At 42.4% G+C, this 72,089-nt stretch overlaps 2 protein-coding genes across 5 annotated transcripts; one reads left to right on the top strand and one right to left on the bottom strand.

Moving 5' to 3' along the window:
• Positions 1 to 12,426: 12,426 nt before the first annotated feature.
• LOC135524151 (RING finger protein 141) lies at positions 12,427 to 30,229 on the top strand. Its single transcript, XM_064951376.1, has 6 exons — positions 12,427 to 12,558; positions 18,767 to 18,941; positions 19,386 to 19,494; positions 19,700 to 19,878; positions 20,010 to 20,117; positions 24,848 to 30,229. The coding sequence occupies exons 2-6, from the start codon at positions 18,805 to 18,807 to the stop codon at positions 24,996 to 24,998; spliced, it is 684 nt and encodes a 227-aa protein (XP_064807448.1). The 5' UTR covers positions 12,427 to 12,558; positions 18,767 to 18,804; the 3' UTR covers positions 24,999 to 30,229.
• A 79-nt stretch (positions 30,230 to 30,308) lies between these two features.
• LOC135524150 (AMP deaminase 3-like) lies at positions 30,309 to 52,471 on the bottom strand. Of its 4 annotated transcripts, none has more exons than XM_064951375.1 (15): positions 52,253 to 52,471; positions 45,306 to 45,531; positions 44,888 to 45,080; positions 44,526 to 44,691; positions 44,081 to 44,300; positions 43,862 to 43,991; positions 43,517 to 43,711; positions 43,058 to 43,189; positions 42,804 to 42,967; positions 39,024 to 39,150; positions 36,912 to 37,075; positions 34,648 to 34,768; positions 32,161 to 32,334; positions 31,785 to 31,895; positions 30,309 to 31,514 (listed from the first exon to the last, which is right to left on the bottom strand). In XM_064951375.1, exons 2-15 carry the CDS (start codon positions 45,524 to 45,526, stop codon positions 31,338 to 31,340), a joined length of 2,295 nt encoding a protein of 764 aa, XP_064807447.1. In that variant the 5' UTR covers positions 45,527 to 45,531; positions 52,253 to 52,471; the 3' UTR covers positions 30,309 to 31,337. The 4 variants fall into 4 exon arrangements, with proteins under 4 accessions (XP_064807447.1, XP_064807446.1, XP_064807444.1 ...); XM_064951374.1 differs by having other exon boundaries at positions 45,306 to 45,528; XM_064951372.1 differs by lacking the exon at positions 52,253 to 52,471 and adding an exon at positions 50,539 to 51,315.
• Between the last annotated feature and the right edge of the window lie 19,618 nt (positions 52,472 to 72,089).

The following is a 72,089-nucleotide window of genomic DNA, read 5'->3' as shown; positions in this document are numbered from 1 at the left end:
TTGTAGGATGTTGCCCAGGGCAGTTAATTCATTGTACTTTTCTCTCCGTGTTGCACTACGGCGATACTGTTTATGTGCCTCAAGCTCTACACTGAAGGCTCTTGACCCTGTGTATCGTGCCGCCCTTCATTTGATCACCAACCACTAACTCTACAGTGATCCCTACAGTGCTGTCGGGTGGACATCACTAGCAACATGCAGGCTCAAAACACTGGTACATTTCTTATTTATAAGACCATTTTAGGAAAACAGACATTTCATTTACCCTATCGTTGTAGCTCAAAAATAAAAAAAAGCATACAAGCTCAGATCTCAATCTCGTTTTTTACGCTAAGAGTCCAGGAAAATTAGAACCGAGCATGGAAATAGGGCCTATCATCACTCAGTCGCCTGTTCCTGGAGGACTTCAAACGACAAATAGATGAACAGGTTGTTGAGACATGTAGTTCATCTCAAAAGGCAGACTACATTATGAGAGGCTTCAGTGACGGTCAGTGTGCACCACAGCCAGTGTGCACAGCAGACAAGGCATCTCAACAGAAGCAGAACTGTTTTTAATTCAATTGTAGCATCAACAGTCTGAACTTGTCCTGCCACTATCCCTCAATTAGAATCGTTTTTTTGCCCCATCCCAATGGGACGCTTTAATTAGACTAAAGACCATACCATTAGAGAGGAAATGGAGACTCCTACAGTTGCTTTAGACAGAGGAAGCAGCCAGCTGGAGAGGAGCATATTCATTCTACATATTAATTAAGCCAACAACAGTAGTGGTACCTGTTGATTCTCCCTCCAGGATGAGCTATAGACTAATCAGTTTGCTCAAAGCATTACTGTCCTGTTCTGCTTTGATTCATATTAATTGCGATTTGTGAAAGTTTACCTTAGCCAAAGCCCCATGTTAGCTAACTCTTACATTAAAAAAAAACAGGTCAAATTTGCAGTTTAACATGTGAAATCGCAATTTTTCATGTTAAATAGCTGATTTCCCATGTTGAGCTTAAATTTCACATGTGAAACTGTATTTTCACATCTATTACATTTAGAGTTCACATGTAAATACCAGCTTTCCACATGTGAAAATAAAATATGTTGTTTTCACCTCACGTGAATTGCAGTTGCACATGTGAAAATCTCACGTTCACGTGGAATTGCAAGCCCACATTTGAAAATCAATCTCATGTGAAAATCAAATTTGCAGTTTCACATGGTAAGAAAACGCTACGTGTGAAAATCTCACGTACACATATGGAATTGCATTTTCACATGTAAATACAAATCACATGTAAAAATCTTATTTGCAGTTTCACATGTAAGAAAACTCCACATTTGAATATGTCACGTTCACATGTGGAACTGCAAGTTCACGTTGATATGTGACCGTTGGTAGAAGCCCAGTGAAAAGAATAGAGAAGCTGGCTCTCCTTGTCTCCTTATCAAATCAAATCAAATCAAATGTATTTATATAGCCCTTCGTACATCAGCTGATATCTCAAAGTGCTGTACAGAAACCCAGCCTAAAACCCCAAACAGCAAGCAATGCAGGTGTAGAAGCACGGTGGTTAGGAAAAACTCCCTAGAAAGGCCAAAACCTAGGAAGAAACCTAGAGAGGAACCAGGCTATGTGGGGTGGCCAGTCCTCTTCTGGCTGTGCCGGGTAGAGATTATAACAGAACATGGCCAAGATGTTCAAATGTTCATAAATGACCAGCATGGTCGAATAATAATAAGGTAGAACAGTTGAAACTGGAGCAGCAGCACGGCCAGGTGGACTGGGGACAGCAAGGAGTCATCATGTCAGGTAGTCCTGGGGCATGGTCCTAGGGCTCAGGTCCTCCGAGAGAGAGAAGGAGAGAATTAGAGAACGCACACTTAGATTCACACAGGACACTGAATTGGACAGGAGAAGTACTCCAGATATAACAAACTGACCCCAGCCCCCCGACACATAAACTACTGCAGCATAAATACTGGAGGCTGAGACAGGAGGGGTCAGGAGACACTGTGGCCCCATCCGAGGACACCCCGGACAGGGCCAAACAGGAAGGATATAACCCCACCCACTTTGCCAAAGCACAGCCCCCACACCACTAGAGGGATATCTTCAACCACCAACTTACCATCCTGAGACAAAGCTGAGTATAGCCCGCAAAGATCTCCGCCATGGCACAACCCAAGGGGGGTGCCAACCCAGACAGGATGACCACATCATCATTATTTATCCTGTTTAACATGTTAAAATGTGTCATTTAAAGCTGAAAAACAATCCGACGTTGAAACAAGTTGACTTTGGGGTTAGAGTTTATCAACTCATCTAATTTTGCTAACCGTTACTTTGGACAAAATCAAGACGTCAATATTTCTGTAATGCTTTTTTTGTATGAAAAATCTTAAATTACAGCTCAATTTGGGCAAATTATGAATTTGCGATTCATTGTGAATAATCACAGCAAATCCTGTGATAAACTCAATTACATTTTTGAAGAGTTTGACAGCCCTAGTTGATATTAAAATGTGAAAATGCACACGTGAAAGTGTAGAGGACATGAGGTGGTTATGGTTGCTCATGGTCATGTGATGAGGTAGCCCCGCCTACGATATCAAAGTTAGTGTTGGCCCTCTCGGTCGAATGGTCAAACCCTTAGCTTCTCCCATGGGGACCTGGGTTCTAATTCCGTCAGTTACAAAAACACACGTGAAATGTCATGTGAAAAATATATTTGACACTTCAAACGTGTCCCATAACCACGTGTCTGACTCACATGTTTGTTTACATTTGAAATGTCACACATACAATACCAGTCAAAAGTTTGGACACACCTACTCATTCCAGGGTTTTTCTTTATCTTTACTATTTTCTACATTGTAGAATAATAGTGAAGACATCAAAACGATGAAATAACACATATGGAATCATGTAGTAACCAAAAAACTGTCAAAATATATATTATATGTGAGATTCTTCAAAGTAGCCACCCTTTGCCTTGATGACAGCTGTGACCGTTGGCATTCTCTCAAACAGATTCATGAGGTAGTCACCTGGAATGCATTTCAATCAACAGGCGTGCCTTGTTTGAAGTTAATTTGTGGAATTTGTTTCCTTCTTAATGCGTTTGAGCCAATCAGTTGTGTTGTGACAAGGTAGGGGTGGTATACAGAAGATAGCCCTATTTGGTAAAAGACCAAGTCCATATTATGGCAAGAACAGCTCAAATAAGCAAAGAGAAACAACAGTCATTACTTTAAGACATGAAGGTCAGTCAATCTACAAAATTTAAAGAACTTTGAAAGTTTCTTCAAGTGCAGTCACAAAAACCATCAAGAGCTATGATGGAACTGGCTCTCCTGAGGACCACCACAGGAAAGGAAGACCCAGAGTTACCTCTGCTGCAGAGGATAAGTTCATTAGAGTTAACTGCACTTCAGAAATTGCAGCCCAAATAAATGCTTCACAGAGTTCAAGTAACAGACACATCTCAACTGTTCAGAGACTGCATGAATCAGGCTTTCATGATAGAATTGCTGCAAAGAAACCACCACTAAAGAACACCAATAATAATAAGAGTCTTGCTTGGGCTAAGAAACACGAGCAATAGACATTAGAATGGTGGAAATCTGTCCTTTGGTCTGATAAGTCCAAATTTAAGATTTTTGGTTCCAACCGCTGCCTTTGTGAGATGCAGAATAGGTGAACGGATGATCTACGCATGTGTGGTTCCCAACATGAAGCATGGAGGAGGAAGTGTGATGGTGTGGGTGTGCTTTGCTGGTGACAATGTCAGTGATTTATATAGAATTCAAAGAACACTTAACCAGCATGGCTACCACAGCATTCTGGAGCAATACACCATCCCATCTGGTTTGCACTTAGTCCCACCGTCATTTGTTTTTCAACAGGACAATAACTCAACACACATCCAGGCTGTGTAAGGGCTATTTGACCAAGGAGAGTGATTGAGTGCTGCATCAGATGACCTGGCCTCCACAATTACCCGACCCCAAATCATCTCAATTGGGTTGAGATGAGTTGGACCACAAAGTGAAGGAAAAGCAGCTAACAAGAGCTCAGCATATGTGGGAACTCCTTCAACACTGTTGGAAAAGCATTCTAGGTGAAGCTGGTTAAGAGAATGCGATGAGTGTACAAAGATGTCATCAAGGCAAAGGGTGGCTACTTTGAAGAATCTCAAATATATTTTGATTTGTTAACACTTTTTTTGGTTACTACATGAATCCATATGTGTTATTTCATAGTTTTGATGTCTTCAGTATTATACTATTTAAAATATAAAAAATAACCCTTGAATGAGTAGGTGTGGCCAAACGTTTGACTGGCATTGTATGTCTGAAAACCACGTGTCTGTATTTTTTTTTTTTTTTACACTCAACATTTTTCAATGTTTCTTTTCACATGTGGGTTCTTTGTAAGGGAAGTGTAAGACAGGAAGAAATGCTTGTATGTGTTTATATTAGTGAGTGCATTTATTTTCTTACATGTTTTTATTAAATGTGTACAAGTTGCTATGTCTGTTCATTTCAACAAGTGTTCTTTTTGTATGTAAAATGTCTGATTCTGGCATTTAAAAAACTAGTGAGTGGATGCTATCTGAATTGTAAAATGTTTGTTCTCAGAAAATCAAAGATGAGTTTTAGCGTATTTCTGAATGTGTCTTTGTGGATAACACAATGTATGACACCATGCAGATAAACTCACCATCCACCTGGTCCAGTGATCAATGCACGGCAATGAATCAACATGAGCAACTGACACAAACCCAACAACAGCTTGTTCCCTACTGCTCAGTACAATTACTTACCACTGACAAGAACAATACCACAACATTTCCCTTTCATGAGCATGCAATTAGTGACTGGCTGGTCAGAAGACCCAAATCCAAGGCTCAGTACATCAGCTTCCTACTATGTTTTGGGGGTGGCAGGTAGCCTAGTGGTTGGACTAGTAACTGCAAGGTTGCAAGCTCAAATCCCTGAGCTGACAAAGGTAAAAATCTGTCGTTCTGCCACTGAACAAGGCAGTTAACCCACTGTTCCTAAGCTGTCATTGAAAATAAGAATTTGTTCTTAACTGACTTTCCAAGTTAAATAAAAGTCAAACAAAATGTTGCCAATGGGAGAGCTGAATTCCGACTGCTGCGTTGAATTTTACTGTATTATTTTTCTCAGTCAATTATCTTCGTGTTATTAGTAAACTAATGGTCTAAGGTAATTAGAGGTCTATCCAATATCAGTATTCACTCCATAAATACTATTTTTGTTTCACGTTTTATTTTCAACCTAAGTATTTACCACAGTCTCATGAAAATGCTGATTATTGTAATTTCAAGGTCCAAACACTCAAGCAACAATGTTAAGCACGCCCTCTGCTGATAGAATCGAGAAAGGAAACAGAATACTGAAGTCAGGGTCAGAGCTGAAGAGGGTTAGAGTAGCCGAGAAAGAGAGCCCGTGACACAACTTGCACGTTTGGATGTTAACAAGGTGACACTCCACCTTAAGTCCTCCTCCAAATGTACTGGATTGGCTGAACAGTGCAGAGGAGCTCCTCCCCTGGCAGTTGTTTTTTATTCTGGTTAAAATCAGTATGTTGGGGATCTAGTTTCAGGTGTTTATTTTACGCCTGCTACATTAGGCTAGGGTTAAAGTTAGGGCTGGATCTAAGGTTTGGGTTGGGTTTGTGGTTGAAGTTAGTGTGAGGGTTGAACTAATCTCTCGTGGACAGACTACGTAAACATAGTGCTTTCGGAAAGTATTCAGACACCTTGAATTTTTCTTATAAAATTAAAAGCCTAAGTATTCAGATCCTTTGCTATGAGACTCGAAATTGAGCTCAGGTGCATCCTGTTTCCATTGATCATCCTTGAGCTGTATCTACAAGTTGATTGGAGTTCACTTCTGGTAAATTAGATTGATTGGACATGATTCGGAAAGGCACACACCTGTCTATATAAGGTCCCACAGTTGATAGTGCATGTCAGAGCAAAAAACAAGCCATGAGGTGGAAGGAATTGTCCGTAGAGATCCGAGACGGGATTATGTCGAGGCACAGATCTGGGGAAGGGTACCAAAACATTTCTGCAACACTGAAGTTCCTGACAGAGCTCTAGTGTTCCTATGTGGAGATAGGAGAACCTTCCAGAAGGACAAGCATCTCTGCAGCACTCCACCAATCAGGCCTTTATGGTAGAGTGGCCAGACGGAAGCCACTCCTCAGTAAAAAGCACATGACAGCTTGTTTGGAGTTTGCCAAAAGGCACCTAAAGACTCTCAGACCATGAGAAACAAGATTCTCTTTTCTGATGAAAGCAAGATTGAACTCTTTGGCTAAGCATCACGTCTGGAAGAAACCTGGCACCATCCCTACGGTGAAGCATGGGGGTGGCAGAATCATACTGTGGGGATGTTTTTAAGCAGTAGGGACTTGGAGACTCGTCAGGATCGATGGAAAGATGAACAGAGAAAAGTATAGAGCGATCCTTGATAAAAACCCACTCTAGATCGAGCAGGACTGCAGACTGGGGCGAAGGTTCACCTTCCAACAGGACAACGACCCTAAGCATACAGCCAAGACAACGCAGGAGTGGCTTCTGGACAAGTCTCTGAATGTCCATGAGTGGCCCAGACAGAGCCCGGACTTAAACCCGATTGAACATCTCTGGAGAGACCTGAAACTAGATGTGCAGCAATGCTTCCCATCCAACCTGACAGAGCTTGAGAGGATCTCCAAATACAGGTGTGCCAAGCTTGTAGCGTCATACCCATGAAGACTCGAGGCTGTAATCGCTGCCAAATGTGCTTCAACAAAGTACTGAGTAAAGGGCCTGAATACTTACGTAAATGTGATATTTCAGTTGTTTTTTATATATATATATATATATATATATATATATATATATATAATTTAGGGGAAAAAACGAAAAAAAATACCTGTATTTGCTTTGTCATTATGGGGTAATGTGTGTAGATTGATAAGGGAATTTTATTTTTTTAGTCAAGGGTTCTGAATACTGTCCGAAGGCACTGTAAATGGTACCGTAGATATGTCATGATACCACCGGATGTGTGAGATAATGAATAGCATTCGTTCTGGTGCTTTGGACAAATCAGGATTTCTCAGGTTTTAGCATCTTTCAAATTTCAGAAGGGGAGAGGGGGGACCTTTGGCCCATTGACTTGCCCCTACCTTGCAAAGAGAGAGGGTGGAGCTCTTTATTAAGGTTCCGATCCTCGTTCTCTCTCTTAACAGGTATGGACCCAGAACTTAATCAAGCATCTGACCAATTACGCAAGACTTTAGATTCTCCTCTCTCTTTCTCTCTCCACCTTTGTCCCTCCTCTGACAAATTGTCCGAGCTATGTGCTTCTCCTCTTCTCCGCATCTGTTACTGCCACATCCTTCCCACTCATCAACACTGGATAATCCCACTCCCTTCTAACCTCACTCATCCTCTTAATCATCCCCTACACTTCTTCCACAGGTGTCACCCTACCAATGGTGTTACAGAACCGATTCCAACATGACCTCTTTGCCTGACGGATATTTCTTCTCACCAGGGCCTGGGCCTGCTTACACTGAATCAGATGTTGGAAGTTATGTGTCCTTTTCAGTGCTCTAAATGCCCTGTTCCTACTCCTCACCATTTCCCCACACTCCTCCGACCACCATGGGACTGCTTTCCTCCTCCTCCCTGAACTCTTAGGTATAGCCTCAGCAATTTCCATCCGGTTTGAGCCATGTATCCTGCATACAAATCACATCAGGCTTAGCTGGCATATCCACAATTAACTCCTTGAACTCCTGCCCATTAGCCAATAGGCTTCAAGCATTCCATTGTAGTACTACTACCATAACTAAGATCCAGTAATACATGACTCCACCCTCGGCTGATTGAGGTTGATCTCCAACCTCTTCCCATGTCAACCCTGTCATACTCAGCTCTTTACCTCCAGCTACCTTGATCCTGTATCTCTCTGGGCCTGGACCACCCTCACTGCCTCAGCATATGACACCCTTCTCTCCACTCTCACTTGTTGCACCTCCACTGCCAGCTTCATTGCATCACATAAAGAAAGCTCCCATCTCAGAGTGCTGGAATTTCCACACTTCTTAAAGTGGTTAACAAAACAGAACAAGTAGGAGAAGCTGTGACAATGGCACGTCTTGTGTCCCTTCACCGAGGAACAAAAACAGGGTAGGGAACAACAAGGAGATAGTCTAAAAGAACTGCATTTTCAGGGTATTGCTCAACTTCAAATACATTTAGCAGCGATGCGTTTCCCAGATTTGAGTGCACAATGGCCTCTCAGAATGGCAAAGCGTTAGGCCAGTTGATGAGGTATGTGTGTCGATGTCTGTGCTGCGGTGGGGAATCAGGGATACACGTCCGTGGTTATGAGGGACTGGGGTTACAGGAGAATCCTGAGAGTCAGAGAGCTCATGAGAAACCATTTTGGAATATCCCACGATGTGTGTTTCATTCATGGCTTTTGAGTTGAGACCTTTTTGTTAAGTTTGCATTCGTTTCTTAAGTGAAATGTGTTGCTGAAGTTAGTGTGAAGCTTTTACCAACTTGAAGTTTGAATATATACAGTTGGCATAACCTGGATGTGATATCAACTGGCATCTTTCTCTGAATACTTAGAGCCATCTCCCGTGTTCATGAGGAAAATCTCATGACATAACCTACTGCCTGTAAAGCAGTGATGAAATTGAGCCAGAGTTACCCGGAGCCGGAATCTGGCACATTGGGTGAAAGGGAGAGCCAGGTGGAGCCAAGCTCCAGCACCTTACAAGTCCAAAGAGGAGTAGGATAAAAAAAGTAGGAAAGAAGTACACTAAACCAAGGTTAGGTTTAGGGTTTATAAGAATGGGTTAAGAGCCCTAACCCTAGCTTTATGTCAACATCCCAGTTCAACCCTAACACTAATGTTCACCACAAACCTAACCCTAGCCTCAACCACAACACTAACCCGAGCTTCATGCCTAGTGGTTGGAGTGTTGGACTAGCAACAGAAAGGTTGCAAGTTCAAATCCCCGAGCTGACAAGGTAGAAATCTGCCGTTCTTCCCCTAAACAAGGCAGTTAACCCACTGTTCCTAGGCCGTCATTGAAAATAAGAATTTGTTCTTAACTGACTTGCCTAGTTAAATAAAGGTTAAAAAAATACATAGTCAGGAAGGTACAGGGAGCAATTGACGAGGTAGAGCAGTGGGCATTAATGTGGGAATCAGGTTCTATGCAGAAAACTCAGACAGTGTTCTTTACCCGGTGGGAGATGAGGTATGCCTGAGGTTATAAAGGAGAAACTTGGAGAGGGTGCAGGCCTTCAGGTTCCTTGGGGTATACTTTGACACTACACTGACCTGGGCAGAACACATTGGGAAAGTGTAAGAAGGTGCTAAATGTGATGCGCTGTCTGACGGGGTGCCTGTCCCCCGCTGGCCGTGCCTCATTGAGGACCATGTATGTTATGTTGATGCGATCTGTAATAGACGATGGCAGTAAAGCGTATGGTTCAGCAGCCCGGACCTCATATGGAATAGACTATGGCAGTATAGCGTATGGTTTGGCAGTCCGGACATCATTGGAAAGGCTAGATGTCATACAGGGGCAAGGACTCCGAATATGTAGTGGGGTGTTTTAGACCTCCCCAGTGGCTGCACTACAGGTGATGGGGGATATGCCATTGCAGATTATGAGACAGCAATGGGCAATTAATTATTGGGTCAACCTACAGGGACATGGGGTGTCTCATCCTCCGAAAGGGATTTTACAGGCATGCTGGGATCCTGAGCCAAGACAGAACACAAGCTTTACGTGGGTGGGTACTACCCAGGTGAAGGAGAGGGGACGGTATGGAAGGGAGTTTAGTCCAACGGTAGCTATTCCTGTAAATCCATCATGGCTCATCCTGCCTCCAGTAGTTGATCTAGAAGAGCTGGAGAGACGACAGAAAGATAGGGAGGGTGTTGATCCACCTGATTTGTTTAAGAGACGTCTGGATACTGTGTATCAGGATTTTGTGGCCATTTACACGGATGGTTCAAAAGATCCAAGCGCAGGACGTACTGGGTCAGCATTTGTAGTGCAGCAATGTGGGTTGGAAGTTAGGAAACGCATCTGGCTGTATATACGACGGAGCTGATGGCCATATTGTTGGCGTTGCAGTGGGTGGAGGAAGTCAAGCTGTAATGATTTGCTCTGGTTTCATGTGCAGTGTTAATGAATCTCTGTGGGGCAGCAGGCAGCCTAGTGGTTAGAGCGTTGGACTAGTAACCGAAAGGTTGCAAGATCGAGCTGACGAGGTAAAAATCTGTTGTTCTGCCCCTGGACAAGACAGTTAACCCACTGTTCCCCAGTAGCCGCCATTGAAAAAATAAGAATTTGTTCTTAACACGACTTGCCTAGTTAAATAAAGGTCAAATGAAGTCTCCTGTCCGTCAGCTCACCGAGCAGACAAGATCTGCTTTATGGGGTGCTACAAACCCATGGCAGGATTAGAGAGATCAGTATACAGATAAGATTTACTTGGGTCCCAGCCCATGTTGGGGTAGAGGGGAACCAGGAAGTTGATGTACCAGGGATGTTGTAGTTTCAATTAGCAAGGCAGAGGCAAAAAGCCTGATATGGACAAGGTTGGCAGGAGCAGTGGAATAGAGATGCTAAGGGCAGGCATTTATTTAAAGTACAGAGGAAAGTCGGGGAGGGGGGGGGGGCAGAAGAGGGGAGACTATATTTACAAGATTAAGGGTGGGGCACAGCCAGTTGAATAAGACCGTAAATATGATAGGAAAGTGTGATTATTGCCAGGAAACAGACCGTGGAGCATGTACTGTATTGCAACAGTGTGGACAGTATCAGAGGGAAAGAGAGAGGATGAGCTCTATGAGGGAGAAGGGGATACAGGAAATTAGTTTAACAAGTATATTGAGTAGAACATCATTAGCTATAGTCTCAAATACTTTGTTGTCTTTTTTAAAGGGCTCGGCTCCCGCTAGTGGGATCAAAATCGACAACATCAGGTGAAGTTGGAGCGCACCAAATTCAAATGACAAAATTTTTATATTGTTGAACATACAAATGTCTTACATCATTTAAAAGCTTCTTGTTAATCCAACCACTTTATCAGATTTCAAAAAGGCTTCACGGTGAAAGCATACCATGCGATTTTCTGAGGACAGTGCCCCACACCTAAATACTTTTTCAACCAGCACCGAATTCACAAAAATCACAAATAGCGATAAAATAAATCCCTTACCTTTGAAGATCTTCCTCTGTCTGCAATTTACAAAAAGACTGAGCAAACTAGAATGTTATTTAGCCCTAAACAGAGAGTACACAGTGGCAGCATACCTGACCACTGTGACTGACCAAAATTAAGGCAAAATTATGGAAATATTTGTCAATGTACAGAATCAGTGAGCAAAGCCTTGCTATAGACCTGGCTCTCGAGAGAAGACAGACTATGTGCACACCGCCCACAAAATGAGGTGGAAACTGAGCTGCACTTCCTAACCTCCTGCCAAATGTATGACCATATTAGAAACACACATTTCCCTCAGATTACACAGATCCACAAAGAATTTGAAAACAAATCCAATTTTGATAAACTCCCATAGCTATTGTGTGAAATACCACACTGTGTGCCATCACAGCAGCAAGATGTGTGACCTGTTGCCACCAGTGCAACCAGTGAAGAACAAATACCACTGTAAATACAACCAATATATACGTTTATTTATTTTCCCTTATTTTCCCATGCCAATACAACTATTTGCACATCATTAGAACACTGTATATAGACATATGCCATTTGAAATGTCTTTATTATTTTGGGAACTTTTGAAAGTGTAATGATTACTGTACATTTGTTTGTTTATTTCACCAAGTATTTATGGATAAATCTATTTCACTTGCTTTGGGAATGTAAACAGATGTTTACTGGCATGTCTCCCATGACAATAAAGCCCTTAAATTGACATTTGAGTAGAGGATGATGGGTCAATGGTGACTATTAGGCCAATACAGAGTGATATAAATTGTGCTTTTGACGCACCCCCAACCTGTCACAAACTCAAGGAGCCAAACGGGGTCGAGCCAACATAATGCGAGAATAGCCTACCTGAATTAGCTTTTACTTCCAAAACACACCATTGCTTAAAATGTTTCCTTTTTCATGTTATCACCCCTTGATCATAATTTCCAGTTCTGTCTTTCCTTATTTAAGAACATTGATACATATTTGAATTGATAAATTCATTGAGTTAGCATTAGGCTTAGTTTGATAGCCAGCAGTGATCTGCGTTAAAATCGTTCTTGCTATCCGGAATCTTTGGGACGACCCTACCCCATTGAAGTTTACATTTAAAATGGTTAGGTTCGGACATTGCGACGTTTGCGGGTCACTACTTTCTCTCGTCATCATTCTGCGACATCTCTACTAGCGCTATAAAGACCACAACATAAACTCCCAAACAAATTAAACGTTGCTGATTGCATGTCGATCGTAAAAAATCGATGTTGACACGTAGCCATACCAGGTAAGCTGAACCTATATCACGAAATCTAGATCGGTGATCTTATGTGGGCTTGAGCTTTGAAAAAAAGTGTTTGTTTTCCTCTGTTGGCTAACGTTAGCATCCGAACCTAAGAAATACACTGACGTTCGTTAGCTAGTTAGTCATAAGTTTATGTAGCTATGTGCCAGATGCAGTAAAATGCCAAAGAGAAATTGCAACAACTATATGCAAGCCTTTCATGTGACTAACCAACAGTTACGGTTTTTCATGTCAAGGCAAGCTAACTTAGCTGGCTAGCTCGCTGAGTTGATTACATAACATTTCTGATACCACTAGTATCGTATTCGTAACAGCGTGCAACGTTGGTTAGCGTTCAAATTGTTGATGCGATTCTTCTGGGAACTTCGACATTGGCGTAAGTTAACGTTTGATGGATAATCATATCAATGCCGTGATGGGGAACAGTCCTGACCAGCCACATAATGAACTTAAGTACCTTAACGAGCCTGGGTTTATAACCGCGGATATTGACTCTGCCGGGTGCTTTTGCGGCACAGTCGATAGTCCAACGACCGTATGTACGTTTTGAAGGGCAATTGGCTCTGGAAACAAATACACAACCAAATACGCCATCTAAACGTAAATTGATCTAGAAACATAAATCCCTTGACTTTCATTTCACAAATGCAAAATACACACGTCACTGTACACTTTTGCAGCCGACAGTATTTTTCAATGACCACGTTTACATGCACACCAATATCCCGTTATTATTCTGGATACTCTTTTGTCATAACTTGTTGCCCCAGAAGACTAAATATAGTAGTGCTCACCATAACAATGTCTTACATCTATAGAATGAATGCATTAGTAATCTAGTTAACACCTGTAAAGTTGTCTGTTTCGTTTTAGGGACAGGGAGAAAACGGAATACAGAAAGATTGGTCCTGTGCAAAATGTTAGTCAACTGTTTTGAAACGTTTTAAGGAAATGAAAAGAGAAAACGACACACGTTTCTGATAAGACTTCAGTGTGTCTAGGGTGCATATTTTATGTGGTTGAAATACCGTCTAGTTCCATAAGTGTAAAAGATGACACATTATACAGACATTCACATTTTCTCAAGAGATGTTGAAATAATAAATAACTTCTCCTGTGTCCATATTTAAATTACTATTCAATTTAACCCATATGATCTTAAATTAGGAATATTCTGTTTATTCATGAATACTGGGATACTAATGAGCGGGATATCAAAGGTGCATGTAAATAGATAATCCCAAATAAGACCTTAAGTGGGATATGAGCCACTAGCTGGAATACTGTGCACAATGTAAACGTTGTCAGTGACAACACGTTTGTGGTGTACACAGGTGTTTGGAGATGCATATATAGCTAATTATCACAGATAGTCCACTCTCCACTCACAGAAATGTTTGCATTTACAACATCTCGCTTTGCTTAAGAAAATATAATTTTCCTTATGGCATCAAGTTCAGGATGACTGAATGAAGTGACATTTAAACTTTCGGTTGTATCAATGTAAATAGTTGGTTAGAAAATACATTCCACATGAGAGGAGCACTGAGAAGGAGCACCAGTATTGGCAAGCATGGAGAGGCCTGAGATAGCCAGACTTGTAAATTGGGCTAAGGAAGTTGGATTTTGGAGAAATGCCATTGGTGCATGTTCCTCAAGCAATACAGTCAGGTTCGGCTCCAGGATGATATGCCGGAGGGGGCTTTTTAAATCCATCGGGGGCAGGCACAACTTGAATTGCTTTAGAACCTAAATAAATCCACATGAGGACTGGTGGCCCAAGAGCACTTATTAAAACAGCACATGCCATAACATCGATTCAGTACCATGGACAGAAGGCAACCGCGCGATGACCTCGCACTCAACGTCAACAAAACAAAGGAGATGATCGTGGACTTTAGGAAACGGCAGAGGGAGCATATCGACGGGACAGTAGTGGAGAAGGTGGAATGTTAAGGTCCTCGGCGTACACATCAGCAACTGCTCCTCCCACAACCGTAAGGCTCTCCAGAGGGTAGTGCGGTCTGCACAATGCATCACCGGGGGCAAACTACCTGCCCTCCAGGACAACTACACCACTCGATGTCACAGGAAGGCCAAAAAGATAATCAAGGACAAACCCCCCCCCCGAGCCACTTCCTGTTCATCCCGCTATCATCCAGAAGGCGAGGTCAGTACAGGTGCATCAAAGCTGGGACCGAGAGACTGAAAAACCAGCTTCTACCTCAAGGCCATCAGACTGTTAAACAGCTACCACTAACATTGAGTGGCTGCTGCCTACCTACTGACTCAAATCTCTAGCCACTTTAATAATTAAAAATTGGATGTAATAAATGTATCACTAGTCATGTTAAACAATGCCACTTTATAATGCTTACATACCCTCCCTACATTACTCATCTCATATGTATATACTGTACTCTATACCATCTACTGCATCTTGCCTATGCCGTTTGGCCATCACTCATCCATATATTTATATGTACATATTCTTATTCATTCCTTTACATTTGTGTGTAAAAGGTAGTTGTTGTGAAATTGTTAGTTACTTGTTAGATATTACTGCATGGTCAGAACTAGAAGCACAAGCATTTCACAACATTCACATAACATCTGCTAACCATGTGTATGTGACCAATAACATTTGATTTGAAAGGGTGCACTAGCAATTTCAGCCCCACTGTCCTGGCTGTCCACTTCAATCTGAGAACTGCGCCAGGGCTCACCTCAGAGCACAACCAGTAGGCTACATTAGTCATTGTCCCTATACCCATAAAATAACGCAAAGCTGTATATCGATCAATAGCAATTACACCCACAAAAGCAAGCTATAACATTAAGAATCACCGATAAATATAACATTAATTGAAGTAAGAAGGACTGAAGTAACACTACATTTAAAAACAAAATATGCCAAATAACTAGGCTTACATGAGGGAAAACCAATTTAAGGAATAATTCTGGCACAGTGGCCAGGGCCATAAAGGTTGTAACTTACCATTTAGAAGAGTTGCAGCCTCCTCGATGATGTGTTGAACCTCAACGTTTCTTATTCCATTCCCCTTCCTTTACTTGTCAGGCCAATGCCAGCTGGACAAGCTGGGTTTTTCGTTGATGTAATATGCTGCGTCTGTGTTTACTCAATATGTTCTTTAGGGTGGAGAAGGAATCTTTGCACATTGCTGTCGATGCCCCAAATGTTAATCCATGTTTCAGTGACAACCGCACAGTCGGCATTGCTGACAAAACCCGCCGTGTCTTTGAATAACACCGAGTGTGGTCCATTTGTTGTTTTGCTGGCTGTGTCTGCAATTTTTACTTTGCAAGAATGTGCGCGCCACAATAAACTGTCATTTGCATGGAGCTGGTGTTCTCATGCCTCACAAGCTTTTCAAATTCAGCATCACCTCAAAGTTTTTCAACGCACCCATAGGTACTGCGGACAAGTTTGATACCCGGGTGCAGATCAGCATCTTCAGACTGCAGTAACTTGTTGGGTGGGTCGAGAAGCGCCAGGATTTTGAGTTTTATAAATATAAAGCTTGGATCTGCCAGTGCTTTCAATAAGCCTGTGACCTCAAGTGTCACATCTGTGCCAATTTGCGTTTAGTAGATTCGATGTCACTGAGTTTCATAGTGACTGACACCGTGGCGAGGTGGCCAGTTCCACTCTGATCAATATGTGTTTTGTTTTCTCAGTTTTTCCCCCTGTGTACTGTGCAGCCACTGTGGCTTTCCTGAATAAATCGCTCCGGCAGCTACACACATTGAAACTTCCTATATCGCCTCAGACGGCATAGCGTGCGCCACAACCAAATGCAGACCTTGAAACAGGTGCTACAAATGACTGCTTTCTCCCACTGAAAATGCGACTCGGGGAAAGTGTCAAGACAAACCTAACTTTGACCCCGCCCTGGGATCCAAATTTCATCTGGGGGGGTGATTTTCTACGGCTTTTCTATGCGGTAGAGCCGGCCCTGAATAGATGAAGGCATGGTAAGAGCGTGTAGAATGGATAGACGTGGTTATGGACAGTGAGGGAGAAGAGCTGAGTGCAGAGGGAATATGTGTGTTGAGGAAGAATGGCGCCAAGTACAAACCGCACTCTGCTGTCGGCGCAAAAATTTAACCTGACGAGAGTGAGGATGAATTATCTGCGGTTGCCTCTCCTTATTCATGCAAAGGATGAATCTGGCCCAGTGGGAGTGACTTTTTTGGAGAATGTGGCTCCCTGCCTTTTGGTGGACCCATAGATGGTATCAGACTGGGTAGAAAAGAAGTTGGGTACTGTTAAATCGGTGAAGGTAGCTCGACATGGTCTTGTGGTGGTTTTTCTGTGTCTTCTGCCCAGAGGGAGCGGTGTTTTGTGTCAGGAGCCTTTGCGACAAGACCTGTGACTTGGTTTTTGAAAGGAGTGATTACTGGGGTGGCGGCGTGTTGAGGTGGAACAACTGCAATTGAACCGTCCCTGTCTTTTATGCCCGCCGTTTGTTGCGACGCAGACCCGTTGGCGAGCGTGGTGAAACTGAAAAGATACCATCTGTCCTTTTTTCTGAGTTTTGAAGCAGTCGTTATCGGACTTTTTTTGTTTGTTGCCGAACCCACTAAGGTGTTTCAGATTCCAAGTTTATGGGCATGTTGCAGCGGTGTGTAGGAGGAAGATTCAGAGATGTGAAAAGTGTGCAGGAGGGCATGAGGAAAAAGGAATGTGTAGTATTGGTGGGAAAAATGGGCAATGGTGGGGGTGCCCATGTTGCTGGGGATTAGAAGTGCCCAATGTGAGAGAGAGGTTAAGCTTGCCAGGGTCAGGAGATCAGAAGGCGTTGTATGCTGAGGATCTGTCAAGGTGTGTAGTAGACCTAGGCCAACGCAGCCAATCCGTCTATTTTCCGTAAACAAGCGCTGTAACCCTAGATAGGTGTGTATGAATTCAACCCTTTTAGTTTTATTTATTATTGCTCACTGATATGAAAGATAAGGTCCTTATGCTTCCAAAACTGTAACGCAAGCGCTGTTAATGTTCAGACTGAGCGTCGGTCCAATTACTCTTATGTGTAATGGAACTGAGAGTGACGATGAAGGGCTAAATCCTAGCCAGCCAGGTATATTTGGCTATTTTGTGAAACACTAGCTCTCTCAATTTATTTGGGTCCATCCTATTACAAATGTTCACAAATGGGCCTCCCGAGTGGCGCTGCGTCGCAGTATTGCGACGTCACTACAGCCTGGGGTTCGATCCGAGACTGTGTCATTACCAGCTGTGACCAGGAGTCCCATAGGGCGGCGCGCAATTTGGCCCAGAGTCGTCCGGGTTAGGGGATGGTTTGGCCAGGGGGGCTTTACTTGACTCATCACGCTCTAGTGGCTCCTTGTGGTGTGTCGGGCGCCTGCAGGCTGACTTCGGTCGTGTTTCCTCCGACACATTGGTGCAGCTGGCTTCCAGGTTAAGGAAGCGGGTGTTAAGAAGCGTTTTGTTTATTTGTTATCTAAATAATACCCTTTGGCTGGTAGAAGTCTGAAAAAACTCAGTAGGCTACAAAGCTGGGATAAGACCTTCACTGAGTTCCCTCTGAAGCAGCGCTTCCCAAACTAGGGGGATGTGACCCCATGTGGGGTTGCTTGATTTGAAAATGGAGTTGTGAGAGAAACTAGGTGTGGTTGTAATAAACAGTGGTTTCTGTTTTCTTCCTAAACTGTTCAAAAGATCGCGCCACATTTTTAAGGTACAAAAGATTATGACCACATCACAGAAAGATAAGACTTTCGGTTTCCCTCTACAATGCCCACAAGCCTCATTAGAACAGACCTGACAAGACCAGGCACTAAATCAGACTGGGGGGAATAACATAATCAATGGTCATCTTTTATACACAGAAGATCATACAAAATTATTACCTGATGAATTTAACCATTTCTGTCACGTCAAACCATACTTTCTTCAGATTGTCAGTACTTTTGCTAGTATTTCAGACTGATTTGTAATAGACTGTCACAGCCCCAATTTTATTTAATTTTATTAAAAAGTAAACATTGGCGGTTGATTACATCACCATTTTTTTTTTATAGGGTGTGGTCATGAACTTTTTTTTAATATCAAAATGGGGTCGTGGGCCAAAAAAGTTTGGGAATCCTTGCTCTAAAGACCGTAGGTAAATTACTTGGTGACTTTGCTTTTGTTTCCCTTGGTCAGGCCACCCTGCATAGTGCTGTTCTTTGAGCGCGGTTGGGATGGGCCAGCAGATCTCAGGCCAGGCGGTGATGACCCGTCTACCTGAGAAGCTGGTGAAGCATGCTGGGCTGGTACGCGATAGCGGCTATCTCAACTACGAGGAGTTCCTGGCCAGGGTGGCAGAGCTCAATGACGTGTAAGGCCGGCCATATCGTGACTGTCAATGTAGTCCTTGTTTGCTCTGTGCTTTGTACTTAGTCATTAAACAAATAGATGATGATGATAATAATATCCAACTCTACAAAGAGAATAACAATATTTCCCAGTTCATTTACAGATGGGGAACTAATTCCTCCAAGTAACATCCAGCTCCTCTGCTGGCACTTCTTGAACATTATCCACTTATAACGCTACTTATTAACTTACATAATTCAGGTTATGAACCTTAATCAAGAGCTTAGAGCAATATCTCCCTGTTAGGATTTAACCTAGTCCTTCCCCAATCAGTAGGCCTTGCTGGTGTGAATGTGGCTTTCACAGGCATTGAGTGATATAAACTGAGGAGGGTTAGGGGACAGTGTTAAGTTGTCATTGGATCATTTGTTGAGTAACAATGTTTCTCCATGACTCAACTGGACAGGACGGCTAAGCTAGCAGCTGGACAGCAAAAACACCTGATCTTTGAAGTCCAGACTGGCTCGGACACCTCTGCTCTGTGGAAAGTGGCTGTGAGGATAGTTTGTACCAAGGTGAGAAAGGGACAAACTAAAGTTGGTCTCTTGATGGTGACATGTCATTGTGAATCAGTCTCCACTCTCGCTATTTATTCATTTTTTTTAGGGGAAATGTGTGTTTTTCAACCAGTAATGTGTGTGTTGTCAGCACATTTGTGTTCATGGCATGTGTGTTTTTGAGACTGAAACATGTTTGTGTTGTTGCGCTGTGCTCTGGCAGATCAACAAAGAGAATGGGATGGTGGAAGCGTCTCGCATCATGAACCTGTATCAGTTCATCCAGCTGTACCATGACATCACCAGTCAGGCAGTGGAGGTGCTGTCAGCAGAGGGCGCCAGCCTCCCGTCTGGAACCCTCTCGTCAGTGGACTCCTGCCAGGCCAGCATGTGGATGGGCAGGTTAGTAGTTCAGTGTGCGTCTGTGGGACGTCTTGCATTGCCATCCTTCCAAGTCTTGTTCCTTAATGTGAGGAAGTCTGGAACTAGAGGCAAGTCTGTGACTGGCTGCCATTGTGTGTATTCCGCTACAGGGTGAAGCAGTTAACTGATGAGGAGGAGTGCTGTATCTGCATGGATGGTAAATCTGACCTCATTCTGCCCTGTGCTCACAGCTTCTGTCAAAAGTGCATTGACAAGTGGTAAGAGACACCGACACTTTCCACAGTGGTCCCACTGATAAATCTGTCACGAGGTCTATTGTCATTGAGCATGTTCGATTATAACGCCTATGTTTCTCTGCAATTGATCAGATAATTAGGACATGTAAACACCTTAATCGGAGTGCCAGCTGTGTCTGCGCATGTGCTTGCAGGAGCCTTATGTGCGAGTGAAGTGAACTTGTAAAACCTAATTGTGAATTTTATAAATAGTTTTCATATACAAACCTTCTGTCTGAACTTGGGTACCATGGCAGTCAGATTTGATGCTACATCCTATGCATAAGATTTTGAGTTTAAGAGCAAAACAAAAGGGTAATTGTTTCTGCTGTACATTTCTTATAAACCTCTTGGTACTTTGTGGATAAAATATGTTCCAGGATAAGTGTTTTAGCTGGGATCGTGTGCAGTCTAATATTCAACATGCTTCTCTGAATCCTGATCATCAACATCCATTGTAATTTTTACACAGGGCCTATGTGACTCCTCGTCAGCTGTTTCATATGGACATTTTGAATGACGCTTCCTGTATATTGTTCCCTCTTAATGAACCTGGTAGCTTTTATACTTTATTTTTGCTGGTCTGAACAGTGGAACGGAACGAGAAATTCTGCTTCTGCTCAGAATGAAACGATTGGAAAGTAATTTCTGTTCCAACCCCTTCTTTGAACCAATGCCTTCTTGCCGCTGAAACACTTTGTGTCACTTTAGTTTCTTTCTGTCATTTTCTTCATGTATGTTTTATTTAATTTGATCCCTTAGGTCCTCGGATGGGGGAGGGGGGGAGTTGTCATTTAATTTTGGTATTATTTCTCAATTTAAAAAATCTTTATCACAAAAAAAGCTTCCATTATACTGAAACTGTATCTAAATCCAAACTGGTTTTCCGGTAGGCTACTAAGAGAAGCGCATGAAATATTTAAAATGTGTCTCTTTGCTCTTAACCCTCCTTCTTAAATGAAGTGGTACAGAGTTGGCTACAATTCCATCCTCCAGAAGAGATGGTGTGTGTATATATATAGATATGGATAAACCAATTTTCTTGGAGAGAATGTATCATGACATTTGTAAACAACGATGGTAAAATTGTCACGCAAGCAATTGATCAAGGTGAATGGAGATGAATACACAATGAGGGGCTATGCATCTTTGGAACATAATGAACGACGTGGAAGGTGTGTTCCACGACGTGCTAGGGGAGTTGAACTGACCTTCCATGGAGTTGCATTACTTGCCAAAGAAAGCATAGAGCACCAAGTTGGTTATCCCAATGGCTATAATTTAAAACATTTACCGCTAGAAATGTGTTAATTTGCCGGTAGAAATGTGTTCAACATCCACTGAAGTAGCTAGCAAGTTTACCAGATGGTGACCTGTAGTTGCCTTGGTAACCGAACAGATGTGCTAGTTTAGCTAATCAAACCATTAGTCCTACCTTGCTATTATAAAATATAATTCAACACTGCCAATGTTTTCAATTCCTGCTTTTGCTTTCAAAAGCAGCTCAAACCTAGAACATGTAAGAATGAACTATAGCCATTGAAATATTTTTTAAATTATATTTTATTTTACTTTGTTTTTGTTTAAAAAAAAAAAAAAAACTTTTATACATCCGAATGATAACTTGTAGTCATTGTTTGTGACTATATCTCATCTGCCCAGACCCGCCTGCTCACACTCCCATCCCTAGTGCCTGTATTATTGCATTATTGTTTGCCACTTGGTCTTAAACAAAATTCATTAGCCCATGCTATTTAAATAGTTAATCATGTTAATTATGGCACTGCGTGCGGCTGGCTTCACAAAAACCAGATAACCAAATAAATAAAATCATTTACCCGGTCCGTTTTCTTGAAAGCGTCTGTGTTGGATGCGCGCAGTGTTAAGAAGCAGTGCGGCTCGGTTGGGTTGTGTATCGGAGGACGCATGACTTTCAACCTTCGTCTCTCCCGAGCCCGTACGGGAGTTGTAGCGATGAGACAAGATAGTAGCTACTACAACAATTGGACACTACGAAAAAGGGGTAAAAATAAAATAAATAAAAAAATTATGGCAGATTAATTTTTAGTATTTGTTTTTTTCAAAATGAATGATGAGAAAAGAATTGTCCAGCCCATTGGGTATCACACTACATCTTGAAATATGCAGACAGGTGGATTAAAAGTACGTTTTTATATTTTAATACTTCTGACAACTTTATGGCTCCGCCCACAACTTCTAAAGCGTAGATCGAGTCATAATAATACTTGTACACTTGAGACATGACTCTGACGTTGTGCTGTAGAATTTGTGAATTTGGTCTCTTGTGTAATCAATTCTAAACATTTTGTTTTTACTGGATTAAGTTCAATGTAATTTAGTTCGTTTTCGGTGGGGTAATTGGTATTACCAAAAATATATACACACAACTTTGGCAGCTATGCCATTCTAAAGAGGTTTATTATACCTGTAAGATTTATGGGAAGATTATTCCATTTAATTAAATCTGCTTTCATATTAATGACTAATGGAATAAAGTTATCTTTTACAGTGAGGCAAAAAAGTATTTAGTCAGCCACCAATTGTGCATGTTCTCCCACTTAAAAAGATGAGGCCTGTAATTTTCATCTCAGGTACACTTCAACTATGACAGACAAAATGAGAGAGAAAAATCCAGAAAATTACATTGCCCGGCGGTGTGTTTGGGATCAATGTAATTTTCTGGATTTTTTTCTCTCATTTTGTCTGTCATAGTTGAAGTGTACCTATGATGAAAATTACAGGCCTCATCTTTTTAAGTGGGAGAACTTGCACAATTGGTGGCTGACTAAATACTTTTTTGCCCCACTGTATATATTTGTCACTTAAGCATCCTAAATCTTTTTTTTTAAACTCAATTCACAGCAATCCTTTTTCTTTGTCCTATTGCCATTATTTCAAATTTTTACACGTTAATGTTATAACCTGAGATTTGAGTCTTCTGAAAATATTTTACGCACCGGTGGAATTGAGTTTTCAATATTGGTCAGGTATATCAGGAGATCATCGGCAAATAAGTTTAGTTTAAATGACTACCTGTTACATTTGAGTCCTGTCTAGTTCTTTCTGCAAGCTGTTCATTTGCCAGTGCAAACAGGATGGGAGAGGGGACATTCCTGTCTTGTGCCCCTTTCTAAAGCAATTTAATCAGATAATGTATCATTTTGCTTTAGGATATTTATACAACAATTTTATCAAATATATAGTTTCAGCTGGAAATTTTGAATAGGAACGGTCATTCAAGACAATCAACAGCCATTATAGCCAGTGAATTCTACTGTGCAAATATACTGTGTTTATAGGGAAATAATGCATGCTCTAAAATGCCCTTCAAGCCAATCAGAAACAAGTATTCAACAATGCCATCGCATAAAAAAAATATAAACTGGGTGGTTCGAGCCCTGAATGCTGATTTGGCAGACAGCCGTGGTATATCAGACCTTAAACCATGGGTATGACAACATATATTTTTACTGCTCTAAGTTGGTAACCAGTTTATAATGGCATTATGGCACCTCGAGGGTTTAGGGTATATGGCCAATAAACCACCGCTAAGGGCTGTATACAGGCACTCCACGTTGCGTCTTGCATAAGAACAGCCCTAGCCATGGTATATTGGCCATATACCACACCCCCTCAAGCCTTATCGCTTAAATAACCAACTTATCACAGCTCTGCCACAAATGGAAGAAGCAATTACTTTAAAGAGAAAGGAATTAATTTGTTAGTTTGTCTGCCACCAATTAAAAAGTACAGTATCAATGGCATAAAATGACCAATATAAAATGTATCATTTTCACTTACGGTCAAGAGGTTTGACAACTATGCTTCATAAAATTCAAGATAGTTGGGAACACATTTTCAAAGTCCCAATACCATGACATTTGGTTTTATGAATTGATATACAAAACTTAGATTTAAGCTGTTATATCAAATTCTCACTACAAAAGAATGCTCAGTATATGGGGCATTGAACAGTCAGGCCGGTGCAGGCTGCCACAAGGAAACCGACTCAATAGAGCATCTCTTTTGGTTCTCTCCATCTGTGGCTTGATTTTTGAGAATTTTCAGTAGAAATGTTGCAGATGGGGAGGTTCAAGTCCCTAGTGAGACACCATGGTAGATTGGCGGTATGTATTGCCAGAGGAAATGGTACAATAATGATTTACCGGGAGAGATGGGTTGATCTGTGGCTGTTTGAAGGTTGGAATAGATACATACACACTTGCACATTTTATAAAGGTTTGAGATCCTTCAATCAGGGGTGAGTGTGGGGCTGTGATTGTATGTTTTGTGTTTATTTATGTATTTTTATTTTTTTTTTTCACGCTGTGGGCGGTGTGTGCGCTGGTCTGGTGGTTATGGGTACGCTCACTTCCATGTCCGCCTGGGCAATCGGGTGGGGCTTGGTTCTTCCCACCCTTGGAAAATCCCTTTGGGCCAGGGGCAATCGGGTGGGGGTTAAGCGCATCCACTGCACAGAGGACCCACTGATAGGAGCGGCCCTTTGTATTGTCTTTGTATTATATTGTTGATAGCACATTTATTTTGATTGGTTATTTTCGGGATTCACTAAAGTCCCTTCAGGTAGCCTAATTTAGGCCTGATGTATACAGAGGTAACAGAGGTTTTAATCAAACTACATTAATCAGTGTCCATGTAAATGTACCCAATTATTTGGTTTGTTTTCATAGGAGTGGGCAGAGCAGGAATTGTCCGATATGCCGCTTGCAAGTGACCGCTGCCAATGAGTCGTGGGTGATGCCTGATGCCCCGACAGAGGACGACGTAGCTGGCTATATCCTCAACCTGGCTGACGAGGCAGGCCATCCGCACATACCTTAAGCTACTCAACACTAAGACACTTTGATTAACCACTGACATCAAGAATAGTTCGGGAAAGGGTTTGGAGTTTTTCGCCAGGTTTTGGGGGTATGTAGAGAAGATGGGTTGCTTTATAGGTATTTGCCGGTTGTGATTATTTCTTTTTGTTCTTTCTTTTCCATATTTCAAGATTACTTTTACATGATTGCTCTTAAACTTGTGTGTGTGTGTATATACAGTGCCTTCGAAATGTATTCAGCCCCCTTGACTTTTCCCACATTTTTGTTACGTTAGTCTTATTCTAAAATTTGTGTGTGTATATTTTTATTTTTTTAAGTCCTCACCGATCTGCACACAACTCTTAATGAAAACAGGTTTAGAAATTTGAGGTGGCTATAAGTTAAAAAACCCTGAAATATCACATTTACACAAGTATAAGACTCGAAATTGAGCTCAGGTGCATCTTGTTTCCATTGATCATCCTTAATGTTTCTACAACTTGATTGGAGTCCAACCTGTGATGGATTCAATTGATTGGACATGATTTGGAAAGGCACACATCTGTCTATATGCATGTCAGAGCAAAAACCAAGCCATGAGGTTGAAGGAATTGTCTGTAGAGCTCAGAGACAGGATTGTGTTGAGGCACAGATCTGGGGAAGGGTACCAAGACATTTATGCAGTATTGAAGGTCCCCAACAACACATTGGCCCCCATCATTCTTAAATGGAAGAAGTTTTGAACCACCAAAACTCCTAAAACTGAGCAATCGGGGGAGGACGGCCTTGGTCAGGGAGGTGACCAAGAACTCGATGGTCACTGACAGTGCTCTAGAGTTCCTCTGTGGAGATGGGAGAACCTTCCAGAAGGACAAACATCTCTTCAACACTCCACCAATCAGGCCTTTATGGTAGAGTGGCCAGACGAAGCCACTACTCAGAAGTCACATGACAGCCCACTTGGAGTTTGCCAAATGACACCTGAAAGACTCCAGACCATGAAAAACAAGATCCTCTGGTCTGATGAAACCGAGATTGAACGCTTTGGCCTGAATGCCAATCGTCACGTCTGGAGGAAAGCGGGCACCATCCTTATTGTGGTGGCAGCATCATACTGTGGGGATGTTTTTCAGCGGCAGAGACTGGGAAACTAGACCGGATCGAGGGAAAGATGAATGGAGCAAAATGTAAAGATCCATATGAAAACCTACTCAGGCCCTCAGACTGGAGAGAAGGTTCACCTTCCAACAGGACAATGACCCTAAACGCACAGCAAGACAATGCCGGAGTCCCAATGTCAAGTGGCCCAGCCAGAGCCCGGACTTGAACCCGATTGGACATCTCTGGCGAGAGCTGGAAATAGCTGTGCAGCAATGCTCCCCATCCAACCTGAAAGAGCTTGAGAGAATCTGCAAAGAATGGGAGAATCTCCCCAAATACAGGTGTGCCTAGCTTGTAGCATCATACCCAATAAGACTCAGGGATGTAATTGCTGCCAAAGGTGCTTCAACAAAGTACTGAGTAAAGATTCTGACAACTTATGTAAATGTGACATTTCATAATTTTTAGGAATTAGCAAAAATGTCAACTGTTTGCTTTGTCGTTTATGGGTTATGATTTGGAAAGGCACACGGGACAATTTAATCAGTTTTAGAATAAAGCTGTAACCTAACAATGTGAAATGTCTGAGTACTTTCTGAAGGCACTGTATATACAGTACCAGTCAAGTTTGGACACACCTACTCATTCAAGGGTTTTCCTTTGTTTTTACTATTTTTTACATTCAACTATGACAACACATGGATTCCTGTAGTAACCAAAAAATAAATCAAAATAGATTTTAGATTCTTCAAAGTAGCTACCCTTTGCCTTGACAGCTTTGCAAACTCTTGGTGTTCTCTCAACCAGCTTCACCTGGAATGCTTTCCCACATATGAGTTCCCACATATGCTAAGCACTTGTTGGCTGCTTTTCCTTCACTCTGTGGTCCAACTCATCCCAAACCATCTCAATTGGGTGGAGGCCAGGTCATCTGATGCAGCATTCCATCACTCTCCTTCTTGGTCAAATAGCCCTTATATAACCTGGAGGTGTTCCTGTTGAAAAACAAATGATAGTCCCACTAAGCGTAAACCAGATGGGATGGCGTATCGCTGCAGAATGCTGTGGTAGCCATGCAGATTAAGTGTTCCTTGAATTCAAAATCAATCTGTCACCAACAAAGCACCAACACACCACCTCCTCCATGCTTTACGGGGGAACCACATGTGGAGATCATCCGTTTACAGATTTCCACTGGTCTCATGTCCATTGCTCGTGTATCTTGGTCCTAGCATGTCTCTTCTTCATATTGGTGTCCTTTAGCAGTGGTTTCTTGGCAGCAATTCGAACATGAATGCCTGATCACGTAGTTTCCTCTGAACAGTTGATGTTACTGTTACTCTGTGAAGCATTTTATTTGGGCTGCAATTTCTGAGGTGCAGTTAATGCTAATGAACTTATCCTCTGCAGCAGAGGTAACTGTCTTCATTCCCTGTGGCGGTCCTCATGAGAGACGGTTTCATCATAGTGAGTGGTTTTTGCAACTGCACTTGAAGAAACGTTCCAAGTTCTTTACATTTTCCAGATTGACTGACCTTCATAGCTTAAAGTAATGATGGACTGTCATTTTCTCTTTGCTTATTTGAGCTGTTCTTGCCATAACATGGACTTGGTCTTTTACCAAATAGGGCGATCTTCTGTATACCACCCCTACCTTGTCACAACACAACCGATTTGGTTCAAACACATTAATAAGGAAAGAAATTCCATAAATGAACTTGCATTCCAGGTGACTACCTCATGAAGCTGGTTGAGAGAATGCCAAGAGTGTGAAAAACCCTGGAATGAGTAGGTGTGTCAACTTCTGACTGGGGTGTGTGTGTACACACTCTCCACAATAATATATAAACCAAGCACATTGTTTCGTTATACCTACTCTTATAATTGCACTTTGAATAGTAGTAGATGTTTTTATAGGCACCTCGAACTGCTGTGGAAATGTCCATAAATCACTAATCACACAACTTCTGTACATTTCTTTTTTACATTTTGAAATCCTATAACACACTGAATGGTTTGCTATTTGATGAAATGTGAAAATTTAAGTACAATAATCTCATGGATGCTTCAGCCACGATACTCTTTATATTTTCTCCTCAATTTTAGATGAGGTGATATCTCCCCAAAAATGTAACTTTTAGTTTAAATATGAATCAGTAAAACAAAATGTCATCGTTTATCAAAATAATTTCTATATCATGGGTACTTAAGCAAGGCCAGTGAATTGGATGTTTTAAATATTTAACTTTTTATTACGTGTGAGGCTGAGTGAATGTTAAAATAGTACTACATAATATATTTGGAATGTGTTATTCCCATTAGGGAACTGAAGATTTGAGCTGTATGTACTTTACTCATGACTGGCTGGTACTATACTGAACAAAAATTTAAACGCAACATGTGAAGTGTTGGTCCCATGTTTTCATCAGTTTAAATAAAAGATCCCAGAAATTGTCCATATGCACAAAAAGCTTAATTCTCTTATTTTGTGCACACATTTGTTTACATCCCTTTAGTGAGCATTTCTCCTTTGCCAAGAAAATCCATCCACCTGACAGGTGAGATATATCAAGAAGCTGATTAAACCATGATCTGTACACCGGTGCACCTTGTGCTGGGGACAAAAGGCTACTCTGAAACGTGCCGTTTTTCTCAAGTTTTGAGGGTGCATGCAACTTGCATGCTGACTGCAGGAATGTCCGCCAGAGAATTTAATGTTCAATTCTCTACCATAAACTGTCTCAGTCCTTTTTGATAATATGGTAGTACAACCACAGATCACCTGTAACCACGTCCAGGACCTCCACATCCGGCTACTTCACCTGCAGGATTGTCCGAGACCAGCCCCCAGGACAGCTGATGAAACTGTGGGTTTGCGAAAGTGCCGGCATAAGCTATGGACAACGAACACAATTGCATTTTATCGATGGCAATTTAAATGCACAGATACCGAGATGAGATCTCAAAGCTCATTGTCTGCCGCCATCACCCAATGTTTCAGCATGATTATGCACAGCCCCATGTCGCAAGGATATGTGCACAATTCCTGGAAGCTGAAAATGTCCCAGTTCCTGCATGGGTCAAATCATCCTTCTTTGACAGCATGGCCAATGTTGAATGTTTTTAATTTAAAGCTTGGAAAAGAGACCCTTAAACCCAGACTTGGGACCACACAGCCACTCCACTGAATAGCAGGCTAGTGATTGCTTTGCAATGCTTGCAGTTAGCCACTGATTCCTTCAATTCACTGAATTTGTGATTTCCAACTTGTTGTGTAATCTTTTTATGTCCAATGACTGTTGAGTACCGATATGTTTTATCTATAATTTCTCTTCATATGACAAGGATTAAAAAGGATTTGCCAGTAGATTGTCGACTTAATTCATGATGTTGACTGCTAGCTAAGATTTTCAAAGTATGATGTTGACATGATCAGTCCAATCAAAGCTACTGTAGATATGTGATTTGATGTAATTTTATCTGTGGCCAATGACCTTGAGACTTCTTGGATGGGCACTTCTAATGTAACTATATGGCAGCACCCAAGGGGCTTGAATTTTCTTGCTCTCCCCACTGAGCCAATCACAGCGCAACGCTCCGTATTTTCTGCTGGCTTGCCCCACCACAGAAAGCATTTGGCTAGGCTGAAACACCTGCATTTTGGAGCTGCCTTACTCAAGAAAACAAAAAAAGAGACCATGTTTGTATTCCTTATATTAAGCAAGCCAGACTGCACAAATTCTTTTTTTTAATGTACGTATTGCCAGGGGCACACTCCAACACACTTAGACATAATTCACATTAAGCATTTGTGTTTAGTGAGTCTGCCAGATCAGAGGCAGTAGGGATGACCAGGGATGTTCTCTTAAGTGTGTGAATTGGACCAAAATGTAACTTTTGGAGGTCAGGGAAAATGTATGGAGTGAAAAGTACATTATTTTCTTTAGGAATGTAGTGGAGTCAAAAATAGTCAAAAATATCTATAGTAAAGTACAGATACCCTCCAAAAAGGACTTAAGTAGTACTTTACAGTATTTTTACTTAAGTACTTTACACCACTTAAATAAACCAATACCATTGGCTAATAAAGAATTCACATTTTGCATATATATGTATTTTGTCTTCTATTATATTAAAAGAGTGTTGACAACTTCTTGTGATTGACAGTCTCATATTTGACCAACTGGGTTTTCAGGTGCATGTGTAACAGTTTGATTCTGTTTGTGTGAAATATTGTAAGTAACTCTTTATTGTCATATAAAAACATACATTTCCTCTATCGCATCATGTACAATACAGTTGAACAACATTTTATACTGCATTGAGACAAGGGTGAAAGTCTCCCAAATGTGTAATATTCGGCACATGATACTAGTTAACCTTTTTGAAGTGATTTTTGTGGACCATCTCAACAGCAGTGATATAATGAGCACCTCGGAGGAGCATTCAAAATGGTGGAAGGGGCTCCGTAGCAAACCTCTCTTCGCAAACTTGTATAATAATAAAAAACACCACCACCCTCAGACACAGTTACAACAGGGATACAGACCTCGAAAAACAATGAATCAAAATGTATGGCTATCCTTTACATGCGAGTCCTTTTTACCTGACATAGTAATATCCCTCCTACCACTATGTACTGTATTTCAAATAGAAAGGCCACAATGACACAACGACCGGTGTGCTCTTGGATTTGGCTTTTAATCTGGCGTTGAGAGCTCCTGTGTTGGCACAGTTGGTAGTATTTCTTGAACAGGACACGAGAACTATGGTAGTGCACAAGCAGTGTCTCTCTGGATCCTATGTTCAACTACAAACAGGGTTTTCGTGGTAGGGATGAGGTTCTACTTTATCAAACACCATATGGGAAAAAGGCATGCAGACCAAAGAGAACAAGAATCAATAGGGTAATGTTGATTTGCCTAGTGCGGTGCTGTTGGCTTGGTTTGATTTGGTGTGGCTTACACGGTACAGTCTCATTCATTTAGCTCTGTGTCTTATTCTCTCAGTATTACTGTAGCGCGGTAGCAGTACAGGATTTGCCTGTGGTCTAGAGCTGAAGTGGAGAGAGACCAGAGGTCACTCTAACCCTTTTCAACACTACTGTCACGACCCAAACCATACTGTGCTGCCACAGATACTTTTAACATTGACCTTTCCAACACTGTCCCAACAGCTACTGTGTGGTAAATGTGTAACCAGGCAAGCGCAGTACAGCTCCGCCTGGCTCGGTAGTGTGAAAAGGGTCTCTGTGCTGTGGTCACTCGACCTGCGTGCCGCCGGCCTCGGTCTTCACAGCCTCCACCAGGAAGCTGAGCTCATTGCACAGGGTCTCGTGGCGGTAGGCCATGCGGATCTGAGCCACATTGGTCCGTCTAATGTCATTCCCCTCGGGCCCGTCCTGCAGGTAGTTGGCCCCCAGGAAGTGCTTCTTTTCCTGGCAGGAGAAAAGGGGGATACAGGATACGTGTCACTAAATGCGTGTCACTTCGGTGACACAGCACTGGGACACACGCAGGAGTTCCATGAGGAGGTGGTCGGGGATGGCTACTGAAATCACTTGTGAGGTGACGCCCCGGTGAGTTCTCCGAAGCTGTCGGCATGAGCTTATAGAGGGTGAAAGCATCTGTCACTGTCAGCAGGCACTACTCGTGTTTGCCGCAACGCTACCCAGCAGTTCTATTTACCAGGTATTGATTTACTGTACCTGATGAGACAGACCACTCTGCAGCACACTGTTCCTGGCGATTTCACATGTGTCACAGGTGCTTAGCTTCCACAACTGGGCTGCGATGGCATATTCCTCCATCAAGGCCTCCTGCAGCATGGACAAACAGACAGGGGGGAGTTTCCCCAAAAGCTTCTTTGCTAACACGCTACCTTATTTCACGCACAGAAGACTAACCGTCAAACATTGATTTTACAATTGTTACTCTCTGGTTGATGTGAGCTGGGTTGTGTAGATCTAATTATTACGACGATGAGGTTCGTCTTGCCTTCTGGTAGGCTAGTTGTCATTTCTGCCACATTGCTTACACCAATCCAATCATTTCATATGTACAGAAGTGCCCAGTGTCTCTGACCTTGGTGTAGTGGAACTGCATGGGGTCGTCGGTGGACAGGGACACACACAGGCCCTTCTGGAGGAACTCCTTGAGAGGGTTCTTCGAGTACTCCAGGAACAGGCTGTTGTTGCTTAGAGGAGACATGGCGATGGGGACCTGGGCCAGGTAGTACAGGTACTGCAGCACAGGACTCTGAGAAGGGAGAGATGGAAATATGTCAACACTCCCTTTGTCTTGGCTTTGAGCCATGGGTAGGGGGAAGGGTGGGGTTGTTTGGGCGGGTGTGAGAGCTAGGAGGGGACTCAGGTGGGATCTGGGGAAAGGATGGTTGGGATGGGATGGGAGGGGAAGCTGTATGGGGACCTGGGATCATGGGAGGAGGGAGACAGGTTCTTATGGTCTTCCACAACTTTCTACATTTTTCATAGATTGCCATGTTTAAATTGTACCATTTGCAACCTTAGAAAATGTACCAAACTGTGCCATTGTATATTCTACTGCTGTTTCTCATGATTGGTATGCACAAAAAATGTAACACCAAGTTCCAGGGAAGCTTTCCCAATCTTCATTCTTCGATTGTGAAATTCTAGGTCTTTATTGTCTGATCCACCCTTAACATAACAGTGTGATAAAGACCTCAATAGATGTAACATGTCCAAGTTCAATCCAATTATTTCAGGAGTTAGATAATCAATTGTGTCAAATACTCAATATAGTCTATTCAAAGTTAACAAAAACACTAAGATCTGTTTACAAAGGTAGACAGGTGGTTTTTACTGTATTCGTTTCCACTTAGCTAAAATAAGCTGCTGATTTGTCATGTATGTCATCCCAGTGCTTGTGAAGTGAACATGGTGGAGCTGTGCTGTGCAACTGAAAAGTGTCCTTTTGACACAAAGAAGCTGATGAAATGTGAAGTGATTCAGTTCTCAGTAAGTGGGCGCTCTTGACCTTTTTGGTAAAAAAAAGAAGAAAAAAAGGTTTCTGTGGAAAGCAACCAAGGAGAGGAAATGTATATTTCAAATACACTATATATACACAAAAGTATGTGGACACCCCTTCAAATTTGTGGATTCGGCTATTTCAGCCACACCCGTTGCTGACAGGTGTATAAAATCGAGCACACAGCCATGCAATCTCCATAGACAAACAATGGCAGTAGAATGGCCTTACTGAAGAGCTCCGTGACATTCAACTTGGGAGGCCTCCCGGGTGGCGCAGTGGTTAAGGGCGCTGTACTGCAGCGCCAGCTGTGCCATCAGAGACTCTGGGTTCGCGCCCAGGCTCTGTAGTAACTGGCCGCGACCGGGAGGTCCGTGGGGCGACGCACAATTGGCCAAGTTTCGTCCGGGTTAGGGAGGGCTTGGCCGGTAGGGATGTCCTTGTCTTATTGCGCACCAGCGACTCCTGTGGCGGTCCGGGTGCAGTGCGCGCTAACCAAGGTTGCCAGGTGCATGGTGTTTCCTCCGACACATTGGTGCGGCTTGGTTGGGTTGTGTATCGGAGAATGCATGACTTTCAACCTTCAACCAACGTCTCTCTCCGTTGTAGCGATGAGACAAGAAAAAAGGGATAAAATTAAAAATATATATTTTTAAACTGTATGCCGGGAGCTTCATGAAATGGGTTTCCATGCCCGAGCAGCCGAACACAAGCCCAAGATTACTGTGCACAATGCCAAGCGTCGGCTGGAGTAGCAGTGGAAATTAGTTCTCTGGAGTGATGAATCACGCTTTACCATCTGACAGTCCCACAGACGAATCTGGGTTTGGCGGATGCCAGGAGAATGCTACCTACCCCAATGCATAGTGCCAACTGTAAAGTTTGGTGGAGGAGGAATAATGGTCTGGGGCTGTTTTTCATTGTTCGGGCCAGGCCCCTTAGTTCCAGTGAAAGGAAATCTTAACGATACAGCATACAGTGACATTTAGACGATTCTTTGCTTCCAACTTTGTGGCAACAGTTTGAGGAAGGCACCTTCCTGTTTCAGCATAATGCCCCTGTGCACAAAGCGAAGTCCATACAGAAATGGTTTGTCAAGATCGGCGTGGAAGAATTTGACTGGCCTGCACAGAGCCTTGACCTCAACCCCATCGGACACCTTTGGGGTGAATTGGAACGCCGACTGCGAGCCAGGCCTAATCACCCAAAATCAGTGCTCGACCTCACTAACGCTCTTGTGGATGAATGGAAGCAAGTCCCTGCAGCAAAGTTCCAACATCTAGTGGAAAGCTTCCCCAGAACAGTGGAGGGTGTTATCGCAGCGAAGGGGGTCCAACTCCATATTAATGCCCATGATTTTGGAATGAGATATTCGATGAGCAGACTTTTGGTCGTGTAGATTAGACAGAAGGGAAAAGCTTCCATTCCCACTGAAAGGTGATTTATGAGCTGTGTGGCTCAGCACAGCTTTAAAAGATTATAATTCCTGTTACATGTAATCCTTTACTACCCAACCTTGGGCATGTCATAGGTAATGATTAGGGGTCAGTTGAGGTTTCGGACCTTCTTCAGGTTGAGACCGTGGGAGATGTTGTCGGCCGTGAGGAAGGCAGAGACCAGGTGGGTGATAGAGCCGGCCTCGCCACAGTGGGGCCTGAACTGGAAGGTGTTGAGGCCTCGTTCCCTGAGGGAAAACAAAGAATGACGCATTACATAAAGAAGAAGGAGACAAATTTCTGTAACAGTTAGACAAATAAAGTACAGTGGCAAGAAAAAGTATGTGAACCCTTTGGAATTACCTGGATTTCTGCACAAATTGGTCAAAACATTCCATTTGATCTTCGTCTAAGTCACAACAATAACACAGTCTGCTTAAACGAATAACACAAACCATTATACATTTGCATGTCTTTATTGGACACACTGTGTAAACAGTCACAATGGAGGGTGGAAAAAGTATGATCCCTTGCGGAACAGACCTGCACATTCCTCTTTCCAAAACTGTTTCAGTGCAGCAATATTCTTGGGATGTCTGGTGTGAACCTCTCTCTTGAGGTCATACCACAGCATCTCAATCGGGTTGAGGTCAGGGCCACTCCAGAAGGCGTATTTTCTTCTGTTGAAGCCATTCTGTTGTTGATTTACCACTGTGTTTTGGGTCGCTGTCCTGTTGCATTTCCCAACTTCTGTTGAGCTTCAATTGGCGGACAGATAGCCTTACATTCTCCTGCAAAATGTCTTGATTGACTTGGGGATTAATATTTCCATCAATGATTGCAAGCTGTCTAGGCCCTGAGGCAGAAAAGCAGACCCGAATCATGATGCTCCCTTCACCATACTTTATAGTTGGGATGAGGTTTTGATGTTGATGTACTGTGCCTTTTTATCTCCACACATAGTGTTGTGTTTTCCTTCCAACAACTCAACTTTGGTTTCATTTGTCTACAGAATAATTTGCCAGAAGCGCTATGGAACATCCAGGTGCTCTTTTGCGAACTACAGACTTGCAGCAATGTTGTTTTTTTTGGACAGAAGTGTCCTTTTGTGGTGTCCTCCCATGACCACAATTCTTGTTTAGTGTTTTACGCATCATAGACTCGTCAACAGAGATGTTAGCATGTTCCTGAGATTTCTGCAAGTCCCTAGCTGACACAAGGATTCTTCTTAACTGTCACGCCCTGATCTGTTTCACCTGTCCTTGTGCTTGTCTCCACCCCCCTTCAGATGTCACCATTCTTCCCAATTATCCCCTGTGTATTTATATCTGTGTTCTCTGACTGTTTGTTGCCAGTTCGTCTTGTTATTTCAAGCTATCCAGCGTTTTTCCTGTCAGCGCCTATGTTTCCCAGCCTCTCTTTCCTCGTCCTCCTGGTTTTTTGACCTTTGCATGTCCTGACCCTGTACCCACCCACCTGACCTCTCTGCCTGACCCTGAGCCGGGCTGCCGTCCTGTACCGTTGCTCCACCTCTGGATTACTGAACTCTGCCTGACCCTGAGTCCACCTGCCATCCTGTGCATTTACCTTACCGTGGATCTTCGACCCCTACCTGCCTTGACCTGCCTTGACCTGCCTTTGCTACAATAGACATTGTTACTTCAACAGTCTGCATCTGGGTCTTACCTTGATTCCTGATATTAATCTCATTAAGCATTCTGCGCTGTGTTCTTGCAGTCATCTTTGCAGGAAGGCCACTCCTAGGGAGAGTAGCAACAGTGCTGAACTTTATCCATTTATTGACAATTTGTCTTACCGTGGACTGATGAACATCAAAGCTTTTAGAGATACTTTTGTAACCCGTTTCAACTTCATGCAAGTCAACAATTCTTAATCTTAGGTCTTCTGAGATCTCTTTTGTTCGAGGCATGGTTCACACCAGGCAATGCTTCTTGTGAATAGCAAACTCAAATTTTGAACCAACATCTCCAATCATGTCTCATTGATTGGACTCCAGGTTAACTGATTCCTGACTCCAATTAGCTTTTGGAGAAGTCCTTGGCCTAGGGGTTCACATACTTTTCCAACCTATACTGTGAATGTTTAAATTATCTATTCAATATAGACAAGAAAAATAAAATCATTTGTGTATTATTACTTTAAGCACACTGTGTTTGTCTGTTGTTGTGACTTAGATGAAGATCAGATCAAATTGTATGACCAATTTATGCAGAAATCCAGATAATTCCAAAAGGTTAACATCCTTTTTCGTGCCACTGTATGTATTGTACATTGCGAGTCTACCTTTAAACATAGCAGTAGGCTACACATAGGAATAACATTAGCACAGTACATGTTTTCCTGACACCCTGGTCATGAGCAGTGACTTACTTCCTCAGGTTGTTGAGGACCATGATGTTGGCGTACATGTGGAAGAGGTAATAACTGTAGGGGGGGTTTTCGCCTGAGGTCCACTCCTCGGGTTTGGGGCTCTTGTAGGAGAACATGTGGTCACTGTGCTTGGACTCATCATCCACGCTGTCGAACCCGGTCACCTACAGGACAGGAGGTGACCTGAGCAGGTGCCATAGCTGAAGCACTAACCATTTTGGCACTAAATTGCTGCTACACATGATGCTTGACACAGGAGTGTGCTACACGTTGGTGGTGGTAGAAGTCGTGAATTACTCTCATACAATGTAAAAAGTACTACTGTATGAATGCAATCCAATACCAACATTTTATGAGGAATATATATATGTGTGTGTGTGTGTGTGTGTGTGTGTGTGTGTGTGTGTGTGTGTGTGTGTGTGTGTGTGTGTGTGTGTGTGTGTGTGTGTGTGTGTGTGTGTGTGTGTGTGTGTGTGTGTGTGTGTGTGTGTGTGTGTGTGTGTGTGTGTATATACAGTTGAAGTTGGAAGTTTACATACACTAAGGTTGGAGTGCCTTTAAACAGCTTGGAAAATTCCAGAAAATGATGTCATGGCTTTAGAAGCTTCTGATAGGCTAATTGACATCATTTGAGTCAATTGGAGGTGTACCTGTGGATGTATATCAAGGCCTACCTTACAACTCAGTGCCTCTTTGCTTGACATCATGGGAAAATCAAAAGAAATCAGCCAAGACCTCAGAAAAAAAATTGTAGACCTCCACAAGTCTGGTTCATCCTTGGGAGCTATTTCCAAATGCCTGAAGGTACCACGTTCTTCTGTACATACAATAGTACGCAAGTATAAACACCATGGGACCCCTCAGCTGTCATACCGCTCAGGAAGGAGATGTGTTCTGTCTCTGAGAGATGACCGTACTTTGGTGTGAAAAGTACAAATCAATCCCAGAACAACAGCAAATGACCTTGTGAAGATGCTGGAGGAAACAGGTACAAATTAATCTACATCCACAGTAAAACAAGTCCTATATCGACATATCCTGAAATGCCATTCTGCAAGGAAGAAGCCACTGCTCCAAAACCGCCATATAAAAGCCAGACTATGGTTTGCGACTGCACTTGGGGACAAAGATAGCACGTTTTGAGAGAAATGTCCTTTTTATCTGATGAAACAAAAATAGAACTGTTTGGCCATAATGACCATCGTTATGTTTGGAGGAAGATGAGGGAGGCTTGCAAGCCGAAGAACACCATCCAAACCGTGAAGCACGGGGGTGGCAGCATTATGTTGTGGGGGTGCTTTGCTGCAGGAGGGACTGGTGCACTTCACAAAATAGATGGCATCATGAGGAGAAAAATTAGGTGGATATATTGAAGCAACATATCAAAACATCAGTCAGGAATTTAAAGCTTGGTCGCAAATGGGTCTTTCAAATGGCCAATGACCCCAAGTATACTTCCAAAGTTGTGGCAATGGCTTAATCACAGCAAAGTCAAGGTATAGGAGTGGCCATCACAAAGCCCTGACCTCAATCCTATAGAAAATGTGTGGGCAGAACTGAAAAAGCGTTTGTGAGCAAGGAGGCCTACAAACCTGACTAAGTTACACCAGTTCTGTCTGGAGGAATGGGCCAAAATTCACCCAACTTATTGTGGGAAGCTTGTGGAAGGCTACCCACAGTGTTTGACCAAAGTTAAACAATTTAAAGGCAATGCTACCAAATACTAATTGAGTGTATGTACACTTCTGACCCACTGGGAATGTGATGAAAGAAATAAAAGCTGAAATAAATAATTCTCTACTATTATTCTGACATTTCACATTCTTAAAATAAAGTGGTGATCCTAACTGACCTAAGACAGGGAATTTTTACTAGGATTATATGTCAGGAATTGTGAAAACCCGAGTTTAAATGTATTTGGTTAAGGTGTATGTAAACTTCCGACTTCAACTGTGTGTGTGTGTGTGTGTGTGTGTGTGCGTGTGCGTGTGCGTGTGCGTGTGCGTGTGCGTGTGCGTGTGCGTGTGCGTGTGTGTGTGGTTATTTGACCATTTCTGACTTGGAAAATCAGTCTAAAGTTGAGCTACTCCACTGTGTTTTGTAAATACTCACGTATTTCAAGAAAATGTGTATCTCTTTGTTCTTTTGTGGATTGACTGTAGCCTCGAACAGTGGGAGGAAAATATTCTCCAGCAGCTTGGCGAAGTTTGGTATGATCTTCTTCGACCTGAAAATGTCACTGCAAGACAAAATGTTACATTTGTGAAACATATCTTTAGATAGACCGATGTAATTTGCTTGATCACTGTAAGACTGATTGATTGGTGGATTCAGTTCAATTATTTGTTGATAAATAATAATGCTGACAACAGCCTTTCTTTGTTAATGTAGCAGCACCATTCCTACTATCCTTTGTGTGACTTATACACTCATAGACAAAAATGGTTCCAAAATGTTTTTTGGGCTGTCCCCATAAGAGCACCCTTTTTGGTTCCAGGTAGAACCCTTTTGAGTTCGATTTAGAACCCTCTGTGGAAAGGGTTTTACAAGGAACCCAAAAAGGTTCTACCTGGAACCAAATGGGTTCTACCTGGAACCAAAAATGGTTCTTCAAAGGGTTCTCCTATGGGGACAGCCAAATAACCCTTTTAGGCTCTGGGAATCAATTGCTTCGAAGTTAAATAACAACCAGTAAAAGGGACCATAACCTTGGTTGACAATGTAACGTCCTAAACTCAGCGAAAAAATAAACATCCCTTTTTCAGGACCCTGTCCTTCAAAGATAATTAGTAAAAACCCAAATAAATTCACATACAGTGCCTTGCGAAAGTATTCAGCCCCCTTGAAATTTGCGACCTTTTGCCACATTTCAGGCTTCAAACAAAAAGATATAAAACTGTATTTTTTTGTGAAGAATCAACAACAAGTGTGACACAATCATGAAGTGGAACGACATTTATTGGATATTTCAAACTTTTTTAACAAATCAAAAACTGAAAAAATGGGCGTGCAAAATTATTCAGCCCCTTTACTTTCAGTGCAGCAAACTCTCTCCAGAAGTTCAATGAGGATCTCTGAATGATCCAATGTTGACGTAAATGACTAATGATGATAAATACAATCCACCTGTGTGTAATCAAGTCTCCTTGTAAATGCACCTGCACTGTGATAGTCTCAGAGGTCCATTAAAAGCACAGAGAGCATCATGAAGAACAAGGAACACACCAGGCAGGTCCGAGATACTGTTGTGAAGAAGTTTAAAGCCGGATTTGGACACAAAAAGATTTCCCAAGCTTTAAACATCCCAAGGAGCACTGTGCAAGCGATAATATTGAAATGGAAGGAGTATCAGACCACTGCAAATCTACCAAGACCTGGCCGTCCCTCTAAACTTTCAGCTCATACAAGGAGAAGACTGATCAGAGATGCAGCCAAGAGGCCCATGATCACTCTGGATGAACTGCAGAGATCTACAGCTGAGGTGGGAGACTCTGTCCATAGGACAACAATCAGTCGTATATTGCACAAATCTGGCCTTTATGGAAGAGTGGCAAGAAGAAAGCCATTTCTTAAAGATATCCATAAAAAGTGTCATTTAACGTTTGCCACAAGCCACCTGGGAGACACACCAAACATGTGGAAGAAGGTGCTCTGGTCAGATGAAACCAAAATTGAACTTTTTGGCAACAATGCAAAACGTAAAAGCAACACAGCTCATCACCCTGAACATACCATCCCCACTGTCAAACATGGTGGTGGCAGCATCATGGTTTGGGCCTGCTTTTCTTCAGCAGGGACAGGGAAGATGGTTAAAATTGATGGGAAGATGGATGGAGCCAAATACAGGACCATTCTGGAAGAAAACCTGATGGAGTCTGCAAAAGACCTGAGACTGGGACGGAGATTTGTCTTCCAACAAGACAATGATCCAAAACATAAAGCAAAATCTACAATGGAATGGTTCAAAAATAAACATATCCAGGTGTTAGAATGGCCAAGTCAAAGTCCAGACCTGAATCCAATCGAGAATCTGTGGAAAGAACTGAAAACTGCAGTTCACAAATGCTCTCCATCCAACCTCACTGAGCTCGAGCTGTTTTGCAAGGAGGAATGGGAAAAGAATTCAGTCTCTCGATGTGCAAAACTGATAGAGACATACCCCAAGCGACTTACAGCTGTAATCGCAGCAAAAGGTGGCGCTACAAAGTATTAACTTAAGGGGGCTGAATAATTTTGCACGCCCAATTTTTCAGTTTTTGATTTGTTAAAAAAGTTTGAAATATCCAATAAATGTCGTTCCACTTCATGATTGTGTCCCACTTGTTGTTGATTCTTCACAAAAAAATACAGTTTTAGATCTTTATGTTTGAAGCCTGAAATGTGGCAAAAGGTCGCAAAGTTCAAGGGGGCCGAATACTTTCGCAAGGCACTGTATATTCATAGTAAAGGGTTTAAACACTGTTTCCCGTGCTTGTTCAATGAACCATCGACAATTAATGAACATGCATATGTGGAACGGTCGTTAAGACACTAACAGCTTACAGACGGTAGGCAATTCAGGTCACAGTTATGAAAACTTAGGACACTAAAGAGGCCTTTCCACCGACTCTAAAAAACACCAAAAGAAAGATGCCAAGGGTCCCTGCTCATTTGTGTGAACATGCCTTAGGCATGCTGCAAGGAGGCATGAGGACCGCAGATGTGGCCAGGGCAATAAATTGCAATGTCCGTACTGTGAGACGCCTAAGACAGCGCTACAGGGAGACAGGAAGGACAGCTGATCATCCTCGCAGTGGCAGACCATGTGTAACAACATCTGCACAGGATTGGTACATCCGAACATCACACCTGCGGGACAGTTACAGGATGGCAACAACAACTGCCCGAGTTACACCAGGAAAGCACAATCCCTCCATCAGTGCTCAGACTGTCCGCAATAGGCTGAGAGAGGCTGGACTGAGGGCTTTTAGGCTTGTTCACTTCTTCACTGACGAGTCACAGTTTTGTTTCACCAGGGGTGATGGTCAGATACGCGTTTATCGTTGAAGGAATGAGCATTACACCGAGGCCTGTACTCTGGAGCGGGATCGATTTGGAAGTGGAGGGTTTCGTCATGGTCTGGGGCGGTGTGTCACAGCATCATCAGATTGAGCTTGTTGTCATTGCAGGCAATCTCAAAGCTGTGCATTACAGGGAAGACATCCTCCTCCCTTATGTGGTTCTCTTCCTGCAGGCTCATCCTGACATGACTCTCCAGCATGAACACTGACATTCCTGTCTTGCAGGAAATCACGCACAGCCATTCTGTGCCTGATCTTCTGCAAGACAGGAATGTCAGTGTTCTGCCAAGGCCAGCGAAGACATCTGGGACCTGTTGGATCAGAGGGTGAGGGCTAGGGCCATTCCCCCCAGAAATTTCTGGGAACTTGCAGGTGCCTTGGTGGAAGAGTGGGGTAACATTTCACAGCAAGAAATGGCAAATCTGGTGCAGTCCATGAGGAGGAGATGCACTGCAGTACTTAATGCAGCTGGTAGCCACACCAGATAATGACTGTTACTTTTGATTTTGACCCCCCTTTGTTCAGGGACACATTATTCAATTTCTGTTAGTCTGTGACTTTTTCAGTTTATGTCTCAGTTGTTGAATCTTATGTTCATACACATATCTACACATGTTAAGTTTGCTGAAAATAACGCAGTTGACAGTGAGAGGGCGTTTCTTTTTTTGTGAGTTTCTTTTATTTTACTTTTTAATTTTTTTAATCTTCATTGCCATGGAACACTTACAACTAGTGCAGTTTTACAAAGACCATTGTGGTTGAAGCATTGTAGTACCACTAACCTGGAGATCAGCAATATTCCCTTATCTTCCCTTCTCCCTGTGGCACTTACTAGATCCTGGGCACTTGGATGATCCAGCGCATGTTGGGGGAGTGAACCTTGTGCTGAATGAACCATGAGGCCAGGCTCTCCCACTCATCAGGGGAGCGGCCGTAGATGGACATACGGGGCTCTGCGTGCTGGTACTTACTCTCCTCCAGCTCATGAGCCACTTCCTGTTATAGAGGAAGAGGAAAGCAATTGCAGTATGTTAGAGGTTCCCATGATAGTGGAATTGTGATCTTGATCTTAAGTTGACGCTATACCTTGATGATGCGTGCAAAGTATTCCCCTCTGATGTAGTTGTCTGTTTTCAGGTAAATCTCTCGGAGTTCGCTTGCTCCTACAGGGTTGTACTTGGAGTTGAACTTGTCAAAGCGGTGAAATGTTTGCCTTCCCTAAGAGAGTACACGTTTATCATTTATGACATGTTTTTTTTTGTCAACAACAGCAGTTTAGCACCACTATCATTGTGATCCTCAAACACACTATTGGCAAGTTACATGGAACCTACAGCAGAACTGGAATTGTTTAAAGACATACTTCTGAGTATTCATATATGCATTATAATGATGTTATGAACTGCTTATGAGCAGTTTAATTGTCATGCAGAATAGGTTATTAAATGTGTTAAAAATCTTGATGCAAACTGTAATAACCTAAATACTTTCCAACAATATTATTTCAAGCATTGGAGTGTCTAAGAGTTTCTGGAACATTCTTACAGCATGTACGTCCAGGGAGTCCACAGTGAGGTCATAGGGGTCCATGGCCAGGGTGTCAAACACCTGTTTCAAGGTGATCATCTGCCCTCCCTTCTCCAGCACCACGCGGTCTGCCTCGGTCTTGTAGGTGGTCTGGATGAACTTCAGCAGGTGCTTCTGGTTCATGCAAGCGGCTGCATGGATGTGAGTGTCTACCTGTATTCGCGAGGAGGCATAAGCCGACATATTTTGTCAGCTTGTTCTAAAGCTCAGCTTGAGTCAGTGAGATGTCATTTATGACCATGTAATCATGGGAGTTTCAACTCTTGTATTTGCATTCCATCTTAAACTATATGCGTCACCAACCTTCCGGACGTTATAGAAGTCTCTGTGAGGCACACCTTTCAGCTCCTTCAGCTCAGCCATCTCATTCAGCATCTCGTGCAGATAGAACTTGGAGGCCACGAAGTTCAGTCGTCTGTAGCAGTAGGTTTTCCTGGAATGACAATGAGATGATATGAGAAACACCGTAATAGAGGGGGTCATTGGGAATTGGGCAACAGTGTGAGGTGGTGGGGTGCTCACGTGGGCCCGTCTACGATCATGGCGAGGACATGACTCAGGTCAATGGCGAAGGTTTCCAAGTCAGGGTAGGGCAGGCTGTGGGGCTGCTGCTGCTTCAGGGCCTCTGCATCGTCGTACACGTACACTATGCCGTCCTTCATCTGTAGAGAGTAGTTCAGGTCGTCAGGGATGCCCTCCGTAGTGTACGGGTCCTCCCCCTCACGAGGGCAGGGGCACATATCTGCAGAGGACAGGATCAAATAAGTGACCAGAGGGAAGAGAGGAGAGAGATGATAGGTGAAAGGAAATGACAGAAGAAGAGGCTGAGAACGAGTGTCTCGAAGTGGAGTTACTTTTCTAAAGCTTGAGCTCAGAAATAATCAAGGAAAAGCTGTTTCTAAGACTCTTAGCCCCAAAGCTGGTACTGTATGTGGTTGATGCTGGATGTGTACATGTGATTCTCTACCTGGCAAGATCTCATCCTCCACGTTCCACTTCTGGTTCTCAGCACTGCGAAGGAACTGGGCGGTGGTTCTGGGGAAACGGTGGTAGGCCAGCCTGGAGTACTTCTCCCTGATGAACAGGGCCTTCATCAGTGTCTTGGCTGCCTGTTCATAGTCCTCCACTGTTATCTGGGAAGAATGCGTGTTGACAGGCCATTATAGGCAATACACTGTCATTAGAAATGGCAACACCTAGAAGTATTGTTTCCAAGCTAGCTCTTGCCTTGGTATAATTTTTGGGGGGTCATTGCATGAAGGATATGGCATGATTTGTGATGTGATTCAATGAGATTATATAAATATATTATGTTATGATGACGCTTACCCCTGCACAATAATCTCCGCTGATGGTGACCCTCTGGAACTCTGGGGAGTTCTCTGGGATACTGGGGCAGACAGGTGCGCCAGGGAAGAGCAAAGGAGTGACTACAGACATAGCCCACTCTGGATTGATGTTGAGGGAAGTGGGGAACTGCTGAGATACCAACTGGGAACGCTTCATCTTAAAACTCTTCTTCCTGGAGAGATCAACATCATACAAGGTGATAAGTGGACATTCCGGACCCTAGTCTCCATTTTAAATCAATGTCGTTCAAGTCACTTTGGGAAAATAATCCTCACTGAAAGTGTCTACATTTGAAGTTCAGTTCATTTCAGTGACTTGACATGAACCGAAATACTTTGAAATTGACTCCCAAAGTCCCTGACCTATTAGACCCATTAGTTTATATGTGCCCTCTGACCTCTTGGTGCTTTCCTCAGAGTACTGCTCGGCGATCTCCTTGAGCATCTCCATCTCCCGGTCCTGGTGCAGGCCGATGGGGCAGTCCTCAGGCACGGTGTACATGGACAGGGCATCCTTGGTGTCCTCCTCCTTCAGCACCGAGGCGTACACCTTCTCTGCCAGCAGACGCACCGACTCATCCACCTCGCTCAGCGAGATCTTGGGGAACTGACGCGGCATCTCTACTGAAACAGAGGAACACAGGTTTAAAACACATGGTGTAATTGTCCTTAGGATTTGAGTTATAAAATGATTTATACAGTACCAGTCAAAAGTTTGGACACACCTACTCATTCCAGAGTTGTTTCTTTATTTTTTTTTACTATTTTCTACATTGTAGAATAATAGTGAAGACATCAAAACTATGAAATAACACTTATGGAATCATGTAGTATCCAAAAAAGTGTTAAACAGATTCTTCAAAGTAGCCACACTTTGCCTTGATGACAGCTTTGCACAATCTTTGGTATTATCTCAACCAGATTCATGAGGTAGTCACCTAGAATGCATTTCAATGAACAGGTGTGCCTTGTTAATAGGTGGAATTTATTTCCTTCTTAATGCATTTGAGTCAATCAGTTGTATTGTGACAAGGTAGGGGTGGTATACAAAAGATAACCTTATTTGGTAAAAGACCAAGTCCATATTATGGGAAGAACAGCTCAAATATTCAAAGAGAAACGAAAGTCCATCACTACTTTAAAACGTGACGGTCAGGCAATCCTGAAAATGTCAAGAGCTTTGAAAGTATCTTCAACTGCAGTTGAAATCAGCAAGCGCTATTATGATGAGGACCGCCACAGGAAAGGAAGACCCAGAGTTATAAGTTCATTAGAGTTAACTGCACCTCAGAAATTGCAGCCCAAATAAATGCTTTACAGAGTTCAAGTAACGGACACGTCTCAACATCAACTGTTCAGAGGGGATTGCGTGAATCAGGCCTTCATGGTCGAATTGCTGCAAAGAAACAACTACTAAAGGACAAGAAATTAAAGAAATTGACATTAGACCGGTTTAAATATGTCCTTTGGTCTGATGAGTCCAAATTTGAGATGTTTTGTTCCAAGCGGTATGTTTTTGTGAGACGCAGAGTATGTGAACGGATGATCTCCACATGTGTGGTTCTGACCTTGAAGGATGGAGGAGGTGTGATGATGTGGGGGGGCTTTGCTGGTGACACTGTCAGTGATTTATTTAGAATTCAAGGCACACTGAACCAGCATGGCTACCACAGCATTCTGCAGTGACACTCCATCCCATCTGGTTTGTGCTTAGTGGGACTACCGTTTGTTTTTCAACAGGACAATGACCCTACACACCTCCAGGTTGTGTAAGGGCTATTTGACCAAGGAGAGTGATGGCGTGCTGCATAAGATGACCTGGTCTCCATCTCAACCCAATTGAGATGGTTTGGGATGAGTTGGACCGAAGAGTGAAGGAAAAGCAGCCAACAACAGCTCAGCATATGTGGGAACTCCTTCAAGACTGTTGGAAATGCATTCCAGGTGAAGCTGGCTGAGAGAACGCCAAGAGTGTGCAAAGCTGTCATCAAGGCAAAGGGTGGCTACTTTGAAGAATATAACATCTATTTTGATTTGTTTAATACTTTATTTTGCTTACCACATGATTCCGTTTGTGTTCTTTCATAGTTTTGATGTCTTCACTATTATTTTATAAAAGTAAAAAATAAAGAAAAACCCTTGAATGAGTAGGTTTTCAAACTTTTGACTGGATCTGTAAATGACTTGTAAATGAAAACTGTTGGTATGATTATTATATTATCTCTGACGAAATACTGCTGTTAGGGAAAATAAAAGCTCTTGGCAGAGACAGTAAATACAAGCACAACATGCTGAATCTGAGAACCCGGTGTAATGGGAACACGTGTTTGCAACACCTCGGCTTAAATCACTGCAGTACACATGTCCTTGAGTGTCCTTGTCCTCTATGTGCCTTCATTTGCTGTCGGAGTCGTAATCATGTTACAGTAAACAAAACTGTTCACCAAAAAGGGCACGTTACAGAGACGGCATCACTGTTGACCTCCTGGATCAGAGCTCAGTCACTGAGCATGAAAAGGAAAACCGTTCCCCCACCCAGCCTCTCTGTCTCCAATTGTCGGTCTCAGTGACTCTGTGCATTTTGTTGGTAAAGCATTTTCGACTGTGATGCAGACAAAATGGCCTTGATAATGTGTTGAGTACGCATATCAATCAAATATCCGTTCATGGGATAGTATGAGCTCATGGCTGATCATGTCAATATTGTTGCTGCACAGGATGCAAAAAAAAATAATAATGAGTTTTTAAAATGAGTGACCATATTAGGCGACTCCTTTCTTGTTCTACAGAATTGCCCATAGGCTTGGTTCAGGGTAGATCTGGTTACTGCGGTGTTTGTTTCTGCCTGGCAGTTTCACAAAACCACTGTTATGCAACAAACATGGTTTCGTTCACGTCTTTCAGTTCCATTGTCTGTTCCTGTGTTGTAGCACAAAACCAACTCTATTCACATGAAATGAGACAGAATATTCCCAGTCAGACCAAGCGGACAGAGATAAGGAGGGGTTAACAATCTTGAGGTCCATTTCTACTGTAAAAGGCTAAGACCACCCAGAGTCTTTGTTGTTTTAGTATTCAGTTATTTGCAGACTATATTACTCTTGGTTCCCAGGACCTTTCTGCAATGTTTATTTGTGTAGCCCTCAAGCCTTACAATTACCGGGCTTCCATTTGCAACCAATTGATTCTGCTGATTCACGTAGCTCCGCCATTTTGGAGGGACACAGACCTTTGGTTGCTATCCAACTATCCAGTCTATGATGTTTGCTGTGTTCTTATTTTATTGACCATGTCTCCACGTGTGACTATGAATACAAGTGCCACTATTAGCATCTGTGACTGAGTGGGTCAGTTGGCCAGTTCACCAGTCAGACGTTACGGATACAGTGTAGAGCAACAAGCCACTCTATCAAATGAGTGCTTCACTGTTGACTCTCTTTCACCAAATGTTGACATGGAACTCAAGCCATCTAAGATCTTTCAACAACTCCAGTGCCCTAAAATAGGCCTACAATGCTTTGGAACATTTCCCCACTTGTTGGAACATTTCCAGGCTGTTCCTCGTCCAGCGTCTCCAGGAAGGCCGCATTTCCGACGAGTCTTCCCAACACATGCGTACTGTTCCAACAGCTGGGCTCATCAAATGAAATGTTATTTACCTCATGCACTGAATACAACGTGTGTAGACTTTACAGTGAAATACTTGTTTACGAACCTTTCCCAACGATGCTGAGTACAAGTACCAGATCAATGTGCAGAGATACTTGAGGTGGATACGGTGCATTTGGAAAGTATTCAGACCCATTGACTTATTCCACATTTTCTTACATTACAGCCTTATTATACAATGTATTCAATTGTTTTTCCCCTCATCAATCTACACACAATACACCATAATGACAAAGCAAAAACAGGTTTCTAGAAATGTTTGCACATTTATTACAAATAAAAAAAACTGAAAACTCACATTTACATAAGTATTCAGACCCTTTACTCAGTACTTTGTTGAAGCACCTTTGGCAGTGATTACAGTCTCGAGTCTTCTTGGGTATGACTACAAGCTTGGCACACCTGTATTTGGGGAGTTTCTCACATTCTTCTCTGCATATCCTCTCAAGCTCTATCAGGTAGGATGGGGAGCATCGCTGCATAGCTATTTTCAGGTCTCTCCGGAGATGTTTGATCGGGATCAAGTCCGGGCTCTGGCTGGGCCACTCATGGACATTCAGAGACTTGTCCCGAAGCCACTCCTGCGTTATCTTGGCTGTGTGCTTAGGGTCATTGTCCGGTTGGAAGGTGAACCTTTGCCCCATTCTGAGGTCTTGAGCACTCTGGAGCAGGTTTTCGTAAAGGATCTCTCTGTACTTTGCTCCGTTCATCTTTCCCTCGTTCCTGACTAGTCTCCCAGTCCCTGCCGCTGAAACAAATCCCCACAGCATGATGCTGCCACCACCGTGCTTCACAGTAGGGATGGTGCTAGGTTTCCTCCAGATGTGACTTTTGGCATTCAGGCCAAAGAGTTCAAACTTGGTTTCATCAGATCAGAGATTCTTGTTTCCTTTAGGTGCCTTTTGGCAAACTCCAAGCTGTCTGTCTTGTGTCTTTTACTAAGTAGTAGCTTCCGTCTGGCCACTCTACCATAAAGGCCTGATTGGTGGGGTGCTACAGAGATGTGTTCTCCCATCTCCACAGAGGAACCCTGGAGCTCTGTCAGAGTGACCATCTGGTTCTTGGTCACCTCCCTGACCAAGGCCCTTCTTCCCTGATTGCTCAGCTTGGCTGAGTTTGGCTAGGCGGCCGAGTCTTGGTGGTTCCAAAATTCTTCCATTTAGGAATGATGAAGCGCACTGTGTTCTTGTAGAAACATCTCAAGGATGATCAATGGAAACAGGATGCACCTGAGCTCAATTTTGAATCTCATAGCAAAGGATCTGAATGCTTTTCTAAATAAGCTATTTCTGTTGTTTTTTTGTTTATACATTTACAAAAAATTCTATAAACCTGTTTTTGCATTGTCATTATGGGGTATTGTGTGTAGATTGATGAGGGGATTTAAAATATATATATATATTAGAATAAGCTGTAACGTAACAAAATGTGAAAAGAAGTCAATGTGGTCTGAATGACCTGCACCACACTGCTAAGTTTCTGACCTCCTCCTTAGAGTCAAACTCAGCGGCGTCGGTGATCACCCAACCCCATCCGACCCATACGCTGTCTATGGCAGCCTGACGCATATACATACAACACAGTCAACAACAGTGTATATGGGGACAATAAACTGAGTCATTTACTGAGGGATTTAGTTGTTGACTTTGTGTCCGTGTGGAAGGTCAGTGCCTCTATACACCATCACACACAATCCAAACACATGACATCATCAAACTGGCGACTTATTAACTTATTGTCATTTCCTCTGAAAATGCTTTTTCAGCATTTGTCTATTGTCAACTTGCTGTGCTTCCTCACAGTATTTTCTTACACACAGGAAGTGCTCTATCCAGTAGATCCTGACCCTCAGAGTGCCCCAAGCCATAGAAATTCAATGACCCCTGCCATTCACACCACGCCCATTGTCATCATCACAACACAACGGGATGGTCAGTAGCTAGCTTTTTCTCTCACTCTTACCTTCTGCAGTGATCCGGGCCATGCCTGGCTCTCTGGCTCTGAGTGATGAGTCTGTATTCCCCAGTAGTGACTCTCTCTGTCTCTCTTGTGAATCTCTTTATCACACTGTTGATCACTGTTGTGACACAGGAGGGACTCCCTGTGGTGACTCTCTGTCTCTCTTGTGAATCTCTTTGTATCACTCTGTTGATCACTACTGTGACGCAGGAGGGGCTCCCTGTGGTGACTCTCTCAGTCTCTCTTGTGAATCTCTTTGTATCACTCTGTTGATGACTACTGTGACGCAGGAGTGTCTCCCTGTGGTGACTCTCTGTCTCTCTTGTGAATCTCTTTGTATCACTCTGTTGATCACTACTGTGACGCAGGAAGGGCTCCCTGTGGGGACTCTCTCAGTCTCTCTTGTGAATCTTTTTGTATCACTCTGTTGATCACTACTGTGATGCAGGAAGGGCTCCCTGTGGTGACTCTCTCTGTCTCTCTTGTGAATCTCTTTGTATCACTCTGTTGATCACTACTGTGAGGCAGGAGGGACTCCCTGTGGTGTCTCTCTCTGTCTCTGTTTTGACAGCCTCTCTGTCTCTTCGGTGTGATACGGTTGCTTTATCTCTTTCTGTGTGTCTTTCTCAGGATTCGATCAGTTGTTTATCAGCCCTGGTCTCTGTATGAGGCAGCAGCTGGTTGTTTCTGTGTCTTGAGTATCCTTTCCCTCTCTATTTTAGGAGGCTGGGAGCGTCATGGCGACCCGACCCGCTAATCCAAGTCGTGTATGTCACAACGGGCTCTCAGCGAGGCAGTGACTCAACACTCACTGAGAGATAGGGTGACGGGGGAACCTAATGTCCTCCTGATCCCCCCCCACCCACCCACCATACACTGTAACAGTTGTAAGGAAAACAGGAGAGCAGAGTACTTCATTCTTGCTTGAATAGATCATTACTGGCAGGAGGCAACCCCTTTGCCTTTGATTTTCTAGCCATGTCTTTGAGGGAGGCAAGCAAGACGCTCTGCTAAACAGCAAAGGTTTTTAAAAAATATGCTTGTCTGCACCAGCTGGCTCTACTTAAAGCTAGGCCTGGAACTGAGCCATTGCAGCCTGCCAGGAGCATAGCAACCACACCCTGCACTGTGGCGAACAGACAACTGAGCTTTACCAGGTTTCCATCATCCATAACAGGACAAAGAATACAAGTACCTGATAGAATAGAACGTGCGGTGCGCACTAGAGCTTATGGTAATTTATGGAACACTCTGTCCCTGAAACATTGTGTCACACTGAATGAAACACAGTGAAGGACACAATGTTGTAGTAAAATGCACACATTCCCAATCCCATGCTTTGATTGACCTTGACATAGGATACCAGGCATAGAGTACTGAATCCGTTTTGCAGTGAGTGGCCTCCTTTACCCTTACTATATGCTGGGTGTCAACAGTCACATGTGCCCCGAAGCATTTACAGAAACAACAAACATAATGTAATCCCAATAGTAGTAGGCAGACACACCAGGGTGAGAAATGACTGGAGCTACTTGTGCGGTGCAATGATCACAACCACTGGTCCAGTGACAGGAAATGGAAAGTGTCAGGAACAAGTCAGATTACAAACGCAGTTAGAGGGAAGTAAAACAAATGTCGTTTGTCTCCAATGAAAACGTGCAACCCCCCCCCAAAAAAAAACAAAAAACAAAGTGTGAGACACAGGCCTGCTACTTACCCTAAAGTGTAACAAAGCTGAGAAGGTGGTAGATATATTGTCTTGGTGCGTTGTTTATTTGTTCGGTGTTGTCTCCTGAAGCTACAGAATCAGACGAGTGGAGTGAGTGTGTGGTGCTCTCAGCAGACCACTTCCATTGATTTATCTATTGAAAGGCTGAGCTGCGTCTCCCCGGCCGATCCTTTATTCGCATTGGAAACAATTGGAGGAAACCTGACTCCGCCTCGGAAAGCATTGCTGCTGTATCTGCCCATCCCACAGAAACTTGTGTGTGTGCCAGTCCTATCCTATCCTGTCCCAGTCCCAAAACCACCACTTCCTCATCTCTCAGTCCCACTCAGAGCCACACACAACCACAGCCGCTCTCCAGATTATTTCTTGACTAATTATGGCATTGGAATTGTATTATATGAAGGACTGTGACATTTTGCAACATATTCAGTACACTGGTAATACGGCAATCCAGTTCTTTACTCGTACGAGAAGAAATCACACGTTTTGACAGTGACGCATAGAAACACACATAGGAACATGGGATTTGCATGGATTTATTTAGGCTGAGCGTGGGAGTGAGCTCTGCGGTCTTGAGCTCACTTGACAAATCAGCTCCAGCGTGCCAGCATTGTGCCAACGAGGCCTGCATTTAGGAAGGAATAAAAGATGAGACAACCAGCTCCCTTATCACTCACAGCAATTCAGCTTCAGAGGAAGTGTACCTCCATACTTCATGCACTTCCATATGGAGTGTTGGTACAGAGGCCAGGCTCTATGATGTAATAATTGCTCGCCTAGTGATGAAAAAAGCTACATTTAGATGTAGTAGCACATGCAACCTGGTATTGGTCTTCACACTCTCATGCTCTTTCCATGTAGTAATATCATTGAATAAGATTAATTGAGACACTCATGCTCTTTAACATGAAGTAATATCATTGAATAAGATGAAATAAGACACTATTGCTCTTTAACATGTAGTAATATCATTGAGTAAGATTAAATAAGACACTAATGCTCTTTAACATGTTGTAATATCATTGAATAAGATGAAATATTACACTCATGCTCTTTAACATGTAGTAATATCATTGAATAAGATGAAATATTACACTCATGCTCTTTAACATGTAGTAATATCATTGAATAAGATGAAATATTACACTCATGCTCTTTAATATGTAGTAATATCATTGAATAAGATTAAATAAGACACTCATGCTCTTTAACATGTAGTAGCATCATTAAATAAGATTAAATAAGACACATGCTTACAGCGCTGCACACAATTAGTGTATGAACTCTGTCAGTGTAAATGAGTGTTTTTTGTAATTATACTGACCCTGCTAAATGCCAGTGCACATGCTCATACCTTGAACAGTACTTAACTCTTAAATGCTGGTAGAGAACAATGGAATGCCCCGGGCTGCGTTCTCACCTCGGCATTCAGACATTGCTCTTTCTCTTTCATACAGTATGTGCCTGCAAATGCATCTAAATATTCATTAGCAGACAGTGTGTGTGTGTGTGTGTGTGTGCGTGTGTGTGTGTGTGGTTAGGTTTGAAGCTTCTTTAACCTGCTCTGTGTTGTTGGCCTCTGGAAACACCTCTGGTTGTCAACACTCTCTGTGATAGATTCTGGTGAGTGTAAACTGAGAGCACACAGCTGATTAACCCCTTCACTGCCGGCCAGAGAAATTGAAATGTATGCAAATGTTTCCAAATTTATGCAAATACTTGCACCATGATGTGAAACAGTGAAAGAAAGAAGGCCATGTTTCAGTTATGGTGACGCATGATCACATGTAGCCTAACTAACCTAACCTTCCTGAGAGTATGATGGAAAGTGTTCATATGTAACCCAACATCCTTCTATGCTTTGCTCTCTATCTCTCGCTCTTCTTTCTTGAACCAGTTCTTGAACAATTGATAAAGACATACTTCTCTGCTGAGTCATAGCTTCTCATGCATGTTTCTGTAGAGAGACTGGGTACGATGCATGACTGATCTTACAGTGCAATGTGAGTCTTTGCACTGTCCCCCATATAAATCTCTACAAAAATGTGGTAACACCTCTTAAACTTGAGTGATATCTTTATAATGCTAGTATGCTTTGGGCTTTGGTGGAGACAATGCGTTTCGGAATGAACCTTAGACAACAACACATAAGTTGCCAAAAAGTATTTATTATGATGGACTGTGAAAAACCCAAGGGATCATCATCTATTAATGTACTGTGTGAGAGCAGATATGACATTTTCTGTCATTTTAAATAGTTGAGGCTGTGTGTAAGTTCAGATGGTGTTCAAGGTCCAAAGTGTTCAACCTCCTTTCGTTACAGACCTTTAGTGCCCCCCTGTGGAATATCATGTGTCGTTACATGGGGATCAACATTTGTTTGTTAGGGTTGAAAAGGAAAACATGGATAATGTCAGAATAAAATCATGCTGAGAAAGCTTTATTCAAAAGACGAAGGATGAGACACGACGTGTCGTACAGTGTCAGACTTCAGATCAAAAGAAGAACGATACAGTCACTGCCTCGCAGTCCAAACAACGGTATTTTAAACGAAGCACAGTTTGAAGGCTAAGCAAAAGTCATTCAAATTTCACAAACGTAAGGCAACACTACATCTATTCTAGATGAAGGGGTGCATTTTATTTGCATAAAAGGAGTAATTTATATACACGTTGTCTTATGTGGCACTATAAGGTCTTTCTTGCAAAAGTGGGTTATGTGCAAGTTGAGACAGGGCCTCTTCACTCAAGCGAAGAGAACTTTGGCCAAATATTACGACAAACAAGCCTATTGGTCAGAAAATGTTGTTCAGCATTCTCGCATTTCATAAACACTGTGTTTGGATAGATCATCATTTCCAATGCTGTAGTACAAATAGTTCCACATTAGAATGTGTCAGTGTTGCTACACATTGAAAGCCTGAAGAATTATGACACTAAGGTGTGAGTCAGATGTGCCACCTTCGGATTAATACAAATTTGAATCGGAATTTCACTTATATTAGTCCGCTCAGAACTTACCTCTTCTCCTTGGTCAACAAATCAACAAATCCAATGAAGAAATAAACATTCTACTGAAAGGGTATACTTCATAGCTCAAAAGAAACCAACAACACACAACAGATAATTTTCAACTGCAATAAAACTTTATAGAAACAGAATTCTTTGGAACATGGTGATGCTAAATTAACATTTGCCTAACTCGAATAACAAGTGGATTAATATTTATCTCTAGTTGATACTGAGGGACATATTCTATCATCACACCAGCGTACTAGATACTCTGGATACTCCTAAGGGGTTGAAGCAGTCCATCTTCAGGAAGAGAACACTGTTCGAGAAGCTCCACACCCCAGGGATGAAAGTACTTTGACAGCTTGTGGCTCCTGTTGGGTCTCATAGGAAAAGTCTGTTCCAACAGTACTTCCGACAGTAGCTGCTGCTGCTCATGCACAACAGCCTGGATCGGTGGGCGCTGGATCATTTCTGTCACCTGCGCTTTGTGGTTTGGAGTTGAAAGGGCAGTGGAGGTACTATGATGGCAGGCAGGGCAGACGCTGGGATGATGCTGGGATGATCCTCTCTGGTCCATGGGAGGCCATGAGGTCTCAATAGGGCTCCCGATTGGCGCAGAGGTATAAGGCACTGGTCCCATAGGACGGCTCACAATTGGCCCAGTGTTGTCCAGGTTAGGGTTTGACCGGGGTAGGCCATCATTGTAAATAAGAAATTGTTCTTAACTAACTTCACAATTTAAATAAAGTGTGTGTGTGTGTGCGACCCCTTACAACTGGCTTTGCTCCATCTCTTCAGAAAGATACTCTTCATCCACCTCCAAGATCGAGGGCAGTGATGGAGAGACACACACTGGGAAGAAAGGCCCAGACTTAAAGTTAACGTCCCAGTGAATGGGCTTCACTCTCTTCCTGCACCCTCGTTGGCTATTCTCCCATTCCCGCTCGGCCTTGGCACGGGAGGCGGGCATGTGCCCCCGCTTCATAGGAGGCTGTTCTGCCAGTGGGACCAAAGGGGTCAAGAGGATTTTAAAGGGACACTTCTCACCTGCCTGCGCAGCTCTCCTACTGGTCAGTAAAGGGGAGTGGTCGGTGCGACCTGTGTGGCTGGGCGTAGGTCTGGGCAGGGGGTGACAGCCATCATCTCCGCAGACTAAAGGTGGACTACAGAGGAACAACCTCTCAGTGCTACTGAAGGACAGGGGCTCAGAGGGTAATATTTTTTGTTTGTCACCTAGTTGTTCTGGTAGCTGCTGGAGCAGCATAGCAGACCGGATCTGTAAGAGCTGGATCCTCTTCGACACACGCCGTGATCTGGTGTTGGCAGGCCGGGCTGGCACTGGGGAGGCAGGTGGGGCAGGCACTCGGCTGGAAGGAACCGGAGAAGCAGATGGAGTAGGCACCAGAAGGTCAGGTACATAGCTGACCATTGGGGTAGGCAATGGGATGGCCATCTGGGCAGGTGAGGCTGACACTGCAATGGTTGGTAGCACAGGGAAAGAATTGGTGCTCTCCCTCCTGCCCATGGAGTTTATAAGCTCTAAGGTCTGGTTAGGGAACCTCAGAGTGCTGCCATCAGTATGTCTTGTTATCCTAGCTATTCCGGTCTTGGGTCGAGCCAGGCTTCTGCTGGCCTGGACCTCCGGCTGGAGGACATCCACAGGAGAACATGGCGGCTGCAAGAGGCTGCCGTCGGACAGAGACAGTCTGGCCTGAGCAGGAGGAGAGCGGGGCCTTTGGTCCTGGATGTTAGACCTCTGGAGAAGATTGGCCTGGATCCTGACCTCAGACTGGCTGCATGGAGTCCCAGATAAAGGACCCACTGCCTTGGCTGCAGTGGAGCATAAATTGGGCCTCCTAGGGATGCTTCTGGGTGTCTGCGGTCGGCTGGATTTAACCTCTGGCTCCTTCTTGTGGCTGGAGGTAAATGTGCTCCCTCCGGTTTTGGTTTTAACCGGACCCAGACGCTTGCTACCCATCTGTCCCTCCAGCTGCAAACGAGGCATGCGAGGCACCTTGAGGGTGTTTTTGTTCCTTTGGGCATTGAGAGAGGTCACAGTGAGCATTGGGAGCCTGATGGGTGGAATGGCCATTGGAAGCCTTCCCATGTCCGCCTCCTCTTTCGTCACATCCATGTTGTGGAAGTGGGATCGGCTATTCTTTCTCCCTGGTGGCATTGGCTGTAGGACAATATCACTGGCACACCGGACACTGAGGATGTCTGTCAGGCTGTTCTCAGAACTGTTCTGACTGGTCTCTTGTGTCCTAGTCCTGGACTTCCCTCTGTCTTTCATGGCTGTGAGAGTCACAGTGGAAGAGCAAACAACATGTTTGGGAATAAGAATATAGAATAAATTACATATATTACAATAGAATTTGATCAAAGTTGTTTTTATAAACTAGTGTTTTTCCACTTTCAAAGGACATTTGAATTCCTGCCAAAATGTTCACAAATTCATAAAAATGAAAGATTCACAGACTGAGGCCTACCTTCAATTTGGACTTCCAGATAATTTGCTCACGTAGGATTTGACTATACAGTTTCAACAATATATTATTGAAAACAGAAACACAAGACCACAATACCTCGTTTAAAGAAATACATTTTTTTGTCACAAATCACAAAACATAACAGTTTTTCTTACAGTTATTGATTAAATAAAGTTCTCATAAGATAAAAGTAGTGTATTTGAGATTATTTCATAAAATTATAGGTACTACCTTAGTTCAGTAAGAGCGTCAATGACCTGTCTATGGAATGTCTTATTTTAACAAAAGAATGCTTCATTATGAGATCATGTACATTATGACATAGAAGCCATAGTAGACATAGTAACATAATAAAAGTTTGTCAAAACCACTTGAATGGCCATGAAATGTAAAAATAAATAAAATAGGCCTACTTCAACATTTGAATAAAATATTACTTTGACAGTAAATATTCAGTTTGACTTTTTTTCATTACAGTAGTGGTTTTGAATGTATTAAAATGAGAGTAGACCTCGTGAGTTTAGTATAACTCGATCGCTCATTGAACATCTGTGTGGAACGTTCGCAGCTGACGCCACACAAACACCTTTGAAAAACATTCACGATTTTAGTTTCATATTCAACTTATGAGCATATATGCACGGCAAATAAATTCCCAGTACTCAAATACATCTGACAATCGCAATTATTTATTTATTAGAGCATCCTCTTAGAATGAGAATCACTGTGGTGTCAATGTTTTTGATTATGTCCAAGTAGGAACATAGCTACAGTTATTTTGACTTCTGTACTATAATAGTAGTAGTTGTGTGTGTTTTCTTGTCGTGCATTCGTTTTGAGTCAAAGCTAAACCCACAATATTTTGGTCCCATTCGGTATTTGCACCGTCAATAGGGGAAGTGGCATGCCTGAAGCCTAAATTGATGTTGTCGACCAAACACATTTCAATTTCACTTTTGAAATACAATAAATTGCCTGTTAATTTGTCGACAAAACAAGTTAATAAATTGTATGTTGGCTTCACGTCTTCAACTCAACCAAAAATTAAAGTTAAAGAATGGAATTAAGCCAGTGTCTTAGATTGAACTATCCAAGCAGTAAATATATCCTTTAAATATTGATATTTGGTTGCTTTGTCGACTAAACACAATTCAATTTTACTTTTGTAATACAGTAGAATCTCGAACGGCACTGATCACTTGCACCATGTCATCTCAACTTCAAACCAGGTCATTTGGTTCTGCTATTTGATGAAGCAGTGTGGTTTAGTCGCCAGGGTTGTGGGTGTGATTCCCACGGGTGACCAGTGTGACCGTATGCTCAATGACTAAAATGTAAATAACCAGTGGTGGAAAAAGTACTCAACTGTCATACTTTTTTTTGTACAATATATTTATTGCCATTTCGTTTTTTTTTTTTACAATTTAACAATCATCAGAATATGATACAGATAATGCCCCGTTATTCCTTCCACCTAAACAAAACACCATGCTACATGGGAGCACATCGTGCAAAACCCTTCCCTCCCCAACACAGGAACACCCCCCTCCCTCCCCTCTACCGGTGTTAGCTTCACTGATTAACAACAAAAAAGAAACAGAATGACCTTCACATTCCATGCTAGAAAATAAATGATTCAACACAAACAAAAATAATAATAATAATAGATTAATGGAGAAAGTAGTAATGAGGCAACTAAGGTGACGTCTCTAGAAACTACTGAAAGTCCCCCCAGACATCAGTAAATTCAAAGGGTTTATTACGTTTTGTATGTTCGACTGTATGTTATTCTTTCAGATGGAATATAGGAAGATAGTTATTTTAGCCACATCTGCTTGCTTGGCGGAGTGTCACTCTTCCATATAATAGCTGTGCATTTATTGGCTGCAATGACTGCCAATTTAATGAATCTGGTTTTGCTACAAATATAATACATTTGTACAGTAATCTAATCAGACCTACATACTTAGGTCCAATATTCATCCTCTGTAAAACTTCAAACAGATAGTTCCATTCTATGCGGTCCAAAGCTTTTTCCGGTCATTTTCGACATAATGCATAATATTAAATAATCTTCTGATATCATCAAGAGATGAGCGGTTTCTTACAAAGCCTGTTTGGTCCATATCAACCAAGTCCGGTAGAACCTTATCCAGTCTTAGAGCAATGAGTTTCGCAATAATCTTATATGAAGTGTTCAATAGAGATAGATATTGGTCTATACGACCCACAAAGCATAGGATCTTTCCCAGGTTTTAACAAAACTGTGATCAGTGTCTGGGAGCTTTTCTGTCTCTGTAAAAAAGGCCCATGGAGTTGGTGGAATAATCCTTTAATTCATTGCCATTTACTCAGCTGGGCCAGGGGCGCTTTAATTAGGTCAGGTGGAAATGTCCGACAGATCTCAACTCCATAAAAGGAGGAAATTGCCATCGCCTGATCTCGCTGCTTTCTCTTCCTCAACTCCATCTGATCCAGAAGTTCTGTGCGTCCATGAATCCACGTAAGTCCACCGACTCTGTAACCTTTCATCTGAACTATCTGTTGCGATCCGGAGATGGGCCATCAGTTATTGTTTATCGTTATTACCGCGGAGCGCGGCTTGGAGCGCACGCTTCAAACACTTTGTGTAATGTGAATTGTCAATGATCACGGCCCTATGGATCCTCATAGACCAATTATGCAATCGATATTGTTCATATTTAAATTAATTATATGTACACATGAAGACAATTGAAAGAGTGAATTGAGAAACGTCATTGTTTGCTCACTGATTGACTTTGATAATGGGGATTGTAGATTGAATAACCATTCACTGTTTGTATTCTTTCATGATATATGATAAATAGTTACGAGCCTAAATGACTCACGGATGATTATTGACTTCTTAATGAACTGGACTGTTAAACTCCCTAAATTATGTTAATAATGAATCATATGATTTGATCTTTGATTATGAATTTGATTGGATACATTTTATCTGTTTCCTTTGTGATGCAGCACAGACTACTCAGTAAATATACCACTTTATGGTTAAAGGAATTCCTGCCTCCTTCTCATCCATTCCTGACACATGACCACCTGTTCACCTTCACCGTCAGTCATTCTACCTGTCCAGCTACCCACACAGATTCCACGTGTCTTTCAGTCTCTATGGCATAATTAAACATACTGCAAAGAGGCTCAATTAGTTTGGGTAAAAAGGATCGATAGAATTCAATAGGGAGTCCGTCTAACCCTGGCGATTTTCCCCCAGCAGTGTTGAAAATTGATTCCCTAATTTCCTCTGATGTAATCTCTTTCTCCAAGTGCTCTCTATCCTCATCAGTTAAAGTCTGTAAATTGAGTTTGTTCAGAAACTCATGCATTGTGGCAGGGGCATCCCCTTCATACTTGTACAATGTTTCATAAAACTCCCTGAAGACTAGATACATTTCCTCGGGACTGTGAACAACTGTGTTAATGGGTAGCTTAATAGAGCTAATAATTCTACTAGCATCCTCTCGTCTTATCTGGCAAGGAAGCAACTTTCTTACTTCATCGCCATGTTCATAGTGGTTTTGTTTTGTTGTCCTGAGAGCATTTTCCACTTCATGGGTCGTCAGGGTGTAATATTCCAATCGCTAGAGTAGAGTTGAGGAGTCAAATGTTACACTATGTTCATTTTCCAGATCTGTAATTTCATTCTCCAACGAATCTACTTGAGCCTTATACATCTGACAAGCATCTGAACTAAAGGATATGATTTGCCCCCTCAGATATGCAAGGACAGCTTCTCATAAAATTAGGGAGGCGGCAGAGTTGTTATTGGCGCTAAAAAATATGTCTATATGAGTGTTCAGAAATGTTACAAATGTGGGACTATTTAGTAAGTATGTTCCAAACCTCCATCTTCTTGAGGGTGGCTGTGCTCTACTGACGGGTACTGAAGACAGCAGGGCAGAATGATCTGATATACATCTTGGTAAGTACTTACACACAGTAGTTAAACTTCCCCTGGCTGCAGGAATAAGAAATAAGTCTCTTCTAGAGTAACTGTTATGGACAGGGGAGTAAAATGAGTATTCTTTAACCTTTTGGTTGTGAAATGTCCAGAAGTCTACGAGTTCAAAGTGTTTAATTTCTGTTTTTAACATTTTAGCTTCCTGTGTGAGGTTGATACTATCAGAGGAAGATCTATCACTGGAAGGTCCAGTACCAAGTTAAAATCCCCTGCCATTATTATCTCTGATGGGCACAGTCTCTTCAAAAAGATGTCTTGGTAAAATGTAGGATCATCATGGTTAGCACAATACACAAATACATTTAATGTGCTCAGTATTAATGAAACCTTGAATGATCACAAACCTTCCCCCTTTGTCTTTATTCTGAGATTGTATCTGAAAGTGGCCATGTTTATTAATGAGTATGGCCACCCCTCTTACCCGAGAGGTGAAAGATGAATAGTACACTTGGTCCACCCACTCTCTTTAGTTTATCATGCTTAGAGTCAGTCAGGTGTGTCTCCTGAAGAAGAGCTATATCAACCTTATGCTGCTTTAGATAATACAGAATGCGTTTGCGCTTGACTGGGCATTTAGTACCCCTAATGTTAAGTGTCATAAAAGTGTAGTTATTAGGTGCAGACATCTTTAAAGAAAATAAGAAATATGGAAAAGGAAAAACATTGCATTGAGTGTATACAACTTGTACAAAATAAAATTATGAAAGTTTAAAGTAGTAAACATCTTGTGAGCTAATACCCTGACCCTACCACAAACCCACCCAACACCCTCCCCAACTGAGGGAGTGAAAGAACCCATATCCTTAGATGCTAGTCTTTAAACTAGATGTACCTACTATGCATAGCATCGCTCTCATTAGGTTAATTCTAAATTATATGGAATTAGAAGTACATTGACTGTTCCTTGTAGCATAAAAATATTGTTAGTCAAGTAACAAAATGATTACAACAATAATGACTGGACTATTTAGCCACAACTTGAGCATGTCTCAACAACAAAAACCTTGTGTGCATTCATAGTCACCAACAGAGCCGACACGCACACCCAAATGTCAACCAATCGACATTCCCCTATGCGCCCTGAGGCCTGTGCCGCGAGGCGACAAAAGCGATGACCACAAACGCACCCCAGCAGGTCAGGAAAAAAGACATCAAGCTGTGATGTATAAATGAGAACCTTTAACAGACGATCTCTCAAATTTAAAATGGGGACAAATAGTTAAACAATAACCATCCTCCTGAGTTCACCGTCCCCCCCCAAAAAAATATTTTATATATATACACACACAGTGCCTTGCGAAAGTATTCGGCCCCTTTGAACTTTGCGACCTTTTGCCACATTTCAGGCTTCAAACATAAAAATACAACTTTTTTTGTGAAGAATCAAGTGGGACACAATCATGAAGTGGAACGACATTTATTGGATATTTCAAACTTTTTTAACAAAGCAAAAACTGAAATTGGGTGTGCAAAATTATTCAGCCCCTTTCAGTGCAGCAAACTCTCCAGAGGTTCAGTGAAGATCTCTGAATGATCCAATGTTGACCTAAATGACTAATGATAAATACAATCCACCTGTGTGTAATCAAGTCTCCGTATAAATGCACCTGCACTGTGATGGTCTCAGAGGTCCGTTAAAAGCGCGGAGAGCCTCATGAAGAACAAGGAACACACCAGGCAGGTCCGAGATACTGTTGTGAAGAAGTTTAAAGCTGGATTTGGATACAAAAAGATTTCCCAAGCTTTAAACATCCCAAGGAGCACTGTGCACGTGATAATGTTGAAATGGAAGGAGTATCAGACCACTGCAAATCTACCAAGACCTGGCCGTCCCTCAACTTTCAGCTCATACAAGGAGAAGACTGATCAGAGATGCAGCCAAGATGCCCAAGATCACTCTGGATGAACTGCAGAGATCTACAGCTGAGGTGGGAGACTCTGTCCATAGGACAACAATCAGTTGTATATTGCACAAATCTGGCCTTTATGGAAGAGTGGCACTAACAAAGAAATTTCTTAAAGATATCCATAAAAAGTGTTGTTTAAAGTTTGCCACACGCCACCTGGGAGACACACCAAACATGTGGTAGAAGGTGCTCTGGTCAAATGAAACCAAAATTGAACTTTTTGGCAACAATGCAAAACGTTATGTTTGGTGTAAAAGCAACACAGCTTATCACTCTGAACACCATCCCCACTGTCAAACATGGTGGTGGCAGCATCATGGTTTGGGCCTGCTTTTCTTCAGCAGGGACAGGGAAGATGGTTAAAATTGATGGGAAGATGGATGGAGCCAAATACAGGACGGTTCTGGAAGAACCTGATGGAGTCTGCAAAAGACCTGGGATGGAGATTTTTCTTCCAACAAGACAATGATCCAAAACATAAAGCGAAATCTACAATGGAATGGTTCAAAAATAAACATATCCAGGTGTTAGAATGGCCAAGTCAAAGTCCAGACCTGAATCCAATCGAGAATCTGTGGTAAGAACTGAACTGCTGTTCACAAATGCTCTCCATCCAACCTCACTGAGCTCGAGCTGTTTTGCAAGGAGGAATGGGAAAAAATGTCAGTCTCTCGATGTGCAAAACTGATACATACCCCAAGCGACTTACAGCTGTAATCGCAGCAAAAGTTGGCGCTACAAAGTATTACCTTAAGGGGGCTAAATTTTGCACGCCCAATTTTTCAGTTTTTGATTTGTTAAAAGTTTGAAATATCCAATAAATGTCGTTCCACTTCATGATTGTGTCCCACTTGTTGTTGTTTCTTCACAAAAAAGTTTAATATTTTTATATTTGAAGCCTGAAATGTGGCAAAATGTCGCAAAGTTCAAGGGGGCCGAATACTTTCGCAAGGCACTGTGTGTGTGTATATATATATACACACACATATCAGCTCGTTGGCAAGTAGGCGGCCAGCGAGTAACTTATGCTAGCGTTACTGATACCGGGATATCTCTAACAATAAACAAGCCAGCAAACGTAATAGTAGCTAAAATTCCCTGAATTAATATAAACATAGTGAGGCTTGAAACCCAGTCAAAAGTCACATAACTATTTAACCAAACCCGATTGGACCTCTCTGCATAAATTAAAGTATACAGAAATTGTAACTACCTGGCATAGTGTGGACATAATAGTAGCTCAAGCTACAACCTTGTAAACTTAGCGAGCTGGCTTAGTAGAACAGCCAACATTAGCTAACATCCAACTTTACCTCGCTAGTCATTATCGCGCTAGCCATCTAGCCAGCCATCCAGCCAGTCGATCATATGAGTAATTTCGTTGTTTCATCATGTGCTAACAGTTCACTATCCACTGTATCCAAGTTCAAAAGACAGTTCCTCGGGATGTAGTAGACCTGAACAAGTCAGGAAGTTCTTTCCTCATGTATGTTTCAGCCATCTTCAGAGTCAAATGTGTGCTCACCATTTTTGGTTTCGATCCAAAGTCGCTGGGTAGCTCAGGCCGTATGCCAAGCCAGACTGACGTAGAAGTATCTTCAGTGGGGAGAAAGCCATCCTCTTGTGTAGTGTGGGAGAAAGATCCGGAAAGATCATGATTCTGGCATCTCCATACTTGAGCTCTCCCTTTGCTCGGGCAGCAGAGAGGATGCGAACCTTGTTCTGGTAGTGTAGAAATGTAATGACAAATTCCCTGAGTGCAACCTGGCCAGGCAGCCGCCTCCGTAGGGTGCGATGGGCCCTCTCTGGGTGCGCGGGAGGGGGTCGATCCAGAATTTTGGGAATCCATTCCTGTAGAAAGCATTCCTGTCCCTCCACGGACTCTGGGAAACCTTGAAGTCTCAAATTCGATCGCCTTTGGAAATGTTTCTAATCTAATTTCTCCTCGAGATGGCATCTTCTCACTTGTATTTTTGGTCCACTACCTCGTGGCCGTCCAGGATGGCAGCCTGGTGGTCAGCATGGGCTTTTTCTAACTTTGTCACTCGTCCCTTTGTGACGATCTGGTCTTCGTGGAGTTTATCGACCAGTACATCAATTTTGCTGAGGTGTTCAGAAAGTTTCTTGGATTTTTGTTATACCCTTGTCCATCTATCTCCATTCTGAACCATGCTGGTGTTTCATCCGAGCAAGCATCTGCCGACTCCGAAGTAGGGCTGTCAGAGGGGCATTTTCCATGCCTTGTCTGACGCTTTGATATATTGGGCATCTTTTAATTTGGCGATACAATAGATGTTTTAACTTCCAACTCACTATTGACGAACAGGTAAACCATGTCAAATGCCTTAAGGTTTGAAAGTTTGAGGGCGCTACGCAGACGCGTCTTGTTAGAGCTTAGCCATTTCCGGAAGTCTCAACTTTACTTTTACTCAAGTATGACAATTATCTTAGTAGAAAATGACTCAAATAAAAGGGAAAGTCAGCCAAGAAAATACTACCTGAGTAAAAGTGTTTGGTTTAAAATATAGTGGAAGTGATAAGCGAATACACCAGATCAGAGGCAAGAAGGATGTTCTCTTGATAAGTGTGGGAATTGGACCATTTTCTGTCCTGCTTAGCATTCAACATGTAATGAGTACTTTTGGGTGTCAGGGAAAATGTATGGAGTAAAAAGTACATTATATTCTGTTAAGTAAGTGTAAAATATGTCAAACATAAATAATAAAGTACAGATACAGTACTTTAAAGTATTTTTACTTCAATTACTTTATATCAAAATTAAGAAAGTTGCACACTCCATGTGTTATTTACAGTGGTGTAAAGTACTTAAGCAGATTTTAAAAAATAAATAAATGAGCTGGCGCACAGCCAGAAGTGTGTGTGTGTGTGTGGGGAAATAAACGATAAACTATCAAATAGTCGCTCACTCCGTATATATAAACTCCCAGTAATTTATTGGGTGTTTGCCAACATTTCTGCATCACTGTGCCTTCTGCAGGGAAAGTTTCTAAAATCATCCTATGGAAGAGATACATAGATGTCTCTTCTCTGGGAAGGAAGTCAGCGGGAACTAAATGAATTCCAAACTCTACTAAACGAGAGCTCTGAATACCTCAATCACCATGCAGACTGATGAGAGAAAAATACACTACTTGGACTTATGGATCATCAAATAGAATGATGCAGTACACACAGACTTATATACAAAGCCCACAGACTGCAATACCTTGCTATGTGTGAATAGTATGCATCCCCTTCCCCTCAAGAATGGTCAACCATACAGTCAGTTATGCAGGATCAAACAAATCTGTGGCCACCAGACAGATTGACAGAAATGCTAAAAAAGACAGATCAATTCAAAATGAGAGGCTACAAGGACAACTCTTGATGCTGCAATGAAAATATCTCAAACCAAGAGAGGAATTGCTTAACTCAACCAAAGAAGAAAAACAACGCAACCATCTTTTGCACTAAATACACCAAGGGTTCGGAGAAAATGAAAGCAATCCTGAAAAAGGACTGCAATCAGACAAAAAAAATAATTGCACACCTTCAAGGAATCCCCGCTGGTGGTCTATAAGCGTGGTCACAATATTGGAGATAGCTTGGTGAGATCTGACATGCCCCCTGAGCTCACTCAGACACTCTTGACACCTATCCCAAATGGGAACTACAAATGTGGATCATGCGCACAGTGCAATAGCATTATAAAAACATCCTCCTTCAGACACCCACATACAAGTCGAAATTACCCCTAACAGGGATGTTATCTCATGCAAGACCACGGGAGTAATCTTTCTCATCACCTGTTCATGTGGAAAAGCCGACAAAGGGAGCCTTACAGGATATCCTCTATTAAAAACATTGACCCCTAGTGGTCTGAATATTGACTTTGATCTCAGGCCCTTATGAACAATTCCTCCTTTAATGAACAAGTCTTGTAAACTGTAGAAAGATTATATCAATTTATAAGTGTACACCTAATTTGTTCCCCCTGTTGATGCTCATTATAGATTAAGGTTGAACCAAAAGTTTACATGTAACAAATATGAAATGAAACACGAAACAATTAAATATGTGAAATTGAATTAAACAATAATGTATGTGGATGCTAATGATGTACTATATTCAATGTTTTTATACGATAACAATAGCCTAATTTAATATGCCATGATTTTTTAAACATTTTCACTAAATTCTAACTTAATCATTATGGCAGTAATTGCAATGTTTGTCTACTGTCACGCCTTGGTCTTAGTGTTTTGTGTGTTCGTTAATTAGTTGGTCAGGCCAGGGTGTGACATGGGTTTATGTTGTATTTCGTATTGGGGTTTTGTAGTTATTGGGATTGCGGCTGAGTAGGGGTGTTGCATAGGCTTGGCTGCCTGAGGCGGTTCTCAATCAGTCAGGTGATTCTCGTTGTCTCTGATTGGGAACCGTATTTAAGTAGCCTGGGTTTCACTTTGTATTTCGTGGGTGATTGTTCCTGTCTGTGTTTGTTACACCAGTCAGGGCTGTTTCGGTTTTCGACGTTTTGTATTGTTCGTGTTTCGTCATAATTAAAGATGTATCGAAGGAACCACGTTGCATTTTGGTCCGATCCTTATTCCACCTCTTCGTCAGACGGAGGTAGAAGAAAGCCGTTAGTCTACATAACCTGGTTCAAGTATACATGACATTACCCCGAAGAAGGCACAGTGATGCTAAAACATGGGTAAATACCCAATACATTAATGGGAGTTTTATATATGGAGTGTGCAACTTTCTTTATTTTGATAAAAAAATATTTAAGTAAAAATACTTTAAAGTACTGCATCTGTACTTTATTATTTATGTTATTGACATATTTTACTTAACATTTCTAAAGAATATGATGTACTTTTTACTCCGTATGTTTTCCCTGACACCCAAAAGTACTCATGACATTTTGAATGCTTAGCAGGACCGAAAATGGTCCAATTCGCACACTTACCAAGAGAACATCCCTACTGCCTCTGATTTGTCGGACTCACAAATCAATAAACCCAAATTCTTTGTTTTTAAATGATAGCCAGAGTCACAACCAGACATCTGATTTGCTTAATTTAAGGAATTTTAAATTCATACTTATACTTTTGATACACAAGTATATTTAAAACCAAATACTTTTAGACTTACTCAAGTATTTTATTGGTTGACTTCCACTTTTATTTGGGTCATTTTCTACTAAGGTAACTTTTACTCAATACTTTTTCCATCACTGGTTATTTACATTTTAGTCATTTAGCATACGGTCACACTGGTCACCCGTGGGAATCGCACCCACAACCCTGGCAAAACCACACTGCTTCATCAAATAGCAAAACCAAATGACTTGGATTGAAGTTGAGAATGCATTAAAAGTACATGGTGCAAGTCATCAATGTCGTTCGAGATTCTACTTGGACAACATCAATTGTGAATATCTCCACAGATCCGCCACAACCTACAGTATGCATGCTGTCTTGAACATGCACGCTTTATATGATGAACATTACATACGAATGAATGTATAGTTACAGTAACCTCAATGTGGCCATGGATCTGTTACTTATTTTAAGGTTGAATAAATACTGTTACATTAGTTTGTAAGATGGCTATTTACTGTATTACAAAAGTAATATTGAATATTGTTTAGGTGACCGCTTCCAAATTTCAATATTTTAAAGGATATATTTACTGCTTGGATAGTTCAATCTAAGACACTGGCTTAATTCCATTCTTTCACTTTCATTTTTGGTTGAGTTGGAGACGTCAAGCCAAAATATAATTTATGAACTTGTTTTGTCTAAATTAACAGGCAATTGTATTTCAAAAGTGAAATTCAAATGTGTTTGGTCGACAAAATCAATTCAGGCATGTCACTTCCCCCATGGGCTGACGGTGCTAATACCGAATGGGACCAAAATATTGTGAGTTTAGCTTTGACTCAAAAAGAATGCACGACAAGAAAAACACACAACTACTACTCTTATAGTACAGAAGTTAAAATACCTGTAGCCATGTTCCTACTTGGACATAATCAAAAACATTGACACCACAGTAATTCTCGTTCTAAGAGGATGCTATAATAAATAAACAATGACGATTGTCAGATTTGAGTACTGGGAATTTATTTGTCGTGCTGATATATTGAATATGAAACTAAAATCGTCAATTTTTTTCCAAAGGTGTCTGTGGCGTCAGCTGCGAACGTTCCCCCACAGATGTTCAATGAGCAATCGAGTTCTACTAAACTCACTAGGCCTACTCATTTTAATGAATTCAAAACCACTACTGTAATGAAAATAAGAGCCAATGAACTGAATAATTACTGTCAAAGTATTGTTTTCAATTGTTGAATTTGGCCTATTGTATTTAATTGGACATTTCATGCCTATTCAAGTGGTTTTAATAAACTTTGATGTGGATGGCTGCTATGTCATAATGTACATGATGTCATAATGAAGCATTCTTTTGTTAAAATACCACATTTCATAGACAGGTCATTGATGCTCTTCCATATCTGAGGTAGGAACTATAATTTAATGAAATAATCTCAAACACTATCTTATGACAACATGATCAAGAACTGTAAAATTTGTGACTATTAAACTAGGTACTGTGTCTTGTGTTTCTGTTTTCAAGAATATATTGTTGAAACTGTATAGTCAAATACTACGTGTGCAAATGATCTGGAAGTCCAAATTGAAGGTAAGGCCTTAGTCTGACTCTTTCATTTTTATGAATTTGTGAACGTTTTGGCAGGAATTGGAATGTCCATTGAAAGTGGAAAAAGACTAGTTTATAATTACAACTTTGATCAAATTCTATTGTAATGTATGTAATTTATTCTATATTCTTATTCTCAAACATGTTTGCTCTTCCACTGTGACTCTCACAGCCATGAAAGACAGAGGGAAGTCCAGGACTAGGACACGAGACAAGTCAGAACAGTTCTGAGAACAGCCTGACAGACATCCTCAGTGTCCGGTGTGCCAGTGATATTGTCCTACAGCCAATGCCACCAGGGAGAAAGAATAGCCGATCCCACTTCCACAACACGGATGTGACTAAAGAGAGGGCTGACATGGGAAGGCTTCCAATGTCCATTCCACCCATCAGGCTCCTAATGCTCACTGTGACCTCTCTCAATGCCCAAAGGAACAAAAACACCCTCAAGGTGCCTCGCATGCCTCGTCTGCAGCTGGAGGAACAGATGGGTAGCAAGCGTCTGGGTCCGGTTAAAACCAAAACCGGGGGGAGTACATTTACCTCGAGCCACAAGAAGGAGCCAGAGGTTAAATCCAGCAGACCTCAGACACCAGGAAGCATCCCTAGGAATCCCAAAATATGCTCCACTGTAGCCAAGGCAATAGCTCATATATCTGGGACTCCATGCAGCCAGTCTGAGGTCAGGATCCAGGTCAATCCTCTCAAGAGGTCTAACATTCAGGACCAAAGGCCCCGCTCTCCTCCTGCTCAGGCCAGACGGTCTCTGTCCGACGGCAGACTCTTGCAGCCGCTATGTTCTCCTGTGGATGTCCTCCAGCCGGAGGTCCAGGCCAGCAGAAGCCTGGCTTGACCCAAGACCGGGATAGCTAGGATAACAAGACATACTGATGGTAGCACTCTGAGGTTCCCTAACCAGACCTTAGATCTTATAAACTCCATGGATGGGAGGGAGAGCACCAAATCCTTCCATGTGCTGCCAACCATTGCAGTGTCAGCAGCTTCCCCTGCCCAGATGGCCATCCCATTGCCTACCCCAATGGTCAGCAATGTACCTGGCCTTCTGGTGCCTACTCCATCTGCTTCTCCGGTTCCTTCCAGCCGAGTGCCTGCCCCATCTGCCTCCCCAGTGCCAGCCCGGCCTGCCAACGCCAGATCACGGCGTGTGTCGAAGAGGATCCAGCTCTTACAGATCCGGTCTGCTATGCTGTACCAGCAGCTACCAGAACAACTAGGTGACAAACAAACAATATTACCCTCTGATCCCCTGTCCTTCAGTAGCACTGAGCGGATGTTCCTCTGTGGTCCACCTTTAGTCTGCCACCCAGCTAACGTAGGGGGAGATGATGGCTGTCACTCCCTGACCAGACCTAAGCCCAGCCACACAGGTCGCACCGACGACTCCCCTTTACTGACCAGTAGGAGAGCTGTGCAAGCGGGCGAGAAGTGCCCTGTTGAAATCCTCTTGACCGCCTTGCTCCCAACGTCAGAACAGACTCCTATCAAGCGGTGGCACATGCCCGCCTCCCGTGTCAAGGCTGAGTGGGAATGGGAGAATAGCCAATGAGGGCGCAGGAAGAGAGTGAAGCCCATTCACTGGGACGTTAACTTTAAGTCTGGGCCTTTCTTCCCAGTGTGTCTCTCCATCACTGCCCTCGATCTTGGAGGTGGATGAAGAGTCGC

The sequence above is a fragment of the Oncorhynchus masou genome, chromosome 31 (assembly GCF_036934945.1).
Source record: "Oncorhynchus masou masou isolate Uvic2021 chromosome 31, UVic_Omas_1.1, whole genome shotgun sequence".
NCBI classification, from domain to species: domain Eukaryota; kingdom Metazoa; phylum Chordata; class Actinopteri; order Salmoniformes; family Salmonidae; genus Oncorhynchus; species Oncorhynchus masou.
Note: the sequence above shows the minus strand (reverse complement) of the source record. Positions and strands in the feature narration are given on the sequence as shown.

Coding starts and splice junctions, on each gene's coding strand:
- LOC135524151 (XM_064951376.1), top strand. CDS start 18,805: ATGGGCCAGCAGATCTCAGGCCAGGCGGTGATGACCCGTCTACCTGAG. Junction 19,495..19,699: donor TGAGGATAGTTTGTACCAAG/GTGAGAAAGGGA, acceptor GTGCTCTGGCAG/ATCAACAAAGAGAATGGGAT. Junction 19,879..20,009: donor GCCAGCATGTGGATGGGCAG/GTTAGTAGTTCA, acceptor ATTCCGCTACAG/GGTGAAGCAGTTAACTGATG.
- LOC135524150 (XM_064951372.1), bottom strand. CDS start 50,560: ATGGCCCGGATCACTGCAGAAG. Junction 37,076..39,023: donor TACACATTTTCTTGAAATAC/GTGAGTATTTAC, acceptor CCTGTCCTGTAG/GTGACCGGGTTCGACAGCGT. Junction 34,769..36,911: donor GTCCTCAACAACCTGAGGAA/GTAAGTCACTGC, acceptor GTTTTCCCTCAG/GGAACGAGGCCTCAACACCT.